The sequence below is a fragment of the Pistacia vera genome, unplaced genomic scaffold, assembly GCF_008641045.1.
Source record: "Pistacia vera cultivar Batoury unplaced genomic scaffold, PisVer_v2 Contig467, whole genome shotgun sequence".
NCBI classification, from domain to species: Eukaryota; Viridiplantae; Streptophyta; class Magnoliopsida; order Sapindales; family Anacardiaceae; genus Pistacia; species Pistacia vera.
Genome location: NW_022196298.1, coordinates 819,729 through 891,817, shown reverse-complemented (window position 1 = coordinate 891,817; position 72,089 = coordinate 819,729). Strand labels below are relative to the sequence as shown.

The 72,089-nt window shown below is 34.5% G+C and overlaps 3 protein-coding genes across 6 annotated transcripts; all 3 read left to right on the top strand.

Annotated features, from left to right (window-relative positions):
* Nucleotides 1-33,957: 33,957 nt before the first annotated feature.
* On the top strand, nt 33,958-36,023 carry LOC116145761 (uncharacterized hydrolase YugF). The gene is made up of 4 exons (XM_031431205.1): nt 33,958-34,732; nt 35,396-35,491; nt 35,597-35,664; nt 35,785-36,023. Exons 1-4 carry the CDS (start codon nt 34,103-34,105, stop codon nt 35,897-35,899), a joined length of 909 nt encoding a protein of 302 aa, XP_031287065.1. The 5' UTR covers nt 33,958-34,102; the 3' UTR covers nt 35,900-36,023.
* A 1,381-nt stretch (nt 36,024-37,404) lies between these two features.
* LOC116145770 (guanine nucleotide-binding protein alpha-1 subunit) lies at nt 37,405-44,055 on the top strand. Of its 4 annotated transcripts, none has more exons than XM_031431214.1 (14): nt 37,405-37,839; nt 38,853-39,027; nt 39,201-39,273; nt 39,906-39,943; nt 40,040-40,129; nt 40,312-40,389; nt 40,604-40,711; nt 40,850-40,951; nt 41,944-41,999; nt 42,366-42,500; nt 42,808-42,901; nt 43,010-43,069; nt 43,155-43,234; nt 43,562-43,739. In XM_031431214.1, exons 2-14 carry the CDS (start codon nt 38,941-38,943, stop codon nt 43,737-43,739), a joined length of 1,179 nt encoding a protein of 392 aa, XP_031287074.1. In that variant the 5' UTR covers nt 37,405-37,839; nt 38,853-38,940. The 4 variants fall into 4 exon arrangements, with proteins under 4 accessions (XP_031287074.1, XP_031287073.1, XP_031287076.1 ...); XM_031431213.1 differs by having other exon boundaries at nt 37,405-37,972; nt 38,850-39,027; XM_031431215.1 differs by having other exon boundaries at nt 37,407-37,972; nt 43,562-44,055.
* Nucleotides 44,056-46,890: 2,835 nt separating this feature from the next.
* On the top strand, nt 46,891-51,066 carry LOC116145755 (fatty-acid-binding protein 2). The gene is made up of 11 exons (XM_031431198.1): nt 46,891-47,165; nt 47,747-48,325; nt 48,466-48,688; nt 49,052-49,127; nt 49,226-49,328; nt 49,484-49,552; nt 49,805-49,841; nt 49,926-50,000; nt 50,102-50,153; nt 50,481-50,525; nt 50,691-51,066. Exons 2-11 carry the CDS (start codon nt 47,841-47,843, stop codon nt 50,786-50,788), a joined length of 1,263 nt encoding a protein of 420 aa, XP_031287058.1. The 5' UTR covers nt 46,891-47,165; nt 47,747-47,840; the 3' UTR covers nt 50,789-51,066.
* The last annotated feature ends 21,023 nt before the right edge of the window (nt 51,067-72,089 follow it).

Below are 72,089 nucleotides of genomic sequence, written 5' to 3'. Positions count from 1 at the left end.
GGGACATCTTGAAATGTTTTTGTTTGTTAATTAAGAAAAAGAATCCTTTCAAAAGTTTAAAAAAAAAAAAAAATCATATGTTTTTTGTTTCTCTATGCATAATTAAGCAAGCTTGGCGAGGAATTGAAATATGACAAATAGAAATTTTAAATAATAATATTTTGACATTTTTGCGATAACACTTTTAAAATTAATTTGGTGGTAAAATGTCAATATCAGATTTCACCAACTCGGAAGTACAAATTAATTTATCTACAAATCCTATGACTGTAGTATATTAATTTATGTTCATACAACTGCAAGGAAAGCTGTATTGGATAGCTTCTAGAATAACTCGACCCTGTCAAGCTTTCATGCATAATAGAAAAACAAATTTCTGGACGGCTAATCTTCTTTGGATTATATTATTAATTGTAAAAACAAATTTCTTTGGATCATCAATTACAATATTATATTTTACTCGGATAAAGATAAAAATCTGAACGTGATTCAAACTGCTGTATCTGTTGTGTGTGATGGATGTGGCAGAACTGTTTGAGATTAAAATAAAATGGCACAGTGATTAGTGAGAAGTACCCACTGGTTTGGCAGTAGAAGCAGCTAAAATTTTATGTTATTTTGATGGTGTGTAGAAGGGCATGGAGGTAGAGAGAAGTGGAGATGAGTGAAGTCAAATGTGTGTTGTTGAGAAAGGTCAAAGGAAAAGGGTGAACAAATCAATCTACTCACAACCACTTTCTTCTATCATGCAGAATTTACCAAACTTCACTACTATTTGAAATATCTGTAATATATATATAAATATATATATATAGTTTATGATGAACATGCTTTCCAAGATATCGTTATGACCATTAATCGCATAATTAGTGACAGATAACAACTCAGTTTGAAGCAGCCATTTAATTAAAGCTTTAGAAATTTAATTAACTATGAGCTTAAGCTTCTTCTTAGCAGCCTGATAAATCAACACTAAGATCCAATTGGTTGATGAATTTGAAAAAGACAGGTATCACCTCAAAAGAAAAATGAATATTATCATGGCAAGAATTGGACTAGGATTTTCTTTTTAATTTGTTCGTATCATACTTGTGATTATTTGTTTATAATTCTATAGTTGAACATTCGTTAACCATGATTGACTATATTGTAGTACCAATATTTGGCATTTGATTTATGATCTAAAAATAATTTTTCTAAAATTAATCTAAAAACCTCAATTATATCTACAATATTTATAATCTGTAAAGAAGTATTTAATATAAAACCTAACTAGTGTATCAAAAGTTAAAAACTATGGGAATATATATTCTTTTTTTGAATTTTATAGTATTTTAAAGATGGAATGATAACTATTTATAATAATATTAAACTAACTTTAAATGTTTATCTGAGATTCAGGAAATATCCAAATGAACTAGCACTGCATGTATTTTTCCTTGGTCAAAAATCTGGGGCACAAACTTCTCAGTTTTGAAATGAGGTGTAAATATTAGGTAAGTCGAACTAAAACTAAATTGTTTAAACACTTAAATTCTCTCCTTCCTTCCCATACACAAAACTTTCTTTCAATTTTATTTTTAATTTAAGTGGGTGCTTGCCACCTGTCAATGAATTAAGGCCTTCGTCTTCGACCATAAAATTGCATTTGCATGCATGCTCTGTGCCTCTCAGAAACTGTTTTTCAATGATTAACATTGAATACTAGCCGTTTGATTTGGCGGGTTTTTAATTTTCAATTTTGCCCTGGTCGGAAAACGTGCTGCAAATATATAAATGGTAGCTTTTTGGTTTGCGTTTGGGTACGATACGAACATTTGTAATCTTACACAAAAGTTGATTAGGAGATCTTCTAATAATTCATGCATATATTTAAAAAATTATATATTATATACTATTTTTATTTTTATAATATATTTAAAAAATTATACTATTTTCATTTTTACAATATATTCAAAAAAAAATTTGGCCATATTTTACTCTATTCTTGGGGGACCTAGGCAGGTGCCCCCACATGCCTACCCCTTGAGCCGGCCGTGTTTGTGTTGGCTTTTATTAGACATGACCTGGTTCAAAGTTTCCAGGCTGGATATAATAAATATATATACATATATTATTTGAAAATTCAAAGGATATTAGGTAATTAGGTTTGTTAATTTTGGATTCTTATTAATTCCGCCAGAAAAGGTTCAGTGAATTCATTAATTAATTAAACAAATATAGATGCTGTCTTTTGTTTCTTCCCTCTTCAATTATTTCTTTATTGATAAATTAGATTTTATTTCATGCTAACTATTTCGTGTGAAGAAATCACGTATTTTAATTGATGTAACGTTAAAGTCAATAATATATTAACGTGCATGAAAATAATACACTGTTAGAACCTAGAAGAAAACAAGAAGACTGTATATTGTCTAACTTGAAATGTCTTTTCAAAATTGATTGTCATTTAGATAAGGTCAGGTCAATGGCAGAGCCTGAAGGAGGCTGCCCAAGAATTGGATAGGACGCAGATACATATTTGTTTCTATAAATAATTCAAGAAAAATTCTTTCCTTACACATATAACAGGTGACAACATCTAAAAAATAAATAAAAAAATAAAAAAAAATCATAAAAATCAAAGATATTGATCATCTTTGTATACTCTCTTTATATGTGTCTTTATAAAACTAATATTCCTAAAATTAGCATTCCTCATAATTCATCAGTATATAATATAGAGGCGTATTATCAGTTTCCTCCCGTCAGGTATATTTTATTATTGACAACCCCCGCATGTCCTAGAACCCTCAAGAACCTCCCTTCCCCCGCATGTCCTAGAAACCCTCCCCTCAGGTATCAGATTCCCCCTGAGTAAATCTCTGTAGTAACGCGTTTTTTAATTGCGTATAGGGAGGCAACTTATGATTTGTTATGTTGAAAATGAGTTCCGTGGACAACTTTATTTCTTCCTAATAAAATCACTATAATTGAAATGTAACATCTGGAGGAGACTATAAGACGTCTATTTTGTGATGGACACTAGTATCATTTTCAGTAAAATTTTATCCACTTCATCTGCTCAGTTAAATGTAAGCTTTTGATTTTACCTAAGGTCATCCAAAATATATAATATTTAAAACTATCTATCGTCAAACATGTTGTTTTCAAAGTTCAAATAAATGAAATACCCAAAACCAACTGAAAACGACCTTTTTACAATAAAAGAAAATAATTAAAAATTATATCTTAACTTTGATTAACATATTTCTAACCAAACTGTATTTACAAAATTTCTCTTATCGCTTATTTTCAAAGATAAATTCTTTAAAAAAAAAAATTATATTTGTGTGCTTCCTTGTTGGAGTAGAGGGATGAGTATAAAACAAAATGATATTGCAGCGGGCACTTTTGTCCATTAGATAATTTAGAAGAGGGTTTATTTCATTTACACTTTTGTAAGATTGATTAGTATTAAACTCATCTGCTTCGTTTAAATAGTATTAAAAATACCTATATTATATGTGATACGTTATGGTTCTATACTTCACAAAATGTTATGAATTTGCTGCTTCTGAAAGATTTATATAATTCGGCTCCAATGGGAACCTATTTGTTAGGTGTATAAAGAGAATTTTTGGTTTGAAGGTAAATGTTTATATGAATTTGTGAAATTTTATCTTTATCTACGTACTTGAATTTGTTAAAAAATAAAATTTTATGAACTCTTGACAAATCTTTCATCACCAGACATCCTCACCAAACAAATGACTAAGAAAAATTGTTTTTTTGGTCATTTGATAGCCTTTCTCAAGTTATATCTTAGTTGCATAATTCCGATGTGATAATGCCTTTGTTCTACATCTCATCGCTTGACGACTTATATATAAGTTGATCCAATGTCGTGGTGTTTTGATGATTAGATGGCCGGTTTCATGGCATGAATGAAATTTCCTAATGTTATGAAATGCATTTTTGACACGAGGAAGTCAAGCTAAATATTTAGATTTGGGCAAGTAATACATCGTTAGATTTGTTGGGATGAAATGAAAATTCAAAGCTTAAACTTTGACTCACGTGAACCTAATAATTGATTCTATCATTCAAACATTCAAGGTATATATTTTTTCTGCTTGACGATCATTTTATAGTAAGATGTTATTATGCTATCTCCAGTCACATGGCAGGTGGGTTCCTAGGATAGGCTAGACTACTGACAAACTCGTATAGTTTTGTCTTAAAAAGGAGCATTTGGGTTTTATTTTAGAATATATAAAATTCTATTTTTTTTTTTTTTTTTCTATATCTTAAACCTTAAAATTTATTTTAGAATATATTTTTCTTCACATAGGAATGTAAACTTATTTTTGAAACTTCAAAGATGAAAATTTAGGTATATTGATGAAGATACCTTAAAATTTAATTTAGAAGTGAGGTTTGAAAGTCAATTAGAGGGGTACATAGTACTCTTTTAAATACAATGCAGGCATGGGCCGAGGCCTGACAGCATGTTGGCCCGATTCCTGAAGCCCGAAACAACATAAATTGGACGAGAAATTAACCTTTGGTCTAGTTTAATTGGTTGCTAAATAGAGGGGTCTCCACTGACTTTGGAGGCTTTGAAGGCAGTGAATTTTCCCTTTCATTTACCCTTTTTTATTTTTTTTGGGTAACTTCTGATTTTTTTTTTTAATTTTTTTTTTGTTGCTGTAGACAAAAAGGAATATACATGCAGCATTCTTTTGATTTTCATCTCAAAGCCATATATATTTGTCTTTTCCGTGTAATTGTTAGTTCAACATGTGCCTTTAAAACTATTATATGAAACCTTTATACACATTTTGGAGAGGTTATTGTTAGAATTGGGAGACGAGCTTTGATACCATTTCAGAATTGAGAGGGCAAGAGAGACAATTAGAAAAAATGCTAGAGCATGTCTCTCAGGCATACTCTGACCTTTCAGTTGTCTCTTTGTCCTCTCAAAGATATCTCTTAGACATACTCCGACTTTCTTCAAATTGTCTCTCTTGTCGTCTCAATTCTGACATGGTATAAGAGCTCCTCTCACAATTCTAACATGGTATCAAAGCATCCAAATTGAATCAATTTTCGCTTAGCTAGCCTCTCATTTCTATCCCTACAATTCAAATAGATACTCGGTTAGTTTTTTTTTTTTTTTTTTTTTTTTTTTAATGGTCATCTCCATGCTCTACCAGCCCACTCTAGCCTAAGTTTAAGACAATGAATAGTTAGTTATATGGTTATATGCATGTATAGGAAAATTCTATCAACAAGATAATAAAAGTCTAATGACACTAGGTTTTAAATGGGAAAGTTTGTGACCCCTCCAGTTTTCTTAGGATTTCTCCTAGTGTATATTGAAATATTTTCAATACTTACTACTATCATGGGTTATTGAGTTTTTCTGCTAATCAACCCACTTTACCTCAAGTTCTGCTTCAACCTGCAAGACAGATAGGCACTCGAGTTAGATAACTTCTTCCATAATGAAGCTTCCACTAATCAACCCACTCTAGCCTTAAGTTCTGTTTCAGCCTGCATGACACATAGCTAGGCACTCGAGAATATTGCCAATGGACAGTGGTCATTGTGCTTCTCCACATGGTTTACCTAATTATAAGCGATGGAGAATTTCTACTGCTCGGGATTTTCTTCCAGGTTGTGGACAGTTTGTCTTGCAAACAAACACCTCCACCAATAACCGAAATCTTCCTAATAACTCTCATTTCGACGACTCTTCGCCAACATCTTCCCCAGTAACTCCTACTAGTCCTTCCTTAGAGATAGGCCCTCAGCGATGGTCCTCTTGTCTCACTCGACCTCCCATTTGGACAGCTAACTACGTCTGTCCAACCATTTCGGCTCCCTCCTCGTGTAATAGGGCTTGGTTTCCAAGTTAAAAGCCTTGAAGCAGAGCTTAAAAAGCTAAATAAAAAGGAATTCTGGAATATTTTTGAAAGGGTTAAACTTGCTCGGGATGATCTCAATCAAGTCCAAGAGATGCTTAACGTTAATCTGGATGATGACAACCTTGTGCAAGAAGAGAAGGAGAAGATGGCTAGTTTGATTAAGCTTTCTAAGGCCGAGGAATCGTTAGCCAAGCAAAAGTCCAGGGTGAAATGGCTTCGGGAAGGGTGATGCTAATACCTTTTATTTTTTCAAGTCTATCAATGGGTGGAGGAACAAAAATAGGATCCTTTCTTTGAAAGTAGGGGAGGATGAGTTTATTGGAGATAAAGAAAGGATAAAGGATGAGTTCATCAAGTTTTATTCCAACCTCTTTGAGGCGAAGAATGTAAGGGTGTACTTTGTTGGTGTTGGGAATGTCATTCATCCTATTATTTCAGAGGAAGAAGCCAATGCCATGATGGCCGAAGTCTCTAAAGATGAAATTTGAAGGATCATGTTTGAGATGAACAAAGACAAAGCCTCGAGACTTGATGGATATGGTGCATTTTTCTTTTAAAAGGCTTGGGAGATTGTCGGTGATGATGTCACTAAGGCTATCCAAAACTTCTTCAAATCCATAAAGCTTCTCAAAGAGGTAAATTGCACTATTATTGTCTTGATTCCTAAAAATGAAAATCCTTCCTCTTGTGGTGAGTTTAGGCATATATCTTGTTGCAACACCAAATGCAAATGCATTTCTAAGATTATGGCTAATAGAATCAAAAGTGTGCTACCCAAATTCATTGATAAATCTCAAGTGGCTTTTGTTGAAAGGAGAAATACTAGGGACAGCATCCTCCTAAGTTAGGAATTGCTCCTCTCCTATGATAGGAAATCAGCAAAGATTCCTAGATGTGCTATAAAGGTGGATCTTATGAAGGCTTATGATTCGATGAGATGGGATTTTGTGTTAGAACTGCTTGGGCTTTTTTGCTCTTCTTTGAAGTTAATTGAGTGGGTTGAGGAATGTATTAAAACTCCCAAGTATTCCATTGCCACCAATAGGGAGCTTATTGGTTTCTTTGGGGGATCTAAAGGTCTTTGCCAGGGAGACCCCATATCTCCAAACCTATTAGTGATTGTCATGGAGGTGCTTTCTAGGCTCCTCAAAAGGGTTGCAGTCGATCCTACACTCAAGCACCATTAGAGGTGCAAAACTTTAAATCTAACCCATCTTTGTTTTGCAGATGACTTGATATTGTTCCGTCATGCAGATGAGAAATCCATTGGCCATCTTAAAAAAGCCTTGGGTGCTTTTTCTTCTTGGGTGGGTCTTGAAGCAAACATCTCCAAGAGTCATATCTTCTTCTCCCAAGTTAAAGAGGAGAAAAAGCTTAGGCTTAAATCTATCTTTGAGTTTCCTAAAGGTAAGCTCCCAATGAGATATTTGGGGGTTCCTCTGATTTCCAAAAAGCTCTCCCATGGCAATTATAAAGCTTTAGTTGACAAGATCTTGGCCCAGATCAACTCTTGGAAGAGTAAGTTTCGCTCTTATGTAGGGTGAGCTATACTTATCAAAGCCATCTTGTTTAGCATTCAAGTTTATTGGTATCTACCTTTATCTCCCCTCTAAGATTCATAAGGATGTTGATGCCAAGTTGAGAGACTTTTCGTGGTTTGGTGTTGATATGTAAAGTACAAAGGCCAAAGTGGCTTGGGAGAAGGTGTGTATTCCTTTTGAAAAAGGTGCCTTGGCATTGTGAGAGCTAAAGAGTGGAATAATGCAGTTGTGATGAGACATGTATGGAACATCAATCAAGTGCAAAGCCCCTCCATTTGGGTGGAGTGCATAAGAGCAAATTATTTGGCAAGGAAAAACTTTTGGGAAATCCCTATTCCAAAAGTTGCATCTTGGGCTTAGAAGAGTATTTTGAAGTTAAGAAATGAAGCAAGAGATCATATTAAATTCATTGTAGGCAATGGAAAGACAATTTATGTGTGGCATGACAATTGGCACCCTAAAGGCTCGCTCATTTATAGGTACGGCCACAACATTGTCTATGACTCAGGTTTGTACATTTATACCAACGTGAGTGAGCTTTGTGATGGGACCTGTTGGAGATGGCCCACGACCAATCTTGGGACTTGATAGACATGAAAAACTCGATTGACTTTGTGCCTAAAGGGAGGGGGGTGGACATGGTTATTTGGAAACCCAACCCTAAGGGTACATTTTCAATCAAGACGGCTTGGGAGGTGACTAGGGTACACAAAAGTCGAGTGGAATGGTCTCACATCTTATGGTTCCCTAAAGCCATTACAAGGCACTCGATCATTACTTAGATGGCTTGTAAAAACCAGCTTCCAATAAAGGATAAGCTCATGAGGTATGGGATTGTTTCTTCTAATGCTTGTTGTTTTTGTATTCATGGGCTTGAAACTTTGGATCACCTTTTCTTTGGATGCAATTTCACCCAAGTCATTTGGAACCGAGTCCTTGAACTCTTTTTCCTTGGTTATGTTACCCACCCTTGGAATGATTATGTCAACCTCCTTACTACTAGATGGAAAAAGAATAAATTTAAGTATTTACTTGGGCAGTTGAGTTTGGAAGCTACCATGTACCCTGTTTGGCGGGAGAGAAACAATTGGTCCTTTGGAGGGGAAAGTAAAGATGCTCTCACTATCCACAATAACATCAAGTCCTTAGTGAGAGAAAGAGCTTCGGACCTTAGCAAGATCAAGGGGAATTATCGTAATCGGAGACTTGCCAAGAATTAGGGGTGAACACGGGTAGTGGGTAGAATCGAAACCTACCCAAAATCGACACTGTGCGGGTAGGTTTCGGTTCCATTTTTTTGAAACCGACACTGTGCGGTTCCAATTCCGGTTCCTACATGTGGAGGAATTGGAATAGGAACCAGAACCTGGAAAAAAGAACCTATAGCAGGTACCTAGCTTGGAACCTAAAACGGGTACCCTGTTTTGGAACCTGGGCTGAAATGAAATATCTGTGAAGATTAGGGGGTCTATTGCAATTTTACATATAAAAAAATTAAAATGGAAGAAGTTAAATTTTTACAATAACCTAATTAAATAAATATACAATTATACTTATTACATATAAACTACACCATATGAAAAACTTTAATATATTAATATTAAAGTTTCAATTAATTAAGTGTATAATTGGAATTAAGACCAATTAAAAGTATTTTAATATTATTAAAAGAATTATTATTGAATAGAATAGTATATTTGATTGAATAATAATATAATATTTAGTTATTTACTTTAATTATCAATAAGTACATCTGTAGTAAATTAATAATTAATTAATTATATAAAATATATTAATAAACATTAATATATTACTAGTTAAATGATTACTTAATCAATTATAACATTATATTATAGTTAAATGATTACTTAATTAATTATAAGTTTATAACATTACATTAGTAATTTAGTACATTACTTAATTAAATAATTAGAAATTTAATTAATTATAACATTACATTATAGATTTATAGTATAATTACTTAATTAATTATAACATTACATTATAAATAAATGATTATTTAATTAATTATAACATTCCATTATAAACATTAGTACAATACTTAATTAGACGATTAAAAATTTAATTAATTATAATATTATATTAAAGATTTATAGTATAATTACTTAATTCATTATAACATTATATTATAGTATGATCACATAATTAATTATAACATTACATAATGAAATGATTACTTAACTAATTATGACATTATATTATAAACATTAGTAATTTACTACATTAGTACAATACTTAATTAAATGATTAGAAATTTAATTAATTATAACATTACATTATAAATTTATGGTATGATTACTTAATTAATTATAATATAACGTTATAAACAAATGATTACTTAATTAATTATTACATTCCAATATAAACATTAATACAATACTTAATTAAATGATTAGAAATTTAATTAATTATAATATTATATTAAAGATTTATAATATGATTACTTAATTTATTATAACATTGTATTATAATATGATCACATAATTAATTATAACATTACTGATGCGTGATTTCATAAACATGCAATTGTAGCAAGTATACTAGTCGCACAAATAATAGAGTGATGAGTGAGTATCATTCCCACGAGGATTGTTGCTAAGCACTAAGTTTTCTACCATTTTCAAGTTGAAGCAATCGAATTCTTTTGGATTAAAGGGAGCAATTTAAACTATAACTAAAACAAAATTTACTAAAATAAAAGTAAACTATGAAAGCAAGATTTAAAAAAATGGATAAAATCAATTAAAAAAAAACAGGTAGGGTTTTGACTTCATTCGGACTTTATGAGTTAAACCTAAAGAATTAAACTAAATTCATTTTCACATGCATTGATTGTAAATCGAACTCTCTAAAGTGTCCAACATATCTTCTTAGGCTATGTTTTTCTACTCTTCCCTATTAACCTTCTGCACCCAACAAATTGAAAGTTAATAAAACTGAGCTCATTAAGCACAAGAATCCTAGATTGATTTCATTGGTTCTTGAATCTATCTCTAGCATCCAATACTACAATGGTGAATACCCAAAAAGCCTAACATGATTCATTTATCAATCTCATCATGTTCATCACATATAAACAGTAAATTCAGAGTATTCACACAATCAAGCAAGTTCATATGAAAATAAAATCATTCAATCAATTAACCCATGAAATTCTGAACTACAATCAAAGCCCTAACCCAAATTAGGTTAGTTCATATCTAAATCAATAATACAATTAAAAGAAATGAAAAATTCCAAGTTCAACTTCATGGACACAAGAGAAAAGGAAAAGAATCTCCCCAATTGACGAATCCACTGGTTTCACCTCGAATCTTCACACTTTGTTTAATAAAAAATCACTCAAATTCAATTTAAGAATATGTAAAAATTGTTGTCTATCTCAAAAAATGAACCCCTACGAAAATGACTAAGTTTTCCTTTTATACCTAAACCAAAAACTTAGAAAAAATACGTAAAATGAAACTGTGCGTTTTGAAATTCCCAGACTTCGCTGCGGCGAAGAAGGATTCTCGTCGCGGCGAGGAAGTGAACTCAATCCACGTGCGCAACTCTCTTGGCTGCGGCGAAGCTTCCTGTGGAATTCTGAATTTACAGAATTGCCCTCCGCTTGTTTCTTTGCGTGAATGTTCGATCTTCGCTTCTCTCCTCATGTAAACGAGCTTCACAGTGCTCCACTCTGCTTCAGAACTTTCCCAACCTCTGAGATCCGCTCACTTCTGAGTCCAAAAACTCCAATTCGCTCATTATTTGCATAAAATATCCATTTTAGCCTGAAACACAAAATATAAAGAATTAAATAGTAATTCAGGTCAAAATGAACTAAAAAGTATCTGAAATCCGACTAAGAAGTCTACTCAAAATAATATAATCCACGGATTATCAAATACCCCCAAACTAATGACATGCTCGTCCTCGAGCATAAGGACTCAACAAAAGAAAAACAATAAACAACCAAAAATACAAAACACAACACAACAAAACTGAGAAATGAACAAACACAACTTAGACTCAACTCAACATACGAATTGCCTCGAAATTACACAAGTCTCAAAGGTTGTTGAAAAATTTATTATCAGAAAATGCTCAACACTCCAAGAAGTTATAAGCTACATCAACAGTCTTTCTCAATTGGTCCACTGAGTAGGTGATCCCCACTTCAATCCACATTCCAACTTCCCGGATTATTTTATGCAGAAATGAAAAGTTTATCAAATGGTGGCGGACTCCATAAGCCTAAATATCGAACTACTCTCCACTAATATAGACTAGACATTGCTCAGGATCAAAAGGTCTTTACAAGCTTGTAACGTTAGGTTCGGGTAGTGGGTTTCAAGAAACAGGATAGGATAAACAAAGTAAGAGAACTCGGTTTTCCTCATGCAAACACTCACATCAAACTCCACTTCTTCTCAACCACCAATCAAAGTATCAACCATTTTAAAACCCTCAACTTGTGCATTTCTTATTTTGATTTTGAATTGAACTAAAGAACAAATTTTTTTTTTTTTTTTTTTTTGAAATAAACAAAATTCTAATTGAGGTTAATTACCTCTCTTATTCGTATTGCCCTTCTCACAACCCCCAAACTGTTCTTCTAATGACTCGCACCACTTTTCACTTTCTTTGTGTTTGCATTATGACCAAAATTCTCCTAAGGGTATGATAAAGTGTTTAGGGTACAAGGATCGAACAATTTTTGGTTTGCAAAGAAAAATAAAGCAATGATAATTCATAAGGCTCAAATAGATGACTAGGGACAATTTCATTCATGGGTTGGCTAGAAAGGCTCAAACGTTCCGAAAAATGCCTAAATCATTTCCTTAACAATGTCTAATCCTAGAATTTCGCCTCAAGCACTTCTCTATTAGGTTCTAGAATCCACCAACATTTTCAAACTTTACCTAACCACATAAAAAGAATCTAAGCATGTCAAAATAATTGGAAATGGTGGCTGAACCACTCAACAAACCTCAATCAAAATCCAGTCAATAAACAAAAACTTGAAACAATGCTTAAAATTTTTCAACAATACAATCCCAACAATCCTAGTCTCATCATGGACTTACACAATTCATCATTAGCAATCACAATAAAAAACACAAACTTAACTAAAACAAAATCAAAATTTTTTTAAATTTTCCCCCTACCCCTAACTAAAGATGACATTGTCCCCAATGTCACATTATGCATAAATTAGGAATAGACAACAAAATTGAAAAAGGTGCGAGATAGTTCCCTGATTAATCCATAACTTTGAAGTTCCGCTCAACATTGTGCACACCCGGTCCTCAGCTTTTTCATCATTCAACTTCTATAAAAACAATGAAAATTGTGGTGTCCACTATGTTAGAAAAATCCACTGACTAATATGAAAGTATTACAACCCTAATCTCGTCTTTACATCAACTAGAATTTAAACAAAAATTGAAACAACTAACACAATCTTAAACAAAATTAGCAACTGAGTTCAATGTTCAAAATAAAGGAAAAATAGAAACAAAAAAAACAAAAAAAAAAAAAAAACAACGAAACTAAAACAGGTGCTCATTCTTTGGCTTCCTCTTCTTCCTCATCGTCATCTTCTTCTGTTTCTGACCCCATCCACTCTTCTGAGTCCCATTCAGCCCACTGATGTTCTGAAGTATTAATCTCGATGTTGTCGCAGCAGCGAATTTGTAGCTCATGTGTCTTCTTGGCTTGCTCTGCCAGTCAATCCTGACGTCACTCCATTCTTTTCATCAGACCCATCATTTTCTGCATCATTCTCTCATTAGGACTGTTGAACCGGATGCAGTGGCCGCTTCTGTGGTTCTCCTTCTCTTGGTGCCTGATCTGGGCCCTGCTTCTGGTTGATGCGCAAGATGCTTGTGGAAGTAGGCTGCGTCGAGGACTGGGGCAACATGGATTAGTGGCTCATCAGCCTGTACCTCGACTTTTGCTTTAGTGCACAACTCTGTAATGAGTTATGGGAACGGAAAACTACCTCGCCCTGGTTTGGATACAAGTTGAATACTCGTCAGAATGATGTTCCCCACATCCATTCTCTTTCGTGTTGCAATAGAATATAACAAGATGGCCTTCTCATACATCACTGTACTGTAGTGCGTCTCCAGCATCATTCTAGCTGAAACAAAATACTGCCACAACCGAGCCATTGGTGTTAAACTAGTACCCTTAATGGTTTTCTTGCCCTTCTTTGAAATATCCCAAGAGGCATCTGGTTTCGCTATGGTCCTAAGAATCACCTCATCATTTTTCTGTGTCCTCCTAAACTCCTCATATTCATCCTTGTCAATCTAAGGTAGACCATAGAAATCATTGATGACCTTTGCCGTGAAAATGACATCAATACCCCTTACAAAGACAACCCCCTCATCACATTCAGGGAGATTGGCATAAAACTCTCTCACCAGTGGTTCCACAGCCGCATATTTGGGTTCATTCATAAAGTTCTTCCAACTTCTCCTTTGACTCCACTCATCAGCCTCGGTGGTAGTTAGCCCACGTTCAGGGATAAATCCCTTGTCTTTCTTTTTGGCTGCTGTCTCATAGTTTTGCCGAGCTTTGTCACTTACAAACCGATCGTCAACTTTCTTTCCTTTCCCTTTGCCCTTGGATGGTACCTTGACTTTGAGCGGCATTTTCTCTAAAACTATATTTCAACTCAACAATGCACTCAAAAATTCAAACCTAAGCGTCCTACGCCAACCAATTCAAACCTGAAAAAGAAAATTGACAACACTTCCAAAAAGTTGCACTTCAACCCCCAAACTACAATTTTTCCACAATCACCCAAACACTTCAAAATTGAAAGCCCACACTCCTCAATATCACACAATCCTTCCTTAAACAAAATCAAAGGCATAATCACCAAAAATTCGTACATCCACCAACAATCCACAAATTTTAGATCCACAAATTAAAACTCGAAATTTTTGAGAAACAATCTTAGAGATTATGAAATCTTACCCAAAGTAAGGAGTACTTGCCACCAATTGAGCCAAAATCAACCTAGAATGCAAAACCCCCAAATCGTTGAACTCAAACAATTTCGTGACTTTTCGCGTAGATTTGTGTTTAAATGCGTTGGGTTGGTGTTTAGGAGGGTTAAGGAGTGAGAAATTTTGTTTGGAAATCATTGGGAAGGCTCTAGATTGAAGTTTGAAAATTTTTTCTCTGAAATGGGTTTGAACAGTTGCATGACAAATGAAAAATGAAAGTGGGTATTTATATAAAACAGTTTTTGCTGCGGCGAAGTTCTTCGTTCATAAACCCTAATTTCAAAACCCAGGTCTCGCCGCGGCGAAGTAGGCCACCATGCCGCGGCGAAGTTCCCTTAATCAAATTTCACCAAATTCGTTTGCCGCGGCAAAAACTTACCTAGAGTACAATGCCGCGGCGAAGAACAAGCGTCACCGCGGCGAAGTTTGGAACTCTTCGCCTTCTAAATTGTCAAAAATTGCTTCGGCATGGCGAAAACTGGAATTTTCAATTTTCTTCCTTGATTCCTAATTTCACCTGAAACACAAAAAAAAAAAAAAAAACATCAATTAAAATTCAATCACAACATCAAACAAAACTAAACAACTACAAACAAATCAATAAAGAAAAGTAAAATAATAACACTTGGGTTGCCTCCCAAGGAGCGCTTATTTATAGTCGAAAGCTCGATTCTCTCAATTCCTCAAGTCGGAATGTCAAGCCGAATCAGGATGGACTTGCAACTCATCACCCCATCAATGTATGGCTTCAATCTCTATCCATTGACTGTAAAAGTGCCATTTTCTTCATGTGTAACTTCCACTGCTCCGGATGAGTGAATTCTTGTAACTGTGAATGGTCCGGACCATCTAGACTTAAGTTTTCCGGGGAATAGCCTAAGTCTAGAATTGAACAACAACACTTTTTGCCCCACTTCAAAATTCTTCTTCCTGATATGCTTCTCATGCCACCTTTTTGTCTTCTCCTTGTAAATTCAAGCATTTTCATATGCTTCGAGATGGAACTCATCGAGTTCGTTCAAAGTCAGCATCATTTCCTCCCCAACAGCTCTTAAATCCATATTTAGCTGCTTGACTGTCCAGTATGCTTTATGCTCGAGTTCCACCTGTAAGTGACATCCTTTCCCATAAACCATCCTAAATGGGGACATACCAATTGGATTCTTAAATGCAGTTAGGTAGGCCCACAATGCATCATCCAATTTCCGTGACCAATCCTTCTGGTAGCATGCTGAATGCACCAAATTAATTAACCTTACTAACCTAACTACTAAATTGTATATAGGATAAGAAAGGGTCGATCCCACAGGGAATGATTCGATTAAATCCTATATTCTATGCCAATAGCCACAATGAAAACAACATAATAAAACCCTAAACAGTGAACAGGACAACACAACAGAGTAATGAAAGGGGTTTGTAATCAAGGCAAACTAAAGTAAAACAAAGAAGTCTATAATGGAAGAAAAAATCAGATTACAAACAATCAGTTCTCGGTTCAAGATCCACCTAAACATGCATTGGACACGAACTAACCGTAACACTATTCTATCTCGTTATTATGAAACTACTAACCCTAGGAAACAACAAGCTCTGTTACCTGAATTTTCCCTTAGTTTGTCACTACCGAAACAAGCTCTTCGAGTAGATACTAACCCTTGAACAACCTAGAATAAGCTCTCTAAGTTTAATTCAATGGTATCCTTAAGAATTAGGAAAATAGATCAATCTAAGCAACAATCACGCAAGCTCAGATTATTTAACTTAGGCTATGCTATTCAAGATGACAGAATGAAAACTTGTCCATAATCATCTATCATCATGTGTTACTCATTGAATAGAAAAAGGACAATTACGAATCACAATTCCTAATTCTAACAGGTAAAATTCCAATAAAATAATTCAACAGGCCATTACTAAATCACCTAAACAGAAAATTATAAACAATTAAAACAGAATAACATAAACAATTCCAATAAAAACGAGATTAAGAACAATGTTACTGAAGTTAGGTTACACCAATGACATGAATTTAGGCTTCAAAATCCCCTTGAACTAAAGAAGGAAGATCAGCCTCACATCTTGACGTAGAAAGTAAAAGAAAACCAAAAAAACTAAAAACTATTGTTGTTCTCTTCACAACTCATCAATGAATAACATGTGTTTTCCTTAATTCTACCCCAAGAATCACATAATTTCTTTCCTAGACGTTTCCTAGAAGATAGAATTCCAGATTTGTCAAAATCTTATCAGATATGGAAAACAGAATTCGTCTCCAGCTTGCACTAAGATTCTTGCAATCTAAAAGATCTTTTCTGGGCATGGTCACTTCATAAAAATTGTATTCCAGGATGTGACGCTTCAGTTAGGCCCATTCGAAGATTCAATACTCAGCCAGGGAATCCTTCCGCGACTAGGATTCCAGGTCCGGTTTTGCAACAACTAATGAAGACCCAAACGAACTCGGATTCTTGCCCATAATACCTTCCTGGAAAGTTTGATTTGTCAACTTTACTTTTTCTGAAGAACACTTTTGCAATCGAGAAATCTGACTCCATGAAAAACCTGAAAAACACAGCACTGGTCAGAATAACAAAAATCTGGAATTTCCTAATCTTTTATCACTTATTTCCTAAAGTCTATCCAACTATGCTAAACTCACAAAATAAACTCTAATCAACTCAAATAGGCATAAAACATAACAAAAAACATAATATGCAAGGAATAAAAATATGTAAATTACACTCTTATCACCTTCCTAAATGCATTAATTGTCTTTTCTAAAATGCCCTTAAGTTCTCTATTAGACAGCTCCACTTGCTCGCTCGTTTGTGGATGGTAAGGTGTTGCAACTCTATGTGTCACTCCATACTTACCCAACAGTGCATCCAATTGTCTATTGCAAAAATGGGATCCTCCATCACTAATGATCGCCCGTGGTACCCCAAATCTTGAGAAAATATTCTTTCTCACAAAATTAATCACTACCCTAGCATCATTAGACGGCAATGCAACTGCTTCCACCCACTTCGATACGTAGTCTATCGCCACCAAGATATATGTGTTCCCAAAAGAATTTGGGAAGGGACCCATGAAGTCAATCCCCCACACATCAAATAGCTCAACCACAAGTATGTTGTTCAATGGCATCTCATCCATTTTTGAAATATTACCACTCTGTTGGCATTGGTCGCACTCATGAACCATTCGGAACGAATCCTTAAAAAGGGTTGGCCAATAAAACCTAGATTGAAGAACCTTGGCTGCTGTCCTAGCTCCTCCAAAATGGCCACCGACTTCCCTCTCGTGACAATACCATAGAATGCTTTCCATTTCCTCCTCCGGGACACATCTACGTATCATTTGATCATTATAGTGTCTATACAAGAATGGCTCTTCCCAAAAGTAATACTTCAAATCTGAGAAGAATTTCCTTTTTTGTTGGAAAGTCATTCCAATTGGGAGCACCCTTGATGACAAGTAGTTCGCAAAATTTGCATACCATGGTGCTTCATCCACTCTCATCAATTTCTCATCTAGAAATGTTTCTCTTATTGGAATTTCCTCTTCATTCCCTTGGATTGGTCTCTCAATTCTTGACAAGTGATCTGCCACCACATTTTTCGACCCCTTCTGATCTCTAATTTCCAACTCAAACTCCTGAAGCAATAGGATCCATCTTATCAACCGAGGTTTCGCTTCTTGCTTTGCCAATAAGTGCTTGCGTGCTAAATGGTCTGTATAGACGATCACTTTTTCACCTAACAAATATGAACAGAATTTGTCAAAAGCAAAAACTACAGCCAACAATTCTTTTTCAGTGGTGGTGTAATTCAATTGTGCATTAGTGAGTGTTTTGCTAGCATACTGAATTACATGCAACACTTTATTTTTTCTCTGTCCTAACACTACTCCCAGAGCAAAATCACTAGCATCGCACATCAATTCAAATAATAGTCCCCAATCAAGAACTGCAATAATAGGTGCAGATACTAATAGTTTTTTTAGAGTTAGAAAGGCATGCATGCATTCATCATTGAAATCAAAAGCAACATCTTTAATTAAAAAATTGCAAAGGGGTTTAGAAATCTTAGAAAAGTCCTTGATGAATCTTCTGTAAAACCCCGCATGCCCCAAGAAACTTCGGACTGCTTTAACATTTGATGGTGGTGGCAGCTTCTCTATCACTTTTGCCTTTGCTCGATCAATTTCTATTATGTCCTTTGAAATCCTATGGCCGAGCACTATTCCCTCCTAGACCATGAAGTGACACTTCTCCCAATTGAGCACCAAGTTCGTCTCCTTATATCGCTGCAAAACAAGAGGAAGATTATTTAGACAACTATCAAAAGACGAACCAAAAACTGAGAAGTCATCCATGAAGACTTCTATAAACCGTTCCACCATGTCTCCAAAGATTGACATCATACATCTCTGAAACATTGTTGGTGCATTGCATAACCCAAAGGGCATCCTTCGGTAAGCAAAGGTGCCATAAGGACAAGTGAAAGTCATCTTCTCTTTATCCTTAGGAGCGATGGCAATCTGGTTGTATCCTGAATACCCATCCAGGAAACAGTAATAGGCATGTCCTGCCAACCTCTCCAACATTTGATCAATGAAAGGTAGTGGAAAATGATCCTTCCTTGTTGCCTCATTCAATTTCCAGTAATCAATGCACACTCTTCAGCCCGTCACCGTCCTAGTTGGTATCAATTCGTTACTCTCATTCCTTACTACCGTGATATCTCCCTTCTTCGGAACCACTTGTACTGGGCTCAATGTACTGTCGAAAATAGGATAAATAATCCCCATATCTAGGAGTTTCACCACCTCCTTTCTCACCACTTCATTCATCGAAGGATTCAATCTCCGCTGTGGTTGCAGCCTAAGCTTAATATCATCCTCCATGAGTATCTTATGCATGCAAAATGATGGCGAGATGCCTCTAATGTTCGAAATAGTCCATCCAATTGCTAGTCTATGTTCCCTCAACACCCTAATCAACCGCTCTTCCTCCAATTTACTCAAACCTGAACTAATGATCACTTTGAAGGTTTCTGAGTCCCCAAGATATACATATTTGAGGTGGGAAGGTAAAGGTTTCAACTCAAGCTATGGAAGTCCTTCATTTTTTTCCTTTTCTTTCTCTTTTTCAAAATCAAACTCCTCAAATTCTAGATCTTGACTCTCATCAATCGGTTGAAGTGCTTCAAACAACCTAGCACATTCATCAGTCGCCGACTCATCTACCTTTACTGTTTTTGATTTGGCTATACACGCTTCTAAAGGTAATTGTGGGGTGTTTTATTCAATAGATTCTACAACCAATTTATCCACCACATCGACACTAAAGCACGAATCCGATTCGGATGGAAACTTCATTGCCTCGAAGACATTGAAAGTTACTATTTCATCTTGAACTCTCAACAGTAACTTTCCTTCTTGCACATCTATAAGTGCTCTCCCCGTAGCCAAGAATGGTCAGCCCAAAATAAGAGGAATTTTCTTATCCTCTTCCATATCCAGAACAACAAAATCTGCTGGAAAAATTATCTTATCCACCTTCACCAACACATCTTCCATTATCCCCCTCGGATGTTTTATGGACCTAGTCTGCGGTTGCAACGCCATGGTCATTGGTTCACTTCAAGATCTCCCAACTCCTAAAACAGAAAATGGCATTAAATTAATACTAGCACCTAAATCACATAAACATGATCAAAAGTAATATCTCCTATAATGCAAGGAATTAAAACTCCCTGGATCTTTGAGCTTTGAGGGTATTCTTCTGGAGAATGGCCCTACACTCCTCCATAAGCATCACCGTTTCCTCATCTTCTAGCTTCTTTTTGTTCGATAAGATTTCCTTAAGGAACTTCACGTAGCTCGGCATCTGCTGTAATGCATCTGCAAGGAATGTAATATGCATTTTTTAAATATTTCAATAAATTTTGAAAACTGCTTATCCTGATTCTTTTTCTTCAGTCTCTGAGGAAAAGAACTGGGTGGAGTTGTGGGCCAACTCTGGTGTATCTCGGGAATGGCAATTTCTCCTTCTTCTTTTGCCTTTCTTCCTTCTTCTTATTTTCTTCCCCAACCGCTTGGATCTCATCAACTACGATCTCTTCATCAACTTTATCATCCGACTCTTCCCTTTTTGTTGGTGACTCTTATTCTTTCCTTGCTTGTCCCACTTCTTCCAAAACTGTCCCACTCCTCAAAATTATTGCATTTGCTTGCTCACGTGGGTTAGTTACTGTGTTGCTTGGTAAAGAACCCTGCGGTCTCTCATTTAGCTTCTCGGCCAATTGGCCTATCTGTACCTCAAGATTCCGAATGGACGCCCCTTGATTTCTGAAATTTGTCCTCGTCTCATTCATAAAACCTGTGTCTCCTGTATGAATTTCCCAAACATGTCCTCCAACTTTGACACTCTTGGATCTCCGGTTGTTTACTCACCCCTGGTTGGTTGTTTGGCAATGTCCTTTGGTTCCATTGATTATTTTGCTGATTTTGATTGCCCCAAGCCGATTTGGATGATTTCTCCACCCTGATTTTATGTGTTGGATACGGGTTGTTTGGTTGCCTCTGATTTCCTGCCAAGTAGTTCACTTGCTCCAATGATGAAGATGACGAAGCAAATGTGTTCCCCACTTGACACTCGCTGCTTACATGGTTTCCTACACAAAAATCACACGTTAGTTGAGGTGCTTGATAGAGTTTACCTGCATACTTCCCAACTGTTTCTGAAGTGCCGTGAGTTTGGCTGAGATGGTTATGAAGGCATCAACTTCATGAAGACCCTTAGATTTTCTTGATATTACTCTTCCATTTGGTCTTTGATAGTTGTTGCTTGCCAAAACCTCAAGCAATTCATAAGCCTCCTCTGTGTGTCTTATTCTGCAAGGCTCCTCCTGATGCTGCATCCACCATGGTTTGCATGTTACCCATCAATCCATTGTAGAATATTTGGACTTGAAGCCAAACTGGCAACCCATGGTGTGGACATTTCCTCATCAATTCCGTGTACCTCTCCCAAGCCCATACAATGACTCGAATTCATCTTGTAGAAATGATGTGATATCATTTCTCAATTTTGCTGATTTTGTTGGAGAAAGACTTGGTCAGGAACTTCTGTGCTAGATCATTCCATGTTGTGATAGTTCCCGATAGTAGTCCCATTAACCACCCCTTAGCTTTATCCCTCAATGAGAATGGGAATAACCTCAACCTAATGGTGTCATCTGACACTCCATTAGACTTAAAGGTCACAAATTTCCAAGAAGTTCGCAATATCTGATCGATCTTCCTTCAATCACCATTAAACCTTACCGACTGTTGATCATCTGGATGATTGCCGGCTTTATCTCAAATGTGTTGGCTTGGACCGCTGGTCTCGTAATGCGAACCACTGCCATTAACCGGGAACTGAGAATTCCCTTAGTGTCCTGTTTTTTGGTTTTGCCATTTCAAAAACTATTTCTTCCGATTCAACCATTGTATACCCTCTTCTCTTCTCTCTCTGTTAAGTTTGTCTGACGGTTCTCTCAATCTTAGGATCAACGGGAACCACTGGCTGACGTGTTGCTCTTCGCAAAACTACACAGAAAGAGCAAGGGAAGTGAGATCTCAAACCAACTGAAAATAAAAACAAAAGTTAAACAAAATGATGAAACAAAAAATTAAAACTCCAATCTAGCTAACTATAAAAAACTCAATGTTAACTTAAATTTGTCCCCCGCAACGGCGCCAAAAACTTGATGCGTGATTTCATAAACATGCAATTGTAGCAAGTATACTAGCCACACAAGTAATAGAGTGATGAGTGAGTATCGTTCCCACGGGATTGTTGCTAAGCACTAAGTTTTCTACCATTTTCAAGTTGAAGCAATCAATTCTTTTGGATAAAGGGAGCAATTTAAACTATAACTAAACAAAATTTACTAAAATAAATAAAATATGAAAGCAAGATTAAAAAAAATGGATAAAATTCAAAAAAAAAGGGTAGGGTTTTGACTTCATTCGGACTCTATGGGTTAAACCTAAAGAATTAAACTAAATTCATTTTCACATGCATTGATTGTAAATCGAACTCTCTAAAATGTCCAACATACCTTCTCAACGAATGTTTTCCTACTTTTCCTTATTACCTTCCGCACCCAACAAATTGAAAGTTAATAAACTGAGCTCATTAAGCACAAGAATCCTAATTGATTTCATTGGTTCTTGAATCTATCTCTAGCATCCAACTACAATGGTGAATACCCAAAAAGCCTAACAGGATTCGTTTCTCAATCTCATCATGTTCATCACATATAAACAATAAATTCAGATTATTCACACAATCAAGCAGTTCATATGAAAATAAATCATTCAATCAATTAACCCATGAAATCCAAACTACAATCAAAACCCTAATCCAAATTAGGTTAGTTCATGTCTAAATCAATAATACAATTAAAAGAAACGAAAAATTCCAAGTTCAACTTCATGGACACAAAGAAAAGGAAAAGAATCTCCCCAATTGACGAATCCACTGGTTTCACCTCGAATTTCACACTTTGTTTAATAAAAAATCACTCAAATTCAATTTAAATATGTAAAAATTGCTGTCTATCTCAAAAAATGAACCCCTACGAAAATGACTAAGTTTTCCTTTTATACCTAAACCAAAAACCTAGAAAAAATACGTAAAATGAACTGTGCGTTTTGAAATTCCCAGACTTCGCCGCGGCGAAGAAGGATTCTCGTCCGCCGAGGAAGTGAACTCAATCCACGTGCGCAACTCTCTTGGCTGCGGCGAAGCTTCCTGTGGAATTCTGAATTTACAAATTGCCCTCCCTTGTTTCTTTGCCTGAATCTTCGATCTTCACTGCTCTCCTCATGTAAACGAGCTTCACATTGCTCCACTCTGCTTCAAAATTTCCCACCTCTGAGATCCGCTCACTTCTGAGTCCAAAACTCCAATTCGCTCATTATTTGCATAAATATCCATTTTAGCCTGAAACACAAATATAAGAATTAGATAGCATTCAGGTCAAATGAACTAAAAAGTATCTGAAATCCGACTAAGAAGTCTACTCAAACAGTATAATCCATGGATTATCATTACATAATGAATGATTACTTGATTAATTAGACATATATTAAACTAATAATTTACTACATTAGCACAATGCCTAATTAAATTATTAGAAATTTAATTAATTATAACATTACATTATAATTTATATAATGATTACTTAATTAAATGATTTAATTTAATTACAAACATTCTATATAAACATTAGTACAATACTAATTAAATGATTAGAATTTAATTAATTAAAACATTACTTAATTAAATAATTCTTAATTGATAATAACATTACATTATATTATAATCACTTAATTAATTATAACATTACATAGTTAAATATTCTTAATTAATTATAAATTTATAACATTACATTATAAATATTAGTAATTTACTATATTAGTACATTACTTAATTAAATGATTAAAAATTTAATTAATTATAACATTACATATAGATTTATAGTATGATTATTTAATTAATTATATAATTCATTATAAACATTAGTACAATACTTAATTAAATGATATAGATTTAATTAATTAAAATATTAATTAGTTTTATATATGAGTGTTAATTAATTTAATTAATTGTTTTTGTTTTGGTTTTGATTGAGCAATTTTATGTGAATTGTGATGAATTGATTGAATTCAAGTGTTGTCGAGAGATTTAGAGGATTAATGAGTCACATTGGACACAAATGAATGAGTAATCAAAATTTGTTAGGGGTGTATTTGTAAACTTTTAAGGTATTTTTGTTATTTTTTAAACTAATAGGGGGTAATTAATTTTTTACAGGATACTTGGGGAAAGAACCAGAACCTACATTTTAGGTTCCGATTCCTTGAATTTAAGAACCTGTACTATACAGTTCCGATTTCGATTCCTTTTTTTGGGAAACTGTATTGTGCTGTTTCGGTTCTGATTCTCTAAAAAATATAGGATATCCCAAACCGCTCACCCCTACTGAGAATTAGGGGCTACCAAATTCCATTTTCAAGAGATCTCATGAGAGTTGATGGAATGGGAGGATATGTTATGATGGGTTCTTGGTGGTGTGGGGAGATGTTGGATGGTGACATCACAGCATGTGGTCGTACTAGGCATGTCGTTGTGATTTTGTACCTTTTCATTGTGTGGGTTGTGGACTTTATGTGTAAATGTCCGTGGTGTGGATGCGTAGGTATTAGATCTTTATTTTGGAAAATGTTGAACCTAACACAGGGCATGTCCTGTGGTAGGTTGGCCTATTTGTTTTCTCTTGGATCTTATTGGAACTATTTTGGAAAATGTTGAACCTAGCACAGGGCATGTCCTTTGGTAGGTTGGCCTATTTGTTTTCTCTTGGATCTTATTGGTTCCATTTCCTTGGTAAAAGGAATGGAAAAAAGAGAAGTCCAGTGATTGACTTAGATAACATCATTCTTTTGCACCTAACTCTTGGTATGTCCTGAGGTTGGTTGCTTTTTAAGTTCTCTTGTATACACTTTTCTTCTTTTATATAAAGTTTACTTGCCCTTGAGAAAAAAAAAAAAAAAAAAAAAAAGTTGATGATGATCTTCTCCAATTCTTCTGTTTAAGTCTTTTTCAATCTCTCTTGATCTCTTTATTATTGAGTATTTTTGTTCTTTATATTCTCCTCTCCTTTTAAAAATCCCTAAAAACATCTTTTTATAATGTTTGGGTTGTGGAAAAATTAGTGGGAAAGTCCTATACAAAATAGGATAATCAAATTCGGATTAGGCTAGATAAAATCTATGTAGAATTAGGATTCTTACACTGACCCTCCAATACTAAAACTAGAATATCTTCTTCTAGAATAATAACAAAAAGTAAAATTCTACATAAACTAGACTTTCAGAGCTTCACAAGAATATATGGAACGGCTCCCAATTCATTTGGAAGAATTTATGGCAGCTTCACGAAGTTTCTGCCTCCTGGACATGCCTTTTCCAAACCAGAATCTAAATGCCGTGGTGCTGAAAGATCTTCCAATTTGAACGCAAAAAAGTCAGAATCTGAAGAAGTCATAATCATAATAATTATAGCCCTTCAAGTCAGCTTTCAAATGGTCTAAGAATCGTTCAAATCGGGGCTATAGCACAAATTATCGTCAAAAGACTTAAACATTCTCAAAACTGGAGCATTTTCCAGATTTCGTGTTCCTTGCTAAATACATCATATCTTCTTCATTTCAACTCTGATTCTCAAACAGTGTGTTTCTAATAATCAAAAATTCTTTCGCCAACATCGTCTTTCATCCAAATATTATATTTATGTTTTTATACCCTAAAAACACAATAAAATACCCGTAATCCCGAAAAATGCATTTATGAAACAATTAAGTTAATTCATATAAATTAATCTTAATTTCTCACAAACGATACCTGTAAACCACTAAGTAGTAAGTATAAGTGTATTTTCAAGCACTTATCAATTGTTGATGCTCATTTTTACACCAACGAATTTTTACGTGTATAATATCAATTGACTGTTCGATGCACGTGAAAATAGACTATAAGAAAAGTAAAATAGCTGTAGAGGGAGTTTTTAAGTGGTTCGGACGCTGAGATAGCAAGTCCTACGTCCACTGATTTGTATTGATATTAGTGGGTGTCAGGTCGCGGTCGCGAGCTGACTTACATCAGACGAAAAAGTCAAAGCAAAGTTTACAAGAGAGAGATTTCCGTTTGTTCTTTCTTTGAATGTAAAATGGCCGAATCCCCTTAATGAAGGGGTCTTCCCTATTTTATACTGAATCGAGGCGTATAATCATCACTAAATCCGTGGTTCGGTATAATTGTCAGTACATAATCTGGCTTTATGTCCCGTTTCCCTTTTTCCAAGCTGACATCGCACGACTTGTTGCAGGAGAATGGACGCGTGTGGGCTCCACATCACTTGACAGGTCTGACGTGTGCGTGCTGCTCTGACGGGAGCAGGTCGCCCTTCACGTGACTTTCCCACGTCAGCCCTTTATTTCCTGGGGCACAACATCAATGATGTATTCCCAATTCAATATAATTCAATACGATACGATTAAATTCATCTAAAAATATCTTTCGAGCATACCTTTCAATGGTCTCTCTTGTCTTCTCAAAAATATATCTCAGGCATACTTTGGCTTTTTTCAAATTACCTTTGTTGCCCTCTCAATTCTAACGGTTATTTTCCTGAAGACCCCTTAAATGTGTCAATTTTATCTAATTTCCCCTTAATCTTGCATGTTATTTTGAGTATGTTCTATCACTTCTTTAAACTATGGCAACTTGCTATAATTTGTTGGGAAATTTTGTGAACCAAACTCATTGACATTATGGCAAAGGGTAGTGTGACATAAGCTATTAGAGTGTTGATTTAGAAAATCTGTTGAAAATTATTATAATATGAGTAAGCGAGATAAAACTAAGGATAGTGATATAAGATAAGAGATTCCAATTGGATTATCCCAATTACCAAGAGGAGAATGACAGTTTTGCGCTCAAGGTATGGGAAAAATAACAAACACACCCAAGAGGTTTGGAAAGTAATAAATGTGCACAAAAAATTTGACATACATTATTAGGACAGCTTGGTTGATTATGTATACGGTAGTCACGCCAAGATGGTCTTGACTACATTAAAAAATATATATATATCATAAAAGATGGTCACCATCGTCAATACAAAAGATCCTACCAAACCGAACTTCCTCAATTTTATTAAACAAATTATTTCCACACACTTCTCTTTTCTAATAGAACGACACCAACTCTCATTTAACAATGGCATCTACCTTGTGCAAAATCTTCAAAATTGCCTCCTTGTCAAGAGCTTGCCCTAGCCCGTACGTCCCTTCATAATCTCAAATAAAAACTAGTGACTTCTAGAGATACATAGAAGCATGAAACATTTATAATATTTTATGATAGTTATTATAAATTTTAACATATTATATAACAAGTGTGATTATTTATGTTATTTTAAAATTTTGTGTCCCCCTCACTACTGTTGCAACTTGCAATAACTAAAGAAGACGTAGTTTAGTGACACCAATAATTTGATGCAATTTTATAAAAAAAAAAAAAAAGTTGATGATGATCTTCTCCAATTCTTCTGTTTAAGTCTTTTTCAATCTCTCTTGATCTCTTTATTATTGAGTATATTTACTATATTAGTACATTACTTAATTAAATGATTAAAAATTTAATTAATTATAATATTACATTATAGATTTATAGTATGATTATTTAATTAATTATAATAATCCATTATAAACATTAGTACAATACTTAATTAAATGATTAGAAATTTAATTAATTAAAATATTAAATTATAGATTTATAATATGATTGTTTAATTAATTTAATTAATTGTTTGTGTTTTGGTTTTGATTAAGAAATTTTATGTGAATTGTGATGAATTGATTGAATTCAAGTGTTTCCTAGAGATTAGAGGATTAATGAGTCAACACTGGACACAAATGAATGAGTAATCAAAATTTTTTAGGGGTGTCTTTGTAAACTTTTAAGGTATTTTTGTTATTTTTTAAACTAATAGGGGGCTAATTATTTTTTATAGGGTACCAAGAAAAAGAACCGAAACCTTCATTTTAGGTTTTGATTCCTTGAATTTAAGAATCTGTACTATGAAGTTTCGGTTCTGATTCCTTTTTTGGGAAACCTGAGCAGTGCGATTTCGATTCCAATTCTTTCTCCCGAATATACAGGGTACTCCGAACCGTTTACCTCTACCGAGAATTAGGGGCTACCAAATTCCATTTTCAAGAGATCTCATGAGAGTTGATGGAATGGGAGGATATGTTATGATGGGTTCTTGGTGGTGTTGGGGAGATGTTGGATGGTGACATCACGGCATGTGGTAGTACTAGGCTTGCCGTTGTGATTTTGGACCTTTCATTGTGTGGGTTGTGGACTTTATGTGTAAATGTTTGTGGTGTGCATGCGTAGGCATTAGATCTTTATTTTGGAAAATGTTGAACCTAACGCAGGGCGTGTCCTGCGGTAGGTTGGCCTATTTGTTTTCTCTCTTGGATCTTATTGGTTCCATTTCCTTAGTAAAAGGAATGTAAAAAAGAGAGAGGTCAAGGGATTGACTTACATAACATCATTCTTTTGCACCTAACTGTAGGTATGTCCTGCGGTTCGTTGGCCGCTTTTTAAGGTCTCTTTACATTCTTTTCTTCTTTTATATAAAGTTTACTTACACAAAAAAANCGCCCATACGGCGACTCCGGCCACCTCCGGTGGTGGTCGCCGGCTGGGGGTGTTTGAGGGTGGGTTAGGGGTATTTTTGTTAACTTTTAATGTTTTATTATAGGGGGTATTTTGTAAAAAAATAAACATAAAGGAGATTTTATTAATTTATAAATTTTACCTCGTAATACCCGCCCAATTCAACTTTTTTTTAACTTTTTTCAAAAAACTTTTTCCAAAACCCCCAAATTTTGAACCAAACGCAGCCCTCATTTTTGGGAATACTATTTTCAATATTATTCAATTTTTTTAAACCCTCTAAATTTGTTAATTTAATTAAATACCCCTAAATATTTTTTTTAAAATTACAAAAACACTCCAATAATCTACATTTACCAGATTCCGGCCACCACCGTCGAAAAATGGCCGAAATCTGGTAGGATGGCGCACTACCGGTTGAATCTGGCCGGTAGTGCGCCGATCTAGCCTTTTCCGGCCAGATCCACGGTGGATCTGGCCGGAAAAGGCCAGATCTAAGGCCAAAGATCTGGCCGTTGACGGCCAGATCTTCGGCCGTAACAGTCGGTCACGACGGCCAAACAAACGGTCGTCGTTGACCATCAACGACGGCCAAACAAACGGTCGTCGTTGACCATCAACGACGACCATTTATTGGCCGTCGTTGAGAGCAAATACGGCCAGATCTGGCGGTTGACGGCCAGATCTGGCCGTAGATCTGGTCGGAAAAGGCCATATCGGCGCATGACCGGCAAGATCCAGCCAGTCATGCGCCCATAAGGCGACTCCGGCCACCTCTGGTGGTGGTGGCCGACTGGGGGTGTTTGAGGGTGGGTTAGGGGTATTTTTGTTAACTTTTAATGTTTTATTATAGGGGGTATTTTGTAAAAAAACAAATATATGGGATATTTTAGTAATTTATAAATCTTACATCGTAATACCCGCCCAATTCAACTTTTTTTTAACTTTTTTCAAAAAACTTTTTCCAAAACCCCCAAATTTTGAACCAAACGGAGCCTTTGTTCTTTATATTCTCCTCTTACTTTAAAAATTCCTAAAAACATCATTTTATAATGCTAGGGTTGTGAAAAAATTAATGGAAAAGCCCTATACAAAATAAGAGAATCAAATTCAGATTAGACTAGATAGAATTCGTAGAATTAGGATTCCTGCACTGACTCTCCGTAAACTAGACTTTAGAGCTTCACAAGAATATATGGAACGGCTCCCAATTCGTTTGGAAGAATTTATGGTAGCTTCACGAAGTTTCTGCCTCCTGGACATGCCTTTTCCAAACCAGAATCTAAATGTCGTGGTGCTGAAAGATCTTCCAATTTGAACACCAAAAAGTCAGAATCTGAAGAAGTCATAAACATAATAATTATAGCCCTTCAAGTCAGCTTCCAAATGGTCTAAGAATCATCCAAATAGGGATCTACAGCTCAAATGATCATCAAAAGACTGAAGCATTCTCAAAACTGGAGCATTTTCCAGATTTCTTGTTCCATGCTAAATAAGTCATATCTTCCTCATTTCAACTCTGATTCTCAAACTATGTATTTTTAATAATTATAAATTCTTTTGCCAACGTCATCTTTCATCCGAATATTATTTTTAAGTTTGTATGCCCTGAAAACACAACAAAAATACCTGTAATCTCAAAAAGTATATTTATGAAATAATTAAGTTAATTCATACAATTAATCCTAATTTTCCACAAACGATACCTATAAACCACTAAGTATAAGTGTATTTTCATGCACTTATTAGTGATGTATTCCCAATTCAATATAATTCAATACAATACGATTGAATTTATCTAAAAATATCTTTTGAGCCTACCTTTCAATGGTCTCTATTGCCTTCTCAAAAATATCTCTGGGCATCCTTTGGTTATTTTCAAATTACCTTTCTTGCCCTCTCAATTCTAACAGTTATTTTATTTGAAGACCCCTTAAGGGCATCTCCAACCCACGCCAAAATGGCGTAAAAAACACCAAATTGGAGCACCAACCATGCCAAAATGGCGCAATACTGTACCGTAAATAAAATATATATATATATTTTTTTTTTTATTTTGCTTTTTTTTGTTTTTTGTTTTAATTTTGTTAAGTTAATTTGAGTATTAAATTTTACACCAAAAATCACACCAAATTTGAGTATTTGTATTTAATTTAATTTGATTATTATTTATAATAATAATGATATAATTTAAAAAATGATGAAAAATTAAAAATAGAACTTTATTCAATGCAAATATTAAACTACAATAACTCAAAATAAAAATTAACACTAATTTAAAAACACTAAAATTAAAAGAAAATACAACCATAAACTCAAATAACAATTTAATATTCCTGTAGATTAGTTCCGAACCAGTAAGATCATCAAAATATTGAAAAGAACTAGAGTTATTTTGAGATTCTTGAACTTGTCGTTGAGCTCTTTTTTGCATAATTCTTAATGCTCATTTTGAAAAAACTCACGTAAGCTTGGATCGGTATAGAATTCAAATCCTGAATAAAATTTTGTTATCTTCTCGATATTCTGCCAAAGCCAATTTTTTCATTGGATTTCATAATTTTGTGCTCTAGCTGAGTTGCCCTGATTGAAAATGCAGCGGCTTTCGATTTTCTTTTTGAATAGTTCTCTTGAAAGATGTGGACAGTGCGTTTGGAGTTCTCCAATCGCGATTTGCAATTGTGGCAGGACCGACAAGTTTTTGGGGAAAAAATGTATTACATGAATAATGATGCGTGTATTATTATGTACAACATGATAATCGAGGATGAACGTAATGTTGATGCATCGATTGAGAATCAGATGGAAGCGCCAACTCCCGAAGTTGAAATTATCGTAGATGAGAATGTCCGATTTCAAAATTTTCTGCTCGACATAAACAAATCAAGGATACAGAGGCTCATCATGCTCTTCAAAATGCATAAATGATCATTTGTGGAAGAACATACTAATTCGGAAAATTAAATTACTATCAATATGGAATTTTACCTTTGTGTTGTTGATTTTTTTTTTATCATTTTAATTAGATGTAATGTTTTTCTATATTAATGTAAGTTTATTTGATTAAATAAATGCTAATTTTATTAAATTAGTATAATTTTCAAAATAATTATTATTTAATAAAAATATCATTCACAATATTTAATTAATATATACAAAAATAATAAGTGAAATAGATTAATTGTTGATTATTACAATAAAAGAAAAAAAAGAATATTCTAAAGAATATTTTTTTTGGCGTAATATTTGGTGTTGTAGGTTGAGATGAAATAGTGTTTTGCACCAATTTGATGCAATTTTGCACCAAATTGATGCAATGGGTTAGAGATTGTCTAAATGTGTCAATTTTATCTAATTTCCCCTTAATCTTGTATGTTATTTTGAGTATGTTCTATCACTTCTTTAAACTATGGCAACTTGCTATAATTTGTTGGGAAATTTTGTGAACCAAACTCATTGACATTATGGCAAAGGGTAGTGTGACATAAGCTATCGGAGTGTTGATTTAGAAAATCTGTTGAAAATTATTTTAATATGAGTAAGCGAGATAAAACTAAGGATAGTGATATAAGATAAGAGATTCCAATTGGATTATCCCAATTACCAAGAGGAGAATGACAGTTTTGCGCTCAAGGTATGGGAAAAATAACAAACACACCCAAGAGGTTTGGAAAGTAATAAATGTGCACAAAAAATTTGACATACATTATTAGGAGAGCTTGGTTGATTATGTATACGGTAGTCACGCCAAGATGGTCTTGACTACATTAAAAAATATATATATATCATAAAAGATGGTCACCATCGTCAATACAAAAGATCCTACCAAACCGACCTTCCTCAATTTTATTAAACAAATTATTTCCACACACTTCTCTTTTCTAATAGAACGACACCAACTCTCATTTAACAATGGCATCTACCTTGTGCAAAATCTTCAAAATTGCCTCATTGTCAAGAGCTTGCCCTAGCCCGTACGCCCCTTCATAATCTCAAATAAAAACTAGTGACTTCTAGAGATACATAGAAGCATGAAACATTTATAATATTTTATGATAGTTATTATAAATTTTAACATATTATATAACAAGTGTGATTATTTATGTTATTTTAAAATTTTATGTCCCCCTCACTACTGTTGCAACTTGCAATAACTAAAGAAGACAGTACTTTAGTGACATCAATAATTTGATGCAATTTTATCAAACTTTAAAATATGTGTATATTATTTCTTCTCCTTATTGAAATGACAGTCTCCTCTTGTAGTTATTAATCTTTCTATTCATTTATTTATTGTTATTAATCTTTCTATTTATTTATTTATTTATTTTATGATTTTAGATATTTGGTTCATTTTATTTTTACTTCATTTAATTTTTCATGATCCTTAAATTATTTATCTAGTAATAGTTTTATTAGTTACTTTTATTAGCAATCTAAGAGGGATTCGAATTTAGGATCTCTTTAGTTATACACCTAAGAATCTTTATTGAACCACTCGACTACTTAAAGATGGTTTCTATTTATTATTTCACTCTTTTCAAATCTTGTTATTGATATTAATATTTCGTTAATCAGTTTTTGAATTTTATATTTAAGGTATCTATAATCTAATTACTTTTTTGTTGAGTTGGTTTTGTATATAGATTTATTTATTTATTTTGTACCACATCAATTTGTATAAATAAATTTATGTAAAAAGTTTTACATACAATATTATTTTAAAATATATAAAAAATTAGCTCTATAAATATTCGAGAATCATAGATGAATAGATAGCGTGATTTAGTGTATTACTTAAAAGGTCTTGAGTTCGATCTATCTGGGTTGCTAATAGGGGTGACTACTGAGAGAATTTACCTAACTATTAACTTTATGACCCTAGAAGATTAGTTGATGTGTGCGTAAGCTAGCTCAAATAACCCTGATCACAAAAAAAAAAAAAAAAAAAAAAAGGTAGCGTGACAATAAAAAAAAAATCACATAAATTTATATATTTATTTTGCATATGTAAAATCACTCTTCATTTAAAAATTATAACCTAAACATGCATATTTACCAAAATACCCCATCCCCACTAAAATAAAAATCATACACAGTTGCTGCTAAACATTTAATGACAAATCTCTCTTATTTTCTTAGGTAAACAACCCAATAACCAACCTCGTAATTTCAGCAAAAAATCAATAACCATTTCTCCACCACCTAAAATAAACACCAAGGAAAATCACTACTAATAAATAATAATCATACTCTTTCACACTTCATAATAAATTTCTCTGCCATGGCCTAACCTCAAAACGTTCCCACCATGGCCCCTTCCTTCCTCAGCCTCGTTTCCCTTTACAGCCTTTACCTTCGCCGTTGCTTCACCTCCTCCGGCCTCACCTCACAAACCCTCGACTTGAAAAACGGAACAACAATCCACTTCTGGGGTCCCAACCCCGATCAAATCACCCTCCAAAAACCTTCACTCGTTCTTATTCACGGCTTCGGCCCCGTCGCTATCTGGCAGTGGCGCAAACAGGTTCAATTCTTCGCCCCTCACTTTCATGTCTACGTTCCTGACCTCATCTTTTTCGGAAATTCCACAACGAAGTCCGCAGAAAGATCAGAGGTTTTTCAAGCGCTTTCTGTCGGGAAGTTGCTGGAAAGCATCGGTGTGAAAAAGTTCTCCGTTATGGGCACCAGCTACGGCGGGTTCGTGGCGTATCATATGGCGAAAATGTGGCCGGATAAGGTGGAGAAAGTCGTGATTGCGAGCTCCGGTGTTAACATGAAACGCAGTGATAACGACGCCTTGTTGAAGAGGGCGAAACTGCAGAGTATCGAGCATCTTATGTTGCCGGAAACGCCGTCGCAGTTGAGGACGTTAACCGGCTTAGCCGTCTCCAAGAAACTCAGTATCATTCCTGATTTTTTCCTCAATGATTTTGTTGAGGTAAGTTTTATTTATTTATTTATTTAATTTTTTTCTTGTTTTTTATTTCGTTGAAGAAGAGGAAGGCAATAATTTCATAATGGGCAAGAAATATTTTTTCAATATAGGAGATTTTGCCATTGGTGATCTTTCCTTTTCAGCACTTTAAGAAAAGTTTTACACTTTTGGTGGAGCAATGAATTTATTAGAGGATATTATATAGCTGTTAGCCACTTATCCTATAGTTAAGTGCCACGTAAAACTATATAATAAAATGCATGGGGCCATACATAAATTTAATTTTGTGATACGTGTACATTGCATAGATTCTTAATTTGGTGGGTGAACTTACTAAGTGAATTGTACATACAAAAAGTCTTGTTTGGTCTGACCACTCTCATCCATTCCCCAAAACCCGATTCTTAAATTGTTCTTATTAGGTTTAGGTATACGCTTTCGAAGTAATGCTGTTTAAAATGCCGGATTGTATTAGGATTAACGAAAAATAGACAATTAAGATCAAATGTTCAAATGATTTTGGTGGTTGAATCTTGGTTTTTAAAAAGCTATGTAATGCAATAACCAAAATGCTTTCATAATAATCAACTTAATTGTTTTATTAAGTCTAATAAAAACGGTGAAAAGCTTGAAGAGAGGAGATGAAATGGGAGTTTGTGGTTGCAGAAATTGTACTCAAACAACAGGAAGGAGAAGATGGAACTCCTAAAGGGACTCACCCTTGGAAAGGACGATACTGCAAACCTTTCCCCACTTCAACAGGTTCTCAATTACCCTCCATCCCTTTCTGTCCAGCTACCAACATGTCATTTTATAAAAGATTTAATCAATTAGCCGCTTATTCTGGCGATGCATTTTGTTGTGTAGGATGTGTTGATCCTATGGGGAGACCAAGACCAGATATTTCCTTTGAAGATGGCTACTGAACTGAAGGAGTATGAACCCTAATAACTTCAACCTACCAACCACTTCATTGACTAATTATTTTGATTTCAGAGTTGAGAGTCATAATCAAATTGAAAGCATTTTTGACTATGGCGAATGGTGATTTGCAGGCTTCTAGGGGAGAAGGCGAGGCTGGAAGTAATAGAAAAGACGTCCCATGTGCCCCAAATTGAGAACCCTCAATTGTTCAACAACATTGTCAAAAATTTCTTATGTGCCCCCTGATTAAATTGATGTAATGAGATGTGGGTTTTCATTAAACTAGCCAGAGGCTAAACCAATTGCTGCATGTAATGCTTGGGTGAATTTGGAAAAGCGATGACTTGCTCATGGCATGGAATTTTATTTAATTATGAATAAAGTTGATCCGTCTTCGACATATGAACCCAGTTTCACATGTGGGTCAATTTTTTTGGGCCATAGGTGAACCCAACAGAATTATTATTGCCCATAAACAAACCCAATAGAATTATTGCTTGCACCCTTGACTAAATACATGCAGGTTCAAAGACCAGATAAATCATAATATTATTTTAATAGATGATTCAACCAAAAAACTTAAAAAAATAAACAAAACTCGTTGAGTGTCATGTCAACCTCTTGGGGTTAGAGATTTATATTTTACTGGATTATTCCTATTTTTCTAGTATTATCTTAAAATAATTAAGATCTTGACAGTATCTAAACGTATATATCAAAGCATGTAAGTAGACATCAAGAATAATGTCACCTTTAGGGAAGTGACATGTAGTAATTTAACATGATGCTTTGATTAAAATAGTCCCCTAGTAAGGAGAGGTTGGTCGGTAAGAGCTATTACTATGTACTGTAAAAAGAAAATGTTGTTTATCACAAAACTCTCTAAATTCTTTACCAAACTCCATTATATTATTTAAGTATACAAATATATTGATTTTATTATTCATCTGGTTCAATGTATGTGACCAAGATTAACACATTCTTCCTCTTTCCAGGTTGTTTGAAAGCTCATTTTCTGAAGTTCAAACCATACCCCTACATCACTTATAATATATTTTTTTTAATTTTGTTTTTTAACTTTATATTACCATCATAACAAATCCCATCAAGAAGTTCATAAATCATCACTATGTTTAAAAAGCTTATTTTAATATTTTTATTTTATTGCCTACGTATACCTCACCAAGTAGTATATATATATATTATATTCAATTAGCAACAATTCACCACAAAAGAGTAGTGACCAGAAATTACAATGGTTAGTTCACATACGAGTGTAGAAAAAGGGAAAAAAAATGGTCAACGAAGAAGTTGTCATTTTCTTTTTAAAGCTCCAAAATCTCACTTCATACGCCACTCTTTTTTCCTTTTCTTTTTCTCCATCGTAGTATAGAGAAGAAAAAGTATTCACCTTGTTCTCTTATCTAAGACAATGTCATTTTCTGTATTATTCTTTCTTTTTTAATGAAAATAAAAAAAATACTTTGAATTTCAGGTAATGGTAATGGCGTTACTGTATTAGTAAACAGCAAACGACAAAACCCGATGTGAATATTTGACTAAACACACACTAAAGTTGGCGACACTTTGTCACCTCAACCTCATCTGCCACCCATGACCCACCAACCAAAACCAGTTTAATCTCATCGGACGGCTGAAAAAAAACCAATACTTCGATGGTGAACTTGTAGATTCATACACTGAAACATTTCCCAGATTATTAGTACTAGCAACCAATTAGGCAGAGGCTGAGTCTGTATGGAGTTCAGTCTTTCTGAGTTGTTGGTCATAACAAAAGAGAGCAGCTATTAGCGGTGTATTTTCCCGAGAAGACAGACTACATATACTATTTTTTTATTTAATTTTTACTATTTTATTTCTTCAACTTTGACTGAAGAAGAAGGCTGAACTCAAGCCGATAGCTTTGCAGCTTTCGGCGCTCTTTCTACTTCTCTTTCTCTTCAAGATTTGTACTACCTTACCTCTTGATTCCTTTCTATCCCTTTCTTTGTTTTATTTCTATGCTTAAATTTGCATTTAAGATCATTAAAATAACATATCCATGTTTATATTTATGTATTAAGTGAGAACCAAAGAGAAAGAGTTGTATTTTTAACTCTCTATTCACCCAAATCTACAACAACCCTTTTGGCTCTATTGCTATTCTTCACCTTTCTTCTCACAAGGTAACCCTTTTTTCTGCCTTCAATTTGCCAATTTTTTCTCTTGGTAGATCTTTCTTTCTTTCTCTTTTTTCCTCATCTGGGTGGAATTTTCTTCCGAGATCTTTGTATTGGTATCTCAGTAGTAGATCAAGAGGTATTGCTTTTTTCCTCATCTTGGTGATTGTTTATGAACCTTTTTGTTAAAGTGAAAATTTGGTACTAGTTATAGGTTTCTTGCTAAATTGGTAGATTGTATTGTGTAGTAACCGGTTAGATTATGTTAATTTAATAGTTGCTATCAATTTAACCCTGTTAACTATTGAATTGTGATAGTGGGGTTGGTAACCATGAGAAATATGGACTCAGAAAAATTAGTGAAGCACCTATGCTATGTGTATTTAATGTTGCATAATATGCTGGTTTTATTAATTGTCTGCATAAATACCAAATACAGTACTGTGAGTTGATTTATTGTGTAGTATTAATTGTCTCTACATTCTTCAACGTGTTTTGGCTGATGCTTCTTCCTCTCAGCTTAACTTAAATTCACGTGAAATGGCATGTGATTTGAGGCACTGGTCTCTTAGTGGAAAACTAATGTGTGTTTGTGTTTCTGTTCTTTGATAAAGGTTAATGCTTGATGCATTCTCCACATAAATGTGCAAATTTGTTTGAAGTTTCTATTAATATGGTTTAATTTGCAGCAAAATGTATATAACATTTTATGGTTTGAGCATAGGAAAAAATAGAAAAATGGCTTAACTATATTGGCTTCAGTTTATATATGAGATTGATGTACTTGTGTTCTCATCCTCACTTGGTTATGAGCCATTCAGCTAATGGCTTGCAAGCATGTAAACTTTATAATTTTTACTTCGCCCCACTAACTGTGATATAATTTCAGTAAGAAGCTAGCATATTTACCATGTGATTGAAGTATGTGCTTGTTCTGGACCTGTTAAGTGTCTTAACTACTTAGATCTTCTTTTGAGGGAGGTATTTCTTATTGTGATCCTTATTTGATTTGAAAGCAGGCTAGCTCAATTACATTATGAGTCAACTTTATAGAAGCCAATTGAAGACACAAGCAACAGGTGGTGGAGCTTGACTATTGCATCTTCTATGCTCTCTATTTTAACAGAAAACATGGGCTTACTCTGCAGCAGAAACCGTCGTTACAATGCAGCGGATGCTGAAGAGAATGCTCAGGTGAATTGTTTCTTGTAAAACATGTACTTCGTTGCCCCTTTACTAGTTTTACAGGTTTCAACTGATTGTAATTCAACGAGTAACTGTCTTTAATCATTCCTTCTTTTTTATCTTCTCGTTCTTTTCTTCATGTAATATTTAGTCATCAATTTAATTTTCACATGCGTTTCCAGACTGCAGAAATTGAAAGACGCATTGAGCTAGAAACGAAGGCTGAAAGGCATATTCAGAAACTTCTACTACTTGGTTTGTAAATTCTAGACTCTTTTTTCGTTCTTAACTCACTTCTATTTTTTATTTCTGTTTTGCACGAAATTGATGATACATTGGTAGTTAAAGCTTTCCAAGTTATAAGCTTTTTTTTTTAATTTTTGATGATTGCTTCATGGAATCATGAATAGCTTTTGTGGTATTGCTTTCCAGCCCTTGGGGAATAAAAGACTTTGATATAATGCATATTTTTTTTGTTGGAGAATATACACCCTTTTCCAATAATAAAGATCGTATATCTACAGTTGAGATTCTTGTTTAACAAACAGTGGATGAATTCTTATTCTTACCTTGATGCCTTCAGCCATCTAGGTTTCTCTTGTTGTTAAATGTTTCCTCATCAATGTATTTATTTTAACAAAGATATCTGTTGATTTATTTTACACTTCATGCATATATTTTCCAATTTTGATGACTTCTTGCCATTTCCAATTTTGATGACTTCTTGCCATTTCCAATTTTTAAAATGATCCTCACTAAAGTGCTGATATTTTTTCCCTTACCTTTCTTATTCGACTTGTTATTGTCTACATTCTTTGTCAGTTTCTGTTTTATTTCTTTTGCATCATAGGTTCACCAAAATGACACAGTCAATTTTTGTTGTTAAGGTGCTGGGGAGTCCGGGAAGTCCACAATTTTTAAGCAGGTAAGACATACTAATGATATTCCCTCTTGTAAAGTGTACTGTCTACTGACAATGCTGATTAAATATATTTTCTTTCTTGTGTGTAACTGTACACAGATTAAGCTTCTGTTCCAAACTGGCTTTGATGAGGCGGAGCTAAAGAGTTATATCTCAGTCATCCATGCCAATATTTATCAGACTATAAAAGTACGCAATACTTGAAAGGGTGTGTTGGTTATTTCCCTTTTGAATAACAAAGTGTGCATGGTGTCAGCTGTTTATAGTGAAGCATATAAGTTTGATAATGGATGAGTTGTAATTTTCTTCTTAGAGCTAAATGGCATGGGTTTTAATTCTTTAATATAAAGCGTAGTCAATATCTTGAACAGATTTTGTATGATGGGTCGAAGGAATTGGCTCAGAACGAAACAGATTCCTTGAAGTATGCTATATCCAGTGAAAATAAGGTTAGCATTCATCATTCTTTGTTTACTACATTGTCTTTGTGAGATTATCTTGTTTGCTTCAGTCCAAATGTTGTTTTTACCTTAAAGTTTGTAAACTGTACTATCCTGTGTTTTATGTTTTTGAAATATATAGCGAAATCTAGTATTTGCTGTTTGCTTTCTCAATTCTATGTTCAAACTGTTGCATGTACTTAAAACTGGCATTCTCTATCAGGATCTTGGAGAAAAGCTATCAGAAATCGGAAGCAGGTTGGATTATCCACGTTTGACAAGAGAGCTAGCACATGATATAGAAACTCTATGGAAAGATCCTGCAATTCAGGTAGCTGTTGCATCATGTAGATCACATATGCTGATTGCTATATCAGTCTCATTGCTTTATTTCAGTCATTTAGAGCTTTTATATGTTAATAATCTTTGCTATACTGTTAAGATTCTAATTAGTTGTTTATACATGTAGGAAACATTTGCTCGTGGTAATGAACTCCAACTTCCAGACTGTGCAAACTATTTCATGGACAATTTGCAAAGGTTGTCTGACACAAATTATGTTCCAACAAAGGTAAACATTATATGTAATCTGTGCTTGAGTCTGTCCCCTCCTTTTCAAAAAGAATGAGAATCTTTCACTAGGGCAGAGAGAATCAATTACAGCATGATGAATTAGCGTCTTGTGATAGAATGAGCATACTAAAAACATCATTATTCGAACAATATCTGGATCTGTATAGAATTTGCAAGAGATCAAGTTTATCATGAAATGGTAATTTTAAGGTGTCTATATTACTGCTCTTTAGTTAGTCACTTGCCATTCCTGTCCATTCCTGGAAAGGTGTAACTAAATTTTATCTTTGCATAGTTTCTCCTATAACATATTAAGTTGGCTGGTGCTCCTAGTCTTGCTCTTACTGTTTGACAAGGGCCATCTGGGAATATTCTGTCTGCAATGTATTACTTTCTTCACAAGTTCATTCTTAATAATTGGTTTCTTGTGGTTTTTGGGGACTTTTTTTTTACCTATTTATCTACATTCTTTGTTTCTTCATCATCTTTGGTTAGTTTTGGAGTGATCTTATATATAAATTTATTATGAAAATAATATGTGCTGAAGAGATTCAGTGAGCTCTATTTCTGCTCTACTAATATATTATTGGTAGCTTAACTTGGGAAGGGATGATAGTGAAAAGTGAATAAATTTCCCTAGTAGAATGTTAATTGTGGGGAAATAATAATTATAAAAGAATACGTCCTTATAGTCGGTAAATAAGAAAACGTATGACAATCAGTCGTATCATTACGATTTAATATGTGTACGATAGGCGAATCCTTCATGAATACAACATCATAACTTATGACAATCAGTCGTATCTAATGCTAAATTATACACATGCTATATCTTGTATCAGCCACTTTTGTCAATTTTTTAAGTATATGCCATTTACAGTATTGGATTGTAGTGTCTGTATGTGTAATTATTTTTCAGGGCACTGCAGAAAATATATTCTTGAAATTATGATTCATACAATTGTTTTTCACCATATTTTGGTGTTGCAGGAGGATGTCCTTTATGCAAGAGTTCGCACAACTGGTGTTGTAGAGATTCAATTCAGGTAATCATTTTATTCAAGTGTTGCGGATGATCAAACCATCTTATTTGACATCCGCATAAGATGGTTTGATCATCATCATTGCCTTTTTCTTCTCATAAATTTTTTAATTTCTTAGTCTTACAGTCCAACCATTTCAACATCCTTGTTTTTTTGGCCATTTGTTTTTTGACAAATTAATTTGACCTACATATGGATGCCTGGTATTGAAATTATATATGTGTGTTTTTTCTCACATGTTAACATCGTGGAGATAGTCGTATTTTTTAGCAACTTAAATTTGTGGTTTGAAGCGAATAACCCTTTTGCTTGTTTATATTTTGCTTTATAATTTTAGTGAGGGACTTACAGTTGGCCATGGTTTTGCAGCCCTGTAGGAGAGCATAAGAAAAGTGGTGAAGTATATAGACTCTTTGATGTTGGAGGCCAGAGAAATGAGAGAAGGAAGTGGATCCATCTATTTGAAGGCGTTACAGCTGTTATATTTTGTGCTGCTATCAGCGAGTAAGAATTGCATTGCTTCCATTCACCCCTTATACTTTATATATGTCAGCACTTAAACACTATTGTTAAGCTCTTTCCTATAAGCTTAAGTTTTTCGGATTAGTGGTTTTTCAGTATAACATTTTAGTTGTGTAGATTTCTAGGTATTAAAAAAATAAAAAAAATGTTGCATCTGGTTGCTAAAATTTTGGTCTTGCTACTGTTGGCATAGACATTGAGTTGATTTAAATTGCCACCACTTTTTGCTAACATCTGAAACAAATCTTTGCTATTATAAAAATCTTACATGGCAACTTTGGTGCTTCAGGTATGATCAAACACTCTTTGAGGATGAACAAAAGAACCGCATGATGGAGACTAAGGAGCTTTTTGACTGGGTTCTGAAGCAACCATGTTTTGAGGTTTCCTTCGATGCCACTTTCTGTGCATTTGTGTTTGTGCATGTGCATGAGCATGTATCAGGACAGTTGGATCTTTATCTTAAGGGTTATTTTGTTTCTTTGATGCAGAAAACTTCCTTCATGCTGTTTCTGAACAAGTTTGATATTTTTGAAAAGAAGGTTCTAAAAGTAAGCCCAAATATAGCGGTTCATATTTATTTGTAACTGACAATTTTTCATCAATTTGGGTTTTTTAACGTTCTGTATTCTGTAGGTGCCACTGAATGTATGCGAGTGGTTCAAAGATTACCAGCCAGTTTCGACGGGAAAACAAGAGATTGAACATGCCTATGAGTAAGCATTCATATCTTCGTAGTTGCATTTTTCCTCTGGTTGTAAGTTTTGGGTGCTAAAGCAGCTTCAGCATAAAAATGAATATGCATTTTATATTAGATGTCTCGTACTGTAAGAAATATTTGCCTGACTACAAGGAGAACTTGTATATAATGTCTGCATTTCATTTGCTGATATTGGCTTAAAATATCTTCAACTGATTTCCTTTTGAAAATTCAGCATTCTCCAGCTGAGCTTTCAAGGTTGAGTTAGACCTTCATATAATTTGTTAGTTTGTTTCCAGGAAAGATCCAATGACCATTCCATGTTTGGAAACTTCCCATTCAGGTATATCAAGAAGAAGTTCGAGGAGTTATATTTTCAAAGCACAACTCCTGATCGTGTGGACCGGGTCTTCAAGATCTACAGAACCACCGCCCTTGATCAGAAGCTTGTGAAAAAAACTTTCAAGCTAGTAGATGAGACATTGAGACGCAGAAATCTCTTCGAGGCAGGCTTATTGTGAACAAAGAACAATTTCTTTGAATCGGTCGGATTTTGGACGTTAAAAAGTTGGATGAAACACCCCATTTGTTGACTGCTGGTATATCACATTCCGTAGGCACAAGTTCTGAATTCCATTTGTTTCTTACACGGATGAAGGGGGACGAAATTTTTTTCCACATAATTTCATTGACTGCTTATTTGTATTAAGAAAAAACCCGCCCAGAATTCTTTTATCTCGTCCGTTTTGCTTCAGAGCAGGCATCAAAACTTACAAAAGTCACTTATAATTTTTGTTCTAATATAGTTCATTGTCTATAAGCATTGTTTCGTGTATTTCTGAGTCATGGAATATTCCTGAAAGCAATCAGTCAACTGGCTTGTAAGTGAAAATATTGAAGAAATTAGAATATGTTTTCCAGATGGGTTTATATGAAAAGCAGATCTAGTTATGAACTTATGATGGTATTGATTCCTCTTTCAAAGAAAAATCTTTAGATACAAGTCATTTTCATGGCCAAGTTTACACTTTTGAATAGTCACAACTCACAACCACTTTCGTTGTCCAAGTCCAACCAGCCTTTCATCTTGGAAAGATCTTTCTTGCAACCTGGTTTCCTTCAACGATGGTTTTTCCTGTCAAACATTTCTTATGGCCCACTTCAAAACCATCTCCAATTTATGCCATAAGCCTTAATTTATGATCAAAAAAAGGTATTTGTAAGGCTTGCAAATATCATACTCATAAGTAGCTTTCGCCAAGTTTTGCAAGGAAACACAAACTGAAAATAGTAATAAGTCCAAATTTGGACAAACAAAGAGAAAGAGGAACAGTTTGATATGTGTGGGCTTCCCATAGTTGACACGACAACAACTTTCAGAGTTGTCGGTTTGGCATAGCATGATGTGGACGGTGGTCCATAATATTTGACCAGCTCATTGGAAATGGAAAATTCCCTATTTGCTTAATAATCAAACCGACATGCTCCGTTCCACCTCCAATTATTATTTTTATTATGTAATCTTTGTTAACTTCAGACTTTTAATTTATTAATCCATCAATATTTTTTTTTTTTTTTTATTGGTTTTATCATTTTCAACATGTTCCATTCTTTTCTTAGTAAGTGAATCAAATATATATTTTACAAATTTCTGTCGGTTGTCAATATTTTCAAGAATTTTATAAAAATCATCCTAAACATATTTAAGCTCTTCTTGATATTTTCTGGAACCTCATGCCCAACATTATAATTTTTTTTTTTTTTTTAAATGAAATACTTTTAGTTATTAAAAATATCATTTAATCTTTTTATCTTGTCTTTCTCATTTTTGTTAAAATTTTCCATTTAGGATTACATAGCCTTTAAATTAATATAATTTTGTAGAATAATACTAAACATCCAAGTTTTGCGTATGAATAAAAATGAGACACAATTCATCAAAAAGATAACCAACAATATATATATCATAGAAAAGTTATACAAATTTTTTTTATCAAAATTTTTTTTAAAAATTGTATACATAATTTACGTGTTGGTATTACTATGACTATATCAGTTTCACTATAAATGTACAATATTAAATAGTGTTCAACTTATAATATGATTAGATTATTTAAACTTCAAATTTAAATTAAATATGCGAGACTACCATTACAATATATATTGGAGAAAACACTTAAAATCCCTTTTATTTTTGACAAGTTAAAATATAACCTTTTTTTTTTAAATTGGTTTGTAGATAAAACCTTTTATCAACTTTAGTTTCATTTTTACCCTTCTACAACTTTCATGTCTTTACTCTAATAACTTTAACCTAAAGTAACTCTACACTAGAGTGTGCTAGAGTCATATATATATATATATATTCTCCAAATTAGTTAGAAATTTTAAAAAGAACAGTAAATGTATACTAGAGTTATTATAATTTTCCAAAAATAAGAAGTGAAAAAAAATTAATTTTTTTTTACTCTCGTGACTCGAGCACTAGAGTGTTTTCCTTTGCTACTAGAGTGAAGAGGGTAAAAATAAAAATAAAAATAAATTAGATGAAAGGTCTTATCTATTAAGTTAATTGAAAAGAACATAGATTTCAATTTAGGTCTTGAAAAAAAAAGGGTTTTATAAGTAATTATTTCTATATTTTGAGTTAAAAAGTAACTAAACAAATTTTATTGGGTAATATTAAATTCATATTCTAATCATAATAAAATTAAGAAACCAATTCAACTAATGATATATATATATAGTCATTTGTGTATGTAGCTAACTAACATCAATTAAACATATTAATAAAAAGTTAATACATTAATCTCTTGAGGATTGATTAAATAACAAAAATCTTTCTAGAATCCACTATTAATTATAGGAAGGTAAATCTGTAAATATCAACCCACTCAAAATAATGGAAGAAAATTTTTTATTATGAATAATTTTAGATGTATAAACTCTTTATTATACAAATTAGATGTGGTAAAAAATAAATGGATAAATTTATATACAAAATCAATTTAATAAAATATTGAATTAATATAGATAAATGATGTTGCAATAAAAGAACAGTAATGTTAGGTTTACAATCTAATCTCACAACTTTTTTTTTAAAATCTTCAACGTGACAACTCATAATTAGTCATCTTATAAATGTGTCTCACCTACTTACTATGAGTTCCGCCTACCTATTTGTGAGTTAATTAATTGCGAGCTATCACGTCATATCAGTGGTTGTGAGAGAATATTATGATATTAGGATATCGATATAGCATTCCTCGTAAAAAAAAATCATGTGTATTAGTTTGTAGATTAGAGTTTGTATAAGTAGTACACCTCTTTTATTATTTCAAAAACTTTTGTGATTACAACATAATTCTATTTATAACTAATTTTTATTTAATCATTACAATTAATTAAAGTATTGGCAAAAAATAATTGATGGGCAATAGTAAGCATTAGTCAAATTAAGGATTAACGGAACTTTACAAAAATAAAAAATAAATTCCCTTTAATCACTCTTAGATGGTAGGGTGATACAATAAATATTCTTAAATATATTATTTAAGTTGTCTTAAATTTGATTATCTCGCCTTTTAACTTGGAGATCTCAGAATTAATCAGAGGCACGTAAAAGTCGGCCTGAACAACCAAATAAAAAAAAAAAAAATTCACCAAACACCGTTAAGTGCGAACAAAAGGGCAAGGCAAGTTGGGGGTTTAATTTTGGTGAAGCGTAAACTACTTTCAACCGTTGTTCCAAATTCCAATTCCTTAAACTAAGCATATTCTTTTCTCTCTCTTCTCCCTCTTTCCTCTTAATTTAACCATTTTTTCTTTTACAAATTCCCCCAGTTTCCTTGGAATGCCCGCAAACCCAAACACATACCCTAATTCTTTTTCCCTTTTTCTTCTTTCAATTTTCTTTTTCGTGGGTTGTAAGTTGTAGCAATTTGCAGGTATGTTTTTCCTTCGCTTTCTGTTTGGTTCACGGGAAAATTTGGTTCAAAAGTTAAGAGAATGCTTAAAGCTGCTTTTTAAAAGAAACCCTTTTCTAAAATTTACTTGCATTGCTTTTTTCCACCGCCAAAAATGGAGCTGTGTTAATATAGTTTTTTTAAGGAAAAAAATATTAACTTTTGTGAATTACTATGTATTTGTATTAGTGTGAGGTTTTCTGGGAAATTTGTTGTTCACTCTGGATTATGAAAAAGAATGGCACAATCAGTAAAATTATGCGATCAGGTTCTTTAGCTTCTTTTTTTAAATAAAAAGTTTTGTGTTTTTTCATATTTTTACTGCATTGCTTTGCGTAGATTATATACGTTTTTACAATTTAATGTTGGTTTGTATTGAAGACTAATGAATTCAATTTGGGAAATTAAAGAGCACCTAACTTTCCTTAAGCCAGTTTTACAACAAAACCTTCTGTTTTCATGTTAAAAGAATCAAATTCATCCTGGGAAACTTAATTTGCACATGAGGCTTTTTTTTTTTAGATGTTCATATGAATAAGTGAAAATTTTTGTATTTCATGCAGGTTTCTGTGTCTTTCCTGCTTGGTGATTGTTTAGACAATTCGACAATTTATAATATTTGAGTTATCGGGGTTATTAGCTAGACTACAGAAGAATATGCGGAATGATTGGTTTTGTTTCATGGATTTTGATGGAGGGAATCCATACATTTTACCTACAGAGTTTTTCTTCTCGCGTAGTTTAGGGGATCATTTATTTTCACAGTCTAAACATCTACATGTTCCTGGAAGCCTAGCACTAAACGAAACTTTTAACTGCATTTCAAAGTTTGCTGGAGCTTTTTTATTTTGGTTCACAAGTGGCTCAAGTTCAAATTTGACTAGGAGAATAGCAGACACTCAGCATGTTTCAAAACCTGGAAGCTGTAAATCTTCTATGCAAGTTAAGCAAATTACTTCCAGTGATTCTAATCTTGCTGGATTTAATTTTAGTTCTAGATCAAAAAGTGAATCGGCCACTTCGGTGGTTTTTGGCAAGATTTCTAGTTCAGCCATTAGACAAATGCTTAGAGAAGGAGAAGGAATCCAATGTTGTTCTTTGCTCTCATTAGCGGCAGCAGTGATCCCACCATTTGATAACTTGTAAGTCTTTTGAAATAACATGAGATAAGTAGGTTGGATTAATTTTACTTTTCCTTTTTTTTGTTAGTCTTTCATATTTTGGGTGTCTGTTTGGCATTGGTTTATAACAATTAATTCAATATGATGATGATGTCTGTCAGATCTTCAAAGATAATGGCTGTTCCATTGGACGCCATGGATGTACGAATGCATGAATGCCTGGATCAAAGGCCTTGTGAGATTGAGCCCCAGCGTTGTGGCAGTTTATCTTTTCCCAACTTGAACAGGAGAAGACATGCTGTTGAACCCAGAACAGGCATAGAGTTTCCAGTTATATTGGACAACATTTTAGACACAGGAAATAATTCCAGTTTAACTTCTGAGGTAAACGCAATAGAACCTAATTGGAGGAATTCATTCTTTATCTTTTGATATGTTGTGGTGGTTTGATTGCTTTGGCATGTTATTACTTTGGAAAAATCCCCAATGCTTTATGGATATTGTCTTGGAATTTTTAACTAGATGTGTAGTCTTTGTCAATTTTGATAGTACATTAGTGTTTCTATTAAATCTTCTTCAGTACTTGTTCTACAGGGTGTCTGTTGTTTGATCAATTTAATATTTAATCTTTGGGATACTATGTAAACTTTCAAGAAATCCATTGGTCCTTTTGCTGCTGTTTCTCTGTCTCATAGTCTCTTTAATTTTTTATATTTTCATTAACACATATAACTTCCACGTGCTCAGGTCCTTGTTGGAACTGGATCCAGAACTATGAAAATAATTAAAATTAAATCTCTGAAGGTTTATGCATTTGGTTTTTGTAAGTATTTTTAGATCCAACTTGATGCTTCTCAGTTTTTGTCAGCAACTCCTTGATATCGTTGTCATTTATTCGTTTACTGGATTTTGTTTTTGCAGATGTTCATCATCGTGCTGTGTGTGAGAAAATGGGTAGAAAATATGCATCTATACCAGTGGGTGAACTGAACAAAAGGCATGAGTTTTATGAGGATCTTCTGAGGTATATGAGTGACAGTCATTCTTAAAGCACTGCTAATAAAGGAAATTTAAATTTTTTCTTGAAGTTGTAAAGCTAGAAAAATTCTAGAGTGAATTTTTTGTTTCTGCTACTGTGCTCAACTTTCTTAAAGGAGCTCTTTTATGTGGGTGCTGCAGGGAGGATATTGATATGACCGTGAGGCTTGTGATTAATTGCAATGGCATGAAAATCAATTCCGTGAAGGAGTAAGTTAAATATTCTTTTCTATGCACACTCTAGATTTTAGTGGATTTTGATGTTACTGTCACGAGAAGACATTAGAATGTCACTGACATTAGTCAGCATAAGGCCTCACAAACCAAGTCTTATGAATATTCTTGCTTTACGATTTATCTCATGGATGATTTATGTTAATAGCTTCATTTTGTGTCTGAGATGTGTAATGGATAAATTAGTATTAATTTTCTTATTCGTTTGCTTTGTTGTATGTATGGCAGTGCTTTTGAGAAGTCTCTTCGTGCTCGTTTGGTCAAGGTAAATCATTACAGTATAAAAATTTGTTTGACTTTTCTTATTTCGAACTATTGCTGACTTAAAAATTTTTCTCACCCATATTAGACAAATCCAGACACCGATTATAATTGCTTGAAAACTTTTGGTTCTTACTTCACAAAAGATATTCCGTTACCTCAGGTAATAGTCTATTTTCTCTTTGCTTCTTCTGTTTTTTTTCTTTTTTAATCCCTCTTATCTGTTATAACACTAAGTTACGTCAACTTCCATTAATATTGCAGGGAACTACAATTGATCTGCGACGAACAGCTGATGGACAACTAATTACTGAAAGTGAGTTATTACTATATCAAATTGGGTAAAAGTTACCTCCGTTGAGGTATTGTCCAATCACTAGCAGACTTATCTGACAATGAACTATGATACCAATGGTGTCTGTGTAATTAAGCCAAATCTAAGGTCAATAAAATTATGACTAAATTTGAACATATTACATTGTTTGATGCAGTGGGATGAGAGTACAACATATGTAATCACAGCTAGATATTGTACGCTGTTGTGTACTTCTAGAATGGGGGCTGAGTTAAGAAGTTATTTCAATTTCTCTATAAATTGTGCATACAACTAACAGAGTCTTTAAAAAAAAAAAAAATTGTGCAGTTGCAGGTAATCGTATAGGAGCAGTCAAAAGCAAGGATTTATGCAGTAAGTGAAAAATTAGTTCTCAATTTCTTATTGTTTACACATTGAGTGCATCTCTGAATCAAAGAAGTACCTTATCAATAACTTGTCTAGGAACAGTGCTCCAACCTGGAGTAGCCATTGTAACTGTGATTTTCAAGATTCTGACATGTTACTTTTTATTTTCAGGGGCTTTCTTTGACATGTACCTGGGAGATGTTCCAGTGTCGGAACAAACGAAAGAAGAGATCGGCAAAAATGTGGCTAGTATGATAAGGAAGTGCTGAATTGGTTCTTGTTCCATCAACATTGTCTCAAATTTTGAAGGGACAAAAATTTGGTGGTGAATTATTTAGCCATGATGTAAGTCTAGTATACGTTGATTGAAAATTGCCCCTTAAGGTTGTGGCAATTGCAGATTTCACTGCAAAGCTTTCTAGGGTTTTAGCAGTGATGATACAGGTGATTTAGGAGGATATAGATATATTTAACAAGGAGGAAGAGTACTGTGATTCTTTATAGGGTTTTGGGATTAAATAGCTGTCCCAATTATATCTTTTTTTCGTTCTCATTCTTTAATATACAGAGAAGAATGTACTACTATGTTTTCATTCCCTTTTATAATAATAAATAATATTTTTTTTTTTTTAAGATTCAGGTTATACTACCTGCCTGTACTATTTAGTGCAATTCTTTAACTTTCAAAACATAATAATATAAATTAGAAGGAGTTTTAGCTATCTATCATCAATTTAATTTGATAAAAAACAGAAAGAAATTTTTTAAAAATAAAATAGAAGTCAACCAACACAACATAAAAAGTAAAAAAACCCGAGAAAAATACTTAATCACCCCTGTGTTTTGGGTCAACCACTGTTGATCCTACTGTTTCAAATAATATGATAAAGCCCCCTGAAACTAACAAACGTTTAATGAATATCTTTCCGCTAAAGTCCAAATTGCCCTTATTTTTCTTTTGACCGGATTTGGACTTGAATAAATTAATATATGAAAAACTTGATAAATAATCTTTTGTTTAAAAGAAAATCAACATAAAAAAGTCAAAAACCCAAAACATATAAAAAAAATTAAAACCACTCATCTCTCTATCCTTTTTTCTTGTAGAGCTAAAAAAACACAAAAGTCTAACGCCAAATCTAAGCCATAGTATACCCGATCTCAACAACCACAAGTCTCCTCCCCATTCTCATATGCAAGGATGATGGTGGTTTTAATGGATTTTGATTAGTAAATTAATGCTTCCGATGAGAGAGTTTTAGCGAAAGAGATCAACCATGTGTAATATCCCGGTATTTCAAAGTGTAGAAATTTAAGTATAGAACTCGAATGGATGATTTAGTCTATAACCAATTCTTTCTCTTTGACTTGAGACTGAAAAATTTAGATTGATGGAGACAAACTAACTGAGTGTTGATATAAATATTATAGTTAATCCCTTAGCTATGATATGGCAAAAAACAATTCTCTTAAATTTCAAAAATAACAAAAATCCAACTGTTTGTGTTTCGTTCAAATTTACACTGTTATGAGTTAATGAATATTATTAAATTATTCTCCTATTCCTTATTTTTATACATAAAATTTAACCACAAAGAGATTTTTGCTATATCCAAAACCTCAAAAGGATTTTTATTATTATATCATTATTTTAAAGGGATTAATGTCATTTACTCTAAATATTAATGAACTTTACAAGAATTATTTATCAGAATAAGACTCTTATCGATTTATCAAAGTTTTATTGGACAAAATTGGAAGATGAAATTTCAATAAAACTTATAAATAAAAAACTAATACTTAACATACATATATATATAAAGCATGGAAAATAGAAGATAAAATGAATAATTAAATTGATTAAATGGGGCAAAATAATGAATGTTAGCCTCCAAATCATATATAAAGACTAGAATTGAAGAAATCGTTTATAGATTGTTGAATTCTACAATTATTGAAATCTGAATCATTGTTATGAGTAAATTATGAATTTTTCTTCATGATTTCTTTTTTCATTATAATAAATTAAAATTTTTATATTTAAATATGACTTTTTTTTTTATATTTAATTTGAACCGTTAGATTAGTGAATGAATAAGAATTTAAAAAATGATTCCGTCCCTTTATCAAATTGTTGATTTGTAACACAAACTCTCAGTCATTTATGTTAATAATACATACGTCATTTATATAAACATACTACCTTTTATATATTTTATTATTATAAATTAAAGTAATTTAATACTTATAATTAAACATTAAAAAGATTAGAAATAAACATCCTTTTTAAAAATAAACATATAGATTCAAACTACGAGTGGGCTACTAACTTTTAGAAAAGAAAATTATATAAATAATTACAAAGCTACCTTATTTATTATGACAAAAACCTTTAATTGTGTTTTTTTCTTTTTCCCCTCTTATCCTTATGACCTGAGCTCTTTTACTCATCTTTCTCTTAACCTGATTGTAATTAAACTAATTATAGTTGAAATTTGTGGGTTTTCCATCATAATAATTTTCATAAAAGCGGATTTATTAACACCCTACTAATGGACTAAAGAAGCCCTATTTTTTAATATATTTTATAATGACAATTAACTTTATATGCTGCTGTCATTCTTAGAAGATGTAATTCGTTCGGATAAAATAGTCATTTTTTTAGGCATATTAGTTGCCTATATAAATTTCTTACTTACACCCATGTAACGTTTAAAGGGTACTGATCAAACTTACTTCAAATTCTTCGCATTCATACGTCTAACAAATTAACAAACACTATCTAAATAAATGTTACTTTATAAACTAATATAAAAGAAATATTAAACTTAGGTGATGTTCGTTTTTTTTATCTGATAGTTAAATGGACTTGATTGTTGAATATGCTTGAATGTACAAGTCTAATTGATGTGTTTGTTTTTTCTTTTTCGTTGTCTTATTATAAGTGTTGGATTGTTTGTTTTTATTGATATTTTGACANAGCATCCGGTATGCCTACTGTGCAATATAGTTGCCCAAATTTATATTGCTTCCATAAGGAACCTTTTTCAATAACTCATTTACCTATTAAATGAATCATCTGGACAATTCATATACATACTTTATTTTAAATGCATGACTGAATAAAGGAAGCAATTTACATATATGAATTGAAGAACTCTTTCTTCTATTATTTATGATATATATAGATACAAGACAAAATGCTCCGAAACCGACAACACGAATGGTTTCTAGGGCATACACTAATATACACTAACATGGTTATGTGATGGGGAGCTCGTAAGTGTAGAAATTTCCCGCATGTAAACCGCCTTGAGAGAGCGGTCTCCGCCTTGAGAGAGCGGAATGAGAAAGAGAAAAAGAATTTATATAGCCGTGAGAATACATGCGGATGAGAGCTATACACGAGAGAGAGTACACTCACATGGTCAAGGGTTCTGAATCCATGTATCGACCAAGACCGATCGGCAAAGAATAGAATAATAAAGAATAAGAATGAATAAGAATAAGAATGAGAAAGACAAGAAAAGAAAGAAAATGCATTGCCTTGCATTAGTGCATATGCATCTCATCTGTACATGTTAGCATGATATCTCTCATGGCTGATGAGAATAGAGAGAAAGAAAGAACAGAAAAAAAGAAAAGAAAAGAACAGTAGAAACAGAGAAAGAACAAGAGAGATTGAATATGAGAAAGTGACAAGAGTAAGGAAAGAATTGAAAAGTGATACATGGGGATAGCGGAGTAGAGGATTACTTACTGAGCATCTTTGTGCTCACCCCGTTGTTTTTTATGTTTTTACAGGACATGGTCGGATGGACGTTGGTAACCGGGGACACTTGACTACACTGTCCACTGTTTTGAGAGTCTTTTTGTACAAATGATACTGTACTATTTAAAGAATGTATATATTAAGTAAAGAAAAATTTTTGGACCTAACTATTTTGATAATTATACTTGTGTCTTTCATTAATATATTATATGAATATGATAGTAGAAAGAAGTCGTTACACCGGATTGAGGTGTTTTCGGTTCGGATGGCGACGTTCTTGGCTTCCAATGCTACCACCTTGTTTGAGTGTTGTTGCAAAAAGGTAGTCAGAGCTTCGAGTCTGGCCTTGAGACCAAGATTGGTGTTATCTGAATTTTCAACCATAGGGAGTCTCCTTGCGAAGCAGGGTTTGAAAGACGAATGATTGTCAGAGGCCCTATGGTGGGTGCGAAATTATAGATGCAACAAATCTACCGTTACAGAAATAGGGTCTGATCTCGTGAGGTTGAGGCCACTAGCAATCTGTTGCACCTGCGCACACTAGAAAACAAGCGTGAAGCTTATGGAAAGCGTCAGGGTGGTGTTTGCTGGAGGCACTCCAACGCTCAAGTCAGCAAGGCTGGGTGAGGCTAATTTAGAGAGGGTTATGGAAAGAGAAGGTTACCAGAAATTTAGTCGGAGACTAGAGCTGGGCATTTGGGACTGGGCCCAAAAGCCCAGCTCCAAAAACCAGGCCTAGGACCGGTCCTTTGGAGGACCGGTCCTAGGAGGCCTGGTCCCAAAACGGGACCAGGCCTAAGGAGGAGGGCCTGGGCCCTCCACTGGGCCCTCCTCCAAGGCCCGGGCCTGGGCCCAATCCCAGGCCTGGGCCTAAACTTTTTTGGCCTTTTATCATTTTAGTTCTTTGTAAAATTACATTAAACCCCCTAAAATAAGTATAAATTAAAGGACTAAAATGAAATTTTACAAAATTTATTAAAAAAAAAAAAAAAATTAACCATTGGCTGCCAACGGTAATACACCAACAGTTACATTTATATAATATAAGTTTTTTTTTTTCCCCCCCACAACTACACTATAAATAACCCTAAAACCTTTAATTTTTTTCACACCAATCAATCTCTTATTCTTTCATTCTCTCAATCTCTCTACTCCAAATCTCCAATCAATTTCTTATTCAATTTATATTTATAATTTATTTATATTATTTATTTATATTATTCAAATTTTTTTCTATTTTTCAATATCATCATAATTTCATATTATTATTTAATTTCTTTTCATTTTAATTATTTATTATTTTATCATAAATTTATAATGTCTTCCCCAAATGAGTTTTACGTTCCATCCACCGAAGAAATTGAAGCCTTCAATCCATTTTCACCATTTCCTCCAGAGGATGCAGCTGTAATTCCACAACCACATTCGGTCGGGACGAGGTGTAGCCAAACACATGTGAGCTGCGAGTCAACGGGCACGGACATAGCCCAACCCCCCCGACCGTCAAAGAGGGTCGTGTCCGATGTCTGGCGATACTTCACCAAATCAAAACGGCCAAAGACAAATGGGGAGGGGGAAGAATCGTGTGGGATATGTAATTTATGCGGAACCATTATTGGGGCTGAGAAGGGGACTTCGACGATGCGACGACACGTAGAGAAGAAGCATCCCCAAATAAGTGCATCTTCAAGCGGATCAGGTAGACAAATTCAAACTCAACTTAATTTTAATCCACAATCCTCAACTCTCTCAACATGGCAATACAATACACATGTTGCACGAGAGGAAATAGCAAGATATATAGTTGCTACAGACTCTCCCATTTGTTTATCTGAAAATCCTTTTTTTGTTAATATGGTTAAAACTGCATTTTGTCCAGCATATACCCCTGTTAGTAGAACTACAAGTAGAAGAGATATACTAAAACTTTATAACAAAATAAATAATAAACTTAAAAACGAATTTCAAAATTTTAGGAATATATCTATTGCACTTACATCAGACATATGGGCTTGTAGATCAAAAACCGATTTTTTAACTGTTACAGTACATTTCTTAGATCATAATTGGGGTTTACAACAAAAATTGATAGGTTTTAAACCATTATATGAAAAACATAGTGCTGAAACTATTTATTTTACAATTCTTGAAGTTTTGCAAGAATATTTATTAACTGATAGAGTTGTAGCGCTAACGCTTGATAATGCAGCTGCTAACACCGCGACAATCTCTTTATTTGAAAAGAAATTGGATCCGCTTGGTGAAGGCAAATTTTATCACCAGAGATGTGCTTGTCACATCATCAATTTGATAGTTAAAGCAGGTTTAGATGCTATACATTCAAAGATGGAGAGGGTGCATAGAGCTATCGGATTTATCGTCGGCGGTAGCAATAAAAGATGGCAGGAGTACGTCAAATATTGTAAGCAAGAGGACCCACCGGTTCGACCTTTGAAGTTATGTACAGACATGCCTATCCGTTGGAACTCTACCTACTTGATGTTGGAAAAAGCTTTGCCAACCGCGAAACAAATTACAGATTTCGTCAACCGGAAGAACTATCTAGAGGAAGTTGTCAACTATGATGATTGGGCGGTTTGTGAACTTTTTTATTCATTTCTTAAAATTTTTTATGATGCTACTAATACATTAAGTGGTATTTATTATCCAACTACTAATTTAGTGTTAGATATTTTAGTTCAAATTGCTAAAACTTTTGATCAATATAGATATGATAACATTTTTAGTGAAATTGTTTCAAGTATGGAAGAAAAATATAAGAGATATTGGTTAGATATTCCATTCTTATATGGATTAGGCCTTTTTCTAGATCCTAGGTTTAAATTATCCGTAGTTAACGGTGTAATTACTGAGTTAGGCCATTATTTAGGATATGATTATACGTCTTATTTGACTGACTTTAAACACAAATTGGATAGGCTTTTTTCTTTATATGAGAACAGGTACAATGGAAGTGGAAGTGGAAGTGGAAGTGGAACGTCTAGGAGAGGCGATCAGGACCTTGATGTAGCCCCCCCTCAATGGTCGAGCAAGTGGGCGTATGTGGGACGTGGCGGAAGCTCCAGCTCTAGCTCCAGCTCGTACATACATAGACCAAATGAGATGACTCGCTACCTACAGGTGGACTTGACCTTTATGACGATGAAGGAGCAACTTGACATGGATATTCTTCAATGGTGGAACCAACAAGAAAGTCAATTCCCCATTATATCCCAAATGGCACGTGACATTTTATCTGTGCCGGTTTCTACAATTGCATCCGAGTCAACATTTTCAACGAGTGGTCGGATTGTTGAAGACAGAAGATGTTCTTTAACCGATGAGATGATTGAAGTGATAACGTGTTTACGGGATTGGACTCATGGAGAAAGAAGACTACAACAGCACCCTGAAGATCCCGAACTACTCGAACTCTTTAGGAATACAGATTTGAATAATGTAACTAGTGTTGACGATGAAATTGAAGATGAATAATTTAATAAAAAAATTATTTAATTGTTTATTTGTGAAGCGTGAATGTGTGAAATGTGAATATTATATTTATGTTAAAAATTAAAATTAACTATTAATTTATTATTTTTTAAAATTAATTAAATTTTTAGAAACTTACTAATCAACCCCTAAAAAATACTAAAAACCCCCTATAAAATTTCGTTTTGCCCCCAAAATATAAAAAAAAATTGAGGGGGGAAAATAAAAATTTCCAAACCCCATGGGACCATCCTAGGACCGGTCCTGGGCCCAGTCCTGGGCCCATGGGACCAGTCCCGACCAGGCCTAAGGCCTGGTCTGGGTCCTGGTTTTTCTCATGGGCCTGGGACCGGTCCCAGGCCCATGAGAGACTGGTCCCATTTGGGACCAGTCCCAAACGGGCCCAGGCCTGGGCCCGTAAGGGACCGGTCCCTTGCCCAGGTCTATCGAAGACAAAGGCTACGACGGCGAAGTAAAGCTCTTGAGAGTGAGAACTACGAGATTAGAAGGCGTAATATCCTGTCCTGTGAGAGGGTTCGCCTCTGTTTAAATAGCAGCTATAGGATCTTCGAGTCCTAGTATGACTGTGAGTCCTTTGGAGGTTGAGGTTTAGTGAATAGGAAGGCCTTTGATTCCTTTACCTTAGCAGGAGAGGGAGTCCTAGTTGGTCTAAGATACAGATCTTAGACGAATGAGGATAGTAATGGATCTCTTCGGTAGAATCTAAATAGTACCGAAATAGGAAGCAGGCAACCTTGGGGGTCTAAGTAAACCCTAAGTCCAATAGGTGATCTTGGATCAATGAGGCTGGGCCCAGACAAGCTGATGATGAGGCCTAAACGAATCGGGGCCTTTATTGATTGGTCTCAAGCAGTGAGCAACATAGTAGGTGTAATGAGCGGACCCAATATGTGAACTCTATTGTGGGCCCAATCGATATTGGGCCACGGCTCCGAGCTTTGTTGAAGGTGTCTTCGTCTTTGGGCTTATTGAGACCAAGGGCTTTTGTGGGCCCTAACACCTGTGTTTCTGGTTCCCATTCCAAATCCTAGGAACCAGCATGTTCCGGTTCCATGTGATTTGGACGGGTACCCAGACCCACCCATCCCTAGTGACAAGTGTCTCATGGAGATTTTTGTTTTTTAATTTTTTGGAAAACTCAATTTGAAAAGACTATATTACCCTTCTATAGTTACGTTTTGTTTTATTATTAGTAAATTGAGATACCAAAGGAGGTAATTGTTATTTTTTTTTTTAAGGTTAAGAAAGGTTGTTGCTTTCAAATATGATAGGAGAGATAATTGTTTTTTATGAAACCTCATGGAAGGAGGGATGGAAAAATTCCATGTGAGGACGAGCCCTCGCCCTGTTCAGGTCAAGGATTAAACACAAACAATTAGGGGTGAGTCGGGGATAGGGATAATTTTTCATCCCCACATTGATTTTGGGTCGAAGATGGGGATTGATTCAAATTCCCGCCCTTCCTGAAATCCTTAAATTTTTTAAAAAGTAAATAAATAATATATTTTTATAAAGAAATTGTAAATCAAAATAAAATATTTACTCTATTAAGATCATTTATAAAAAAAAAACATATTTGACATAATCTACCTACTATAGTTAAGGAATAAATATTTTGGGTACATAAATTTGTTAAATATTATATTTAAGATAGAATCATATTCATTTTATCAAAGTAAACCATAAGTTAAAACCACTAATGTCAAAAGATATTAATAATACAACTTATAATACTTTTCAATAATATAGTTTATTACATCTAATAATGTTTTCATCACATGCCTAGTTCAGATTACTCCATCAAATAATTAAATAATCAACCCATCAAATTTCAATTTTGTTGAGAAAAACTCATGATTGTTCTTTTTATTAAAAGGAATTTAAATTACTTATTTAGTGGGTTAACTCAATCTTAACAATAATAAACATTCATTAATATGAAACCAAGAATCCTAGGAAACTCTCGTACATTTGCCATCGAGAGGATATGTAATAATAAGAAAAGTTTACAAGAGATGGGAGCCGAATACAGGCTGTCCCATAACGTATATGATATACAAGGTAAGTCTAAACATGGAAAGTCAAAGTTTACAAGAATAGCAAAGTGCACAATATATTGCAAGTCCATAAATCACGTTAGGTTGATTTTAGTCATTGCTGTCAATATCGTTTACGTTGGTTTCCTTAATATGCCCCTTCAAGCTCATCCGGCAATCTTGCACGTTGAGCTTGTCCCTGAGAAAATTGAATCTGGCTGAGACAATTGGTTTTGTAAGCCCATCAGCAAGTTGTTCCTTGCTAGAAATGAACCGAACTTCTAGTGCTTTTTGGTGCACTTTTTCCCGAACAAAATGGTAGTTGATTTCGACATGTTTGGTACGTGCATGGAAGACTGGGTTGGCTGTCAAATATGTAGCCCCGATATTGTCACACCACAGTATGGGACATTAAGGAATCAAGATGCCAAGTTCACGCATTGGTGACTGTAGCCAGATGGATTCGGCTGTGGCATTAGCAACCGCTAGGTACTCGGCTTCTGTGCTTGAACGAACTGCCGTGATTGCTTTTTGGAACTCCACAAGATTAAATTATCACCAAAATAAATACAAAAACCAGAAGTTGACTTTCAATCATCGGGACATCCCACCCAGTCGGCATTGGAGTAAATAGACAGCTGTGTGGATGAGCTAGGCCGAATGAGGAGACCAAAATTGATGGAGAATTTTAGGTACCTTAGAATTCTTTTCACTGTTGTCCAGTGTTCCTTAGTGGGGTTGTGCATGAATTGGCAGACCTTGTTGACTGCAAAGGAGATGTCGGATCGAGTCAAATAGAGGTACTGTAAAGCTCTTACAACGCTCCTATAATTGGCCAGATCTGAATGTGGGGCACCCGAAAATAATGAGAGTTTTTGTGAGGAGGACATCGAAGAGGATACGGGCTTTGCATCAATCATCTTTGTGCGTTGAAGGAGGTTGTAAATATATTGACTCTGTGACAAGAAAAGGCCATCGGCAACATGAATTGCTTTGATTCCCAGAAAATAGTTGAGACTCCCTAAGTCTTTGATAGCAAATTCACTACTGAGATTGGTGATCAGTTGAGCAATGGTTGTAGAGTTTGAGCCAATGATTAAGATATCATCGACATACACTAGAAGAAAGAGAGTAAGAAACAGAGTATCCGGGCCTTATCTGTATATAAAGAGGGAGGAATCTGAGCTAGAGTTGACAAAGCCATTGGAGAGGAGGTGCTTTTGCAGGCGATGGTACCAGGCTCTTGGGGCTTGTTTTAGCCCATAGAGTGCCTTGTGCAGTTGGCAGACGTGGTTGGGAAAGTGGGGATGCACATAGCCGACAGGTTGATGCATAAAGACCTCCTCAGTTAAGTATCCATGAAGGAAAGCATTCTGGATGTCGATTTGGTGAACTGGCCATCGTTTGGAAACAGCACAACTGAGAACAAGTCTGATGGTGGTGGTCTTGACCATCGGACTAAAAGTGTCATTGAAATCAATCTCGGGTTGTTGGTGATAGCCTTTCGCGACCAAGCGGGCCTTCTTCCACTCGAGTAAACCATCCGACTTAAGTTTTGTTTTGAATATCCACCGGGAACCAATGATGTTCATGTCTAGTTTTGCAGGGATTAATGACTAGGTGCCATTTTTCATAAGGGTAGTGAACTCTTCACCATGGCTGTACGCCATTCACTGTGCTTAGACGCCTCAGAGTATGAAGAAGGAGCTTTAAGGACAACACCTGTAACAAGAAAATATTGTGGCAAAGGATACCTAACTGTGCCATCCGTGAGCTATTTGGGCTTCACTATGTTATTCTGAGACTGAGTTTTCACTTGATGAAGTCGAGGTTCCGGGGGTGCAGCTGTAACAGCATGATCCAAAGACGAGGAAGAGGACGACTTAAACAACGTCGTTGGGTTATCTAGTGATGGAGGTTCGGTTGCAAGGACGGGCGAAGTTTGCATATGGGACGAAGACGCTGAAGAAGAAGGCTCAGACGACTTCGTTGGGGATAAGTTGGTAAAAGGGGTGTCATTTGATGTGACAGACGGCAAGGGAGTAATTGGGAAGTTGTCGTTTACAGGAATAAATAGTGGAAGACTGACAGTTGGACTCAACAATGGACTGGGACTGATCGTTTTAGTTGGTGGGCTAGCAAAAGCGAAGGTCTGTTCGTCAAAGACGACGTGCCATGAGACAAATATCTTGCCATTGGAAATATCAAGACATTTGAACCCATGATGAATGTTGCTAAAGCCGAGGAAAACACATTTTTTTGGTCTGAAATCGAGTTTGTGACGATTAAACAAACGAAGAAATGGAAAACATGCACAACCAAATATTTTTAAAGATGAAAAATCTAGAGCATGTTGATAGAGTTTTTCAAATGGTGAGATTCCAATTGAACTTGTTGGAAGCCGATTGATGAGATATGTGGCCATGAGAAAAACATCATCCCAATAAGCATGAGGAACACTGTTATGAGATAAAAGGGAGAGTCCCGTTTCAACTATATGATGGTGTTTCTGTTCAACGGCCCCTTTTTGTTGAGAGGTATGGGGACAAGTGACTTGATGTTGAAAACCAATTGATGCAAAATAGTTGTGGAGAGAGCGATACTCCCCACCCCAATCAGTTTGAAAAAATTTTATTTTGCAATTAAATTGGCATTCAACAAGTTTTTGGAATGAGCAAAATATTTTCATGACATCGGATTTGTTTGTGAGAGGAAATAGCCATGTATATTTGCTAAAATGATCAACAAAAGACACATAGTATTTATTTCCATTTGTTGACATAATATGAGCAGGGCCCCAAACATCCGAAAAAATTAATTCAAGTGGTGAATTTGAAATAGACTGAGAAGTTGGAAAAGGAAGGCGATGGCTCTTTCCTTGTTGACATGCGGAGCATACACTCGACATTTTATTGGATGAAAGCGGTAGAGGGAACTTGGAGACGAGATTGCGAACAGTCTGATAAGACAGATGGCCCATCCGACAGTGCCAAATATCAATGGGAGCACGTTGAGAAAGAAAAGTCTGAGGAGGTCGTGTGGGAGTGGCAGTGGCAGTGGATGGAAAGGTGTAGAGTCCGTCTCTAGTTTTGCTGTGCAACAGAACTATCCTGGTTGCCTCGTCCTTCACCAAAAAAAAAAGGACGAGTGAAACTTAATATAAACATTATTGTCACGGGTAAATTGACTCACATAAATTAATTTTTTTTTTAATCTGTGGGACATGAAGTAACTGATGCAAAGAAAAAGACTTATTAGGTGTTGAGAGAGTAGCAGAGCTAATATTCTTAATGAGTAAACCTGCCCCATCACCGACATGGATCTGATCAGTGCCGTTGTAAGGCTCAGATTGCATGGTGAGATTGCGAAAATCATTTGTGGGGTGGTTTGTTGAAGTGGTGTCAGGATCCCAATTGGCATCAGTTAGTGATGACGGCAAGTTGAAGTAGGCTGCCATGTTGGGAGGGGTGCCTTGGTAGGCATGATCAAACCGGTAGTAGCATTGCACTGCAGTTGCCCAGTTTTACCAAATACCTGACACGTAAGACGCTAGTTTGATGAAGAATTCTGTGGTTGGCCACCTTGCCCATGTTGGCCACGTCCGCGGCCTCTAGAGTTGAAGTTGAAGTCGTTAGGTTGTTGCTGTTGTGAAGAGCGTGGTTGGAAATTGGACCTGCCACCTCGCGAACGTCCATAATTTCGAGTAGCCACATTTGTTGAACCAACCATGGCTTCGAGAGCAGATTGATGCTGCTCAATCCGCAATTCAAAAGCAAGGAGATGGTTAAACATCTCTTCGGAAGACATTTTGTCTATTTGGGTTGAGATAGAAGTGACAATAGCATCATATGAGCTATCAAGTCCACCAAGGAGATATGCTGTGAACTCATGGGCTTGAAGAGGCTATCCGGACTTCATCATCTGGTAATAATCTGAGATAGAAAGGTTGCCTTTCTTTGTGAGGGCCAGGAACTGCCGAGCTTGGATAGCTCGTGCAGAAGAATGAGAGGAAAACATTCTCTCAAGGGCTGTCCAGACTTCTCTGGAGATGGAGAGCCCAACCATTTGTCCCAAAATGCTCTCAGATGGTGAGGAAATGATGGTACTGAGGACAATTTGATCTTGGTCAAACTAGGAGGTGTATTGAGGATTGGTTATTTCGGGTGTGGTGGAGTTGGATGTATCTGCTTCAGGGTTGGGCATGGTGGGAGGGGGAGGGGGAGGGGGAGAGGGGGGGAGATGGTGCCATCAACAAAACCGAACAAGCGTTGGCCACGCAAGTACGAGACGATTTGAGTTTTCCATAGGAGATAATTATCTTTGGTGAGTTTAACAGTAACAAGGTTGTGGACGTTACTGGGGTTGACAAGGATTGAAGAAGAGGCCATGGGATCAGATCGAAAAAAAAAAAAAAAAAAAAGACAGTGGTCACGTTTAGGCTCTGGATACCATAATACGAAACCAAGAATCCTGGGAAACTCTCGAACATTTGCCATCGAGAGGATATGTATTAATAAGAAAGTTTACAAGAGATGGGAGCCGAATACAAGCTGTCCCATAACATATATTATATACAAGGTAGGTCTAAACATGGAAAGTCAAAGTTTACAAGAATAGCAGAGTGCACAATATATTGCAAGTCCATAAATCACGTTAGGTTGATTTTAGTCATTGCTGTCAAGATCGTTTACGTTGGTTTCCTTAATATTCATAAAAAAAAAAAAAAAATTAAAATAATTTATACTAAAAAGAGGGAAAAAAAAAATTGAGGAATTCGAGGTGGGGATTGGCTTTATTTTTGGGAATCCCTAACCCAATCACGGTTTAATTTAACAATAAAGCTAGGGACACCGAAAAACCTGTACCGAAATTTTGTACCGGCCTACGTGTAACACGCCTCTGATTTTTTTAACAATTTTTTTCTAGTGAACGGCCGTCCATCAAATTTGGACGACCGTTCACTCACATGGACGCCCGTCCATATTATATGGATGGGCGTCCCCATTTAAAGGACACCCGTCCATAAATAAAATATAATAAAATTTTTTTATAAACATTTGGGACGGCCGTCCATCTGTTATGGATGGCCGTCCATTATGTTTGGACGGGCGTCCATTCATAATGGACGGCCGTCCATTATGTTTGGACGGGCGTCCATACTTTAAAAAAAAAAAAATATTGCTCAACTTCTACACTTTCGCTTCTCTTCTTCTTCTTCTCTGATCTCTAATAACTGCCCATGACTTTTAACAATCAGACTTTAAGTAAATGCATGTAGATATGCATTGGACCTGTACATCTCCATACTCAATATTGATTAAGACAAGATCCATCATTATTATATTATTATTACATCATCATCATTAGCTCGACTTTGCCTTAATCACCACCCCCATTATAGATAGCTCAACTTTGCCGTAGTTGCTGGATCTTTCCTGCATCCTTGGACATGAAAGCATAAGTTTTTCGTGGAGTGGGGTTCTTGTATCAATGGAAGGTGGCTCGTCCTCATCTGGGATCACAAAGCTATCTTGTACAGGCAAAGCAGTTGAGTACTTTTGCTGTTAGGGGTGCTGGATATAGGCTTTGATATTGATGGTTCAGTGCTTCTTCCTAAAACCTGGAAATTCCTCTCAAAATTTCCATAGCAGATGATTCAGTGTTGACAAAAAGCTTTGCAAAGGTCAAAGAAGCCTTCTTCTTGCTTCTCTGTTCATCCTCCATAGGAATTAAAGGCGGCCTGACTGATTTCAGAGCCACTTATTCTTCAACTCAGCAGAGTAGACGTCATGGTCTCTGGAGCCACTGTAACAGGTACCATGAACTCTCTCCGATAAAAGCAGCCCAGAAGCACCTAAATTAAGATCTACCAGTGGCTCTGGTTCTTCACACCTGAATAGCCTTCTAACTGGAGAATGCTAGTTTTTAGAAAGAAAAAAAAAAAGAAAAAAAAAAAATAGTATGGACAGTCGTCCATCAATGGACGCCCGTCCAAACATAACGTACTGGACGACCGTCCTAACAGATGGACGTCGTCCCAAATGTTTTAAAATTTTTTTTTTTTCATATTTGGGTGAAGGACGGCGTCCATTATTTGTGGGCGCCCGTCCAAAATTAATGGACGGCCGTCCATAATGAGTGGACGTCGTCCCTAATTTTTACAAATTTTTTAATCGTATTTTAATCAGGGACAGGCGTCCTTTAAATGGGGACGCCCGTCCCTTGTATATGGACGCGCCGTCCATATATGAACGGGCGTCCATGTGAGTGAACGGCCGTCCAAATGTGATGGGCCGTTAACTAGAAAAAAATGGTAAAAAAATTCGACGCGCGTTACACGTGACCGGTACAAAATTCGATACACTTTTTCGGTGTCCGTAGTGTTATTGTTAATTAAAGGATATAGAGTTGGGGATGGGGATTCATTTTTGTTTGGGGAAGGGGATGGAGATCTCCGGCCCTTTGCGATCCCTACATAGAAGGACCAAAGTGTTTTCCCTCCAAATCTACTACTTTGTAATTCAATTAAAGGTAAAAAAGTTACAAATTATTTCACAATTTTTTAACAACATTACTACTTCTAGTTGATTTTTTTTTTTTTTTTCGTAAATTATGGTCCCTCTTAGTTGATAAAGTTTCTATTCAAATAGGTAAGGATTTTTTTGTCTTATTGACAATGACCATAATACTATATCCAAGTGTGCCTAGGCCGAACCTGTAGGACGAAATCATATTTTTCCTCTATTTTGAATGTCCTTCAAATTTAGCATATAATAAGTGATCTACTTTAAACACTTACACCCTCAAATCGACTGTATGTCAAATTGTAATTTCCGTTGTTTTCATAATTATTTAGAGATTATCCTTTTGGGTTAATAGACTTACACCTTGTCCCCAAGGGGCTTAACTTGATGGTTACAACCACCTTCTTGGGTTGGCCATCTGGGTTCAATCCTTGGAGTAGGATGAGGATTCATAAATGCTCTGGACAATGACGGACTATATCCTTTAAATAATAAATAAATAAAATACACTACACCGACTTTATTAAACATATAACACCCTTTAGGTTTAGTGTAAGCAATAGACCGAAAGGTTTGAACTGACATTATAACCCTAAACATATATTTGATATTTTCATCCAAAAGGTAACCGTTGTTACTCAAATTGGTTATCAAACACACAAAATCCTACAAAAAAACAAAAAAACCATTTTGTCCTATTTATTATAAATAAAATAAGCAAAGCACTAATTGAATTAATAAAAAAATCCTAAAATTTTTTTTTATGAAAATATATATTTATGTCCAACAAAACTAAAATAATAAGTGTTCAAGTAAGAGAAAAAATAATTCTACAGTATTAAAAAAATAATATAAAAGAGGGAAATTATAAAAATATTTTGATTAACTTTCAGCATATTTCCAACGTTACCCCTCCATCTGACAATTTAGCTAACAATAGTTACCTTTTGGATGAAATGTCATTGTATTTTAACGTTTGACTTATAATGTTACTTATTTAAACCTTTGAGTCTAAATTAAACATGAAGGGTTTTTATGGTTTGAAGCCCACTTACACCCTCAAAAATTCTGAACTAAAGTTGCCTTGACTAAAATTGATTGTATGATTTTGGGGTGAAAGCTGAAAATTTTACAGGCTTATATAATAAGTGAATCTGATTTGAAACATGGTAATGTTTAACCTATGCTTAAGTCTAGTCAGGTCCTGTACAAACTTTTAAAATTTAAATACAATTATATTTACTTCATTATTAAAAAAAAATGTATACTTTCCGGACCCTTATATATCAAACTTTACCTTTTGGCACCCAAATATGATAATTGGTTACGTTCCACCTCTACATGCTTGATACATATAATATCGAATATAACTTGCATAAATAGTTCACTATTGTTATGGATGGACCATTAGTGACATTTTTGCATCTTTTAAGTAATGTCATATATGTCTATTATACTAGTATTTTCTAAATCTAATACTCATTTAAATATAAAGTAGAATTCCATAAATTTTTCCTTTTTGTATTTAAATATGAATTAAATTTACGGGGTATGTGTATACGTAAATAAAAATCAATAAATATTAGTGTTTTCTTACACATGAAAAAATGAGATGTAATTTTGATTTAAATATAATTACTATCGACAATTTCAAGCTCAAAACCACATAAACAAACGATTTGCATGCAATTTTAACCTCGTAATTGCCTCGTGCTTTCTCCTTCTCTCTCACTCCATTTCAAGTCTCTTTTTAAGTTTCATTTCCTCACTTCCTTCGCATCTCTCTATCACGCAGATTACGAATAAACTCCCCTAATATATCACCAAACAGTTCCGTCTTTAGTTTATTTAAGAGGTCATCAGAATCGCCGACAGATACTGCTAATAGGCATAGGATTCATAATATTGTTTATGCTCGTGGAGAATCTAAAGTGGTGACCTTCATACAAATATCTTAGGTAATATTTCTTCTTTTTCAAATCTAAAGTATATGAGTTTGCTTTTGATTTAATTTATATTTTTGTTATAATAACCTTCAAAGCTAGAAAAATTTAGAGCTACCCAAAAAATGATATTATTTTTGATAGTTTACTTATTTTCTTAATGTTAATTCCTTGATTATGCATTATGCATGAAGGCGGAGCCAAGGTGTCTCTTCGGCTCTAGTCTTAGTAGCTCCAGTTCGAGTAAGATTTTGAAAAATATATAATATTTTTTATTTTTAATTCTATTTAAATAAATCACTTATTTTATGTTGTCATTTTAAATTTTACACTATATAATATATATAATATATTGATTCTCTGATTTTTTAAACATTTTCTTAATAAAATTACATACGACCTCACATTTCACCTTTTGTTTTTCACTTTTTTTCTTCTATTTTTCTAAATTGTTAACTTAAATTATTTTATTTCTTTTTCTTTTCTTACTGTATCGAAGAAACATTGATAAAATAAAAGAAATTTACCGTATTTTGTTTTGTTAATAAGTTTGATTTGCGGATTTGTTAATTCATTTTCTTGTTCCTACTTATAATAAGCAATTGCAAGAGATTAGATTAAAACACAGATAAACCAATGAAATATAAATGTGCTGTTTTGGCCTGTAAGCTTTAACTAAAGTTCCAGATTTTCACACATGAACACTACAGATCTAAAATAAAAATAAAGAAAAACCAGAAATTAAATGGGACAATGAATCAAAATGATTTTCATTCTTTTTAATATTCTATTACAACCTTGGCTTTTATTTGATTTCTATGTTAAGCCTGTATTCTTTGTTCAGTTACTCTTTACAGCCCGAAAAGAGATTGACATTTACAAAGAGATTCGATCAGGGTTGTTGAAATTGCAGAGAAATGGCTTAAAGATGAGGACTCGAAAGCAGACTATGATTTACTTGAATCATTCAGGCAGTTCAGAAGATGAGGGTTATGACTCAACGTACTCTGACCCTGATACAAGGACCAGGCCACAAAGAAATCACGAAACAACAACGTAAGCTCATCATCATCATCCGCTCCACTACAAATTGCTGATCGTAATGTTCATGAGGGAGAACAGCACCTGAACTGGAAGCTCTAGCAGATCAAAAATGTGGTGCTGTTAGAGAAGACGTAGACGCCCTCCAAAGAACATAGTATTAATAATGGTGAACAAGGACGACGATCCGGCGGCCTAGTAACCGACTCCAAGCAAGGCCACCTAGAGAAGAAGAAGCTCAAACTTGCATCAAAGGCCGAGTACTTCCAACACTAGCAGGACGTACTCCGAGGCAAAGGACAATCTTGTCATGTTGATTGACAAGGAGATAATTCAAGAAAATGAGCAAGTGTGGTACATGGATAAAAGCCGCCATGCTGCGCTCAAGAGGGAAAGTTACTCGGGCTGGTGTGCTGTGTCGTTGCTGTTACAGGTGATTACAGTGCATGAGTTTGAGGATCATGCCGAAAAGTACCCTTAAGAGGCCATAATGACAACATTATCTTGTCAGATTGCAGAGTTATCTCTTGTCATACTTGGTTAAGGCATTGCAGGGAGAGGATGAAGTCTCACGGCGCGCATTCAATCTCATTCAGCCGCAAACAATTGCTTCTGATCAAAATGATGATGCCTGCATGATATGCGCGGATGGAGGAGACTTGATTTGCTGCGAGAGGTGCCCTCAACCTTTCATCCAAACTGCTTGGATTTGGAGGTAAGATTGATTATCGTACTGCACTCCTCCTGGGACAAGGTTACCTGTTTGAAGCACTGAACCTCTCTCTATTTCTTCACTAGGTAACCTTGTCCCAGAACATATACTCCCCCACATCCCTATTTAATACATTTATGTACTATTTTTTATAGTCATTTTCTGATGCAAGTCTTTTAAAAAATGATAAAATGCGATATCATTTTATATAATTCTTATTCATGTTATGGTCTTTTTAATTAACTTTTCACTAATGTCCAATTTTTTACATCATGGCAAATTGAGCAGAATATACCTCAAGGGGATTGGCTGTGTCCTCACTGTGTTTGCAATTTTTGGTGCTGGCAGCAGTAGTTCACTCACGTTGACTGCCTGCGTACTATGCGAAATGCAATTTTTGTTATTATTCCTCTCTTCTCTTCTGATTTCAGATTAAATTACACCTACCCATAATTGAAAAGTCATTTAAGGCCACTGTGAAAAAAAAAAAAGCAAAGAATTTCATACCCTTTTATTGTTACCAAAAAACCTATTCATAAGGCCTATTTGATGATATAAAAGTCCTTTTGACAATCCAAACACAACTTAACTATTTCTACCTTCTCAACAATGTACATAAAACCAAGGTCTATTTATTAAGTCGTGGTATTGTTGATATCAAGATTTAAGTTAGACTGTAAAGACATATTAAAGAATGTTTACCTATGATTGTCGATGACACTCTGAACGATATTTACAATAGTAAGCGATCGATGCCGGCAATAAAATTTTGTTCATGACATCCAAGCTACTGCATTTTTGTTGTTGCATTCAAACATATTGTGTAAATCATTATTAGAACTTGCATAGTCATGCTTGCATCCGCTGTATTGTTTTGTAATAGCAAATTAAGTGTATATATCAATCACCGTGATAATAAGACTTCCCCTTATGATAATATTTATTATTTGCATCTCATAGCAAATTAAGTTTATTTTAAAAATAAACACTGTTGAATTCTGATTTGTTATTGAAGCTGTACATGTGTGGCTGTGATACAGATCATGGGAATGTGTTCTCGAAATAAAAGGGATAGATCTTAATCGTCCAGTGTATTTTGTAGTAGCATCTTGGAGAGGTATTCTTCTTTTTATGATTTATGCATACTGTTCTCTCTGGATTATGTTTTGCAAGTTAAGGTTTCATTTTAGTTTCAAATATGTTTTTGCTCAAGATTTTGCCCCTCTGATAATTATTCTTTCTTGTGCCATTTATTCTATGATCAATCATTATTACGTGTTATTTATATTGTCTTTGTTATTCTTAAATTTAACTCTCTCTCTCCTCTTTTTGTTTTCCTCTTTATAAGATTTATATGAAGCTTCAGGAGATGGTGGGAGTAAGAAAGAACTAGATAATGGATATTCTTGGACTCTCCTACGGCGGATGCAAGCATTGACATATGCAAGTGGCAATGAATTAAACAAGATGGTCGAATGCAACTGCAAAATTGCAGTAGCATGGACCGTCATGGATGAAATTTTCATGCCGACCATTGATCGGTTTACTACATTAATGTAGTCCAAAGTGTCATCTATAATCGTGGGTAAGCTTATCTTTTACAGATCAATCTTCTTCTTAATTGAAGAAATTGATGTTTCTATGTAATGTTAATTTTCTTCTAAATTTTGTCTTTCAGGTCTAACTTAATGCGGTTGAATTTTAAGCGTTTTTCACTGCTATCTTGGAACACAATGAGAAATCATCTCCATCGCAACCTTAAGGTGTTTTTTTTTTTTTTTTTTTTAAAAAATAATTTTTTCAGATAATTCTAGCATTTTGATTATTAAGCATTTGCAAGTGCTCATAATGAATAACCATTTAACTTGAGGAGTGTTGGGCTGATGATTTTTTAGAGTGAACGGAAACAACTAGGCTGAGATGCCATTTGTTGGAACTCGCGAAAAGTACAGGGGCAAAGGAATGGTGCAAAAACTACTTACTGCTCTGGAGTCTGTAAGTATTTTTTTCTCGTTCAACACAAATTTAT

Coding starts and splice junctions, on each gene's coding strand:
- LOC116145755 (XM_031431198.1), top strand. CDS start 47,841: ATGCGGAATGATTGGTTTTGTTTCATGGATTTTGATGGAGGGAATCCA. Junction 48,326..48,465: donor ATCCCACCATTTGATAACTT/GTAAGTCTTTTG, acceptor GATGTCTGTCAG/ATCTTCAAAGATAATGGCTG. Junction 50,154..50,480: donor TGGACAACTAATTACTGAAA/GTGAGTTATTAC, acceptor AAAATTGTGCAG/TTGCAGGTAATCGTATAGGA.
- LOC116145770 (XM_031431215.1), top strand. CDS start 38,941: ATGCTCTCTATTTTAACAGAAAACATGGGCTTACTCTGCAGCAGAAAC. Junction 42,000..42,365: donor GTTGTAGAGATTCAATTCAG/GTAATCATTTTA, acceptor ATGGTTTTGCAG/CCCTGTAGGAGAGCATAAGA. Junction 43,235..43,561: donor GAGATTGAACATGCCTATGA/GTAAGCATTCAT, acceptor CTTCCCATTCAG/GTATATCAAGAAGAAGTTCG.
- LOC116145761 (XM_031431205.1), top strand. CDS start 34,103: ATGGCCCCTTCCTTCCTCAGCCTCGTTTCCCTTTACAGCCTTTACCTT. Junction 35,492..35,596: donor ACCTTTCCCCACTTCAACAG/GTTCTCAATTAC, acceptor TTTGTTGTGTAG/GATGTGTTGATCCTATGGGG. Junction 35,665..35,784: donor ATGGCTACTGAACTGAAGGA/GTATGAACCCTA, acceptor GGTGATTTGCAG/GCTTCTAGGGGAGAAGGCGA.